The 72,089-nt window shown below is 46.2% G+C and overlaps 1 protein-coding gene across 1 annotated transcript; it reads right to left on the bottom strand.

The window, feature by feature from the left end:
- Positions 1-27,529: 27,529 nt before the first annotated feature.
- On the bottom strand, positions 27,530-43,826 carry ilrun (inflammation and lipid regulator with UBA-like and NBR1-like domains). Its single transcript, XM_056273190.1, has 5 exons — positions 43,578-43,826; positions 42,737-42,891; positions 42,396-42,593; positions 36,958-37,259; positions 27,530-29,295 (listed from the first exon to the last, which is right to left on the bottom strand). The coding sequence occupies exons 1-5, from the start codon at positions 43,733-43,735 to the stop codon at positions 29,260-29,262; spliced, it is 849 nt and encodes a 282-aa protein (XP_056129165.1). The 5' UTR covers positions 43,736-43,826; the 3' UTR covers positions 27,530-29,259.
- Positions 43,827-72,089: the final 28,263 nt, after the last annotated feature.

The raw sequence follows: 72,089 nt of genomic DNA, 5'->3' as shown, positions 1-72,089 counted from the left end.
AACCGCCGTCATTCACAAGGTGAGCTCTGGGCCAGTGTCATTCAAATCATGCACAGTCAACATTAATGATGTGTGCATCCCCCTGCTGTTGGACACCGGTGCAAGTGTGTCTCTCCTGAATGTTGATACCTACAGTCAATTTTTCGGTTCACTGCCACTGTCCGCACCCTCAGCTGTCCTCTGTGGGTATGGTGACTCCAAAATCGATCTGGTTGGCTCTCTCCAAGTGACTGTCCGCTATGGAACCAAGCTGGTGCCCAATGCAGTTTTTCATGTGGCACGCTGTGGGGTCAACCTGATGGGCCTGGACCTGTTCTCCGCTCTGGGGTTCTCCCTCTTAGACACAAGGGGGGCAGCAATCCTGACTGTCGCCACACCTTGGCAGCAGAAGTGGCCATCGCTGTTTATGGGGCTGGGCTGCCTCTCCGCCTTCACCCATCAACCTCTCCTCAACCCTGCTGTGAAATCTGTCATCCAACCACTGCGCCGCATCCCGTTGGCTCTCCGTGATGGGGTCTCCGCCGAGCTGCAACAACTGCTGGAAGCTGGCATCATTGAACCGGTGGACGCGTCACCTTGGGTCTCAAACCTCGTGGTGGCTAAGAAGAAGTCGGGGGGCCTGCGTGTCTGCGTCGATCTACGTGCAGTAAATAAGGCAGTGGTCCCTGATAAGTATCCACTGCCCACCTCAGAAGAACTCACTGCTCAGTTCTATGGCTCTGAGGTGTTCTCCAAGCTCGACCTCAGACAGGGGTACTTACAGGTGCCCCTCCACCCCAGCAGCCGAAACCTCACAGCCTTTGTGACACATGCAGGAGTGTTTCGCTACACCAGGATGCCTTTCGGTCTCAGCTCCGCCCCTAGCTGCTTCCAGAAAATCATGGTCTCTGTGCTGGCTGGCATACTGGGCATGGCCATTTATCTGGACGATATAGTGGTACACGGGCCCACCAGTGAAATCCACGACAAGCGCCTTAACATGGTCTTCGCAGCCCTGTCCAAGCACAAGCTAACTCTCAATGCTGAGAAATGTGTCCTCTCTGTGCCAGCCATCGACTTCGTGGGGTTCCGGCTGTCAGCGAGCGGTGTAACTCCACTACAATCCAACGTGGACGCCATTCAGGCCATCCCTGAGCCCAGCTCGGCCGCCCAGGTCGCCTCCTTCCTGGGTATGACAAGTTACTAACTGAGGTTTCTTCCCCAGTACTCTGCAACCACAGCCCCCCTGCGCCAGCTGCTGCGTAAAGACAAGCCATGGGTGTGGTCAAAGGCATGCAGTGACGCTGTGCGTGATCTCAAGACTCAACTGACTTCACCACCAGTGTTGGCTCACTTCGACATCTCCAGCTCCACCTTTGTGACCTGTGACGCATCAGCCACAGCGATAGGGGCCGTGCTGTCTCAAACCCAGAACGGTGTGGAGAAGCCCATTGCCTTCGCCCCCCGTGCCCTCAACCTGACTGAGCAGCGGTACTCCGTGGGTGAGCGTGAGGCGTTAGCCTGTATCTGGGCTTGTGAAAGGTGGCACCTCTACCTCTATGGCCGCTCCTTCACCCTCAGGACAGATCACCAGGCCCTGACAGCGCTGCTGTCCACATCTGGGACAGGCCACAAACCCCTGAGGCTGCACCGCTGGTCTGACCGCCTCCGCCAGTACAACTTCAGCCTGCAGTTCACCCCAGGCAGAGACAATGTTGTCGCCGACCTGCTCTCTCGCTCTGTCTCCACCCCAGCTCCACAGACGGACACTGACTGTGTGGAAAAGGACATTGTCCAAATGCTACACACACCCCTCCAGGCCACTGTCTCTCTGCAGGAGCTGAGGGCAGCCTCCGAACAGGACCCTGTCCTCTCCCAGCTCCGCACCTACATCCAGAACGGCTGGCCTCACAAGGTCCCAGAGGAGCTGGCTGCGTTCGCCCGAGTCAGACAGGAGCTCTCCTGCTGGAACGACACCTGCGTGGCACGTGGGTTTTGCACAGTGGTCCCAGCTGCTCTCCGTGCACGTGTTTTGAATACGGCGCATGAAGGCCACCTGGGCATTGTGAAACTGAAACAGCGCTGCCGAGACCTTGTGTGGTGGCCGGGGATAGACAGAGATATTGAGGCTCTGGTGAAGGACTGTTCTGCCTGCCTTGTGAGTGGCAAGACTGGCCACCAGGCTCCCCCACCCCTGCAACCTCTCGCCTGGCCCTCTCAGCCCTGGGAACACCTGCAGTTGGACGTTTGTGGTGAGATCCATGGAGTTCCCCACCACCAACGCTTCATGGTGGTCGCCTACGATCTACACTCAAAATGGCCTGAACTCACCACTTCCGGCACTGTGACCTCACAGATCATCATCGACTTCCTGGACTCTCTTTTCTCTCGCTGGGGCCTCCCAAAGGCCATCACCACTGACAACGGCCCTCAGCTGGTCTCTGCTGAGTTCACTGCTTATCTCGAAAGCAAGGGCATCCGTCATATACGCACTGCGTACTACCACCCCCAGGCCAATGGCGGCATTGAACGTTTTCACCAGTCACTGAAGAACGGCCTCAGAGCACACACGGCCCAAGGGTGCTCTTTCACGCAGGCCATCCGTCACACTCTGCTGCACTATCGGGCCACACAGCACTCGACCACAGGCGTCTCCCCAGCCTCTCTCATGCTAGGCCGGGAACTGTGCATGCCCCTTGACAGGCTCCGCCTCTCCACACCTCAGGCACCTCCCTCTGGGGTCAGAGCCTCAGTCACTCATCAGCAGACGCGGATGAAGCAACGGTTTGACCAGTCAAAACGAACCAGGGTGCCAGACATCAATGTGTCAGACTGGGTCAGGGTCCGCAGGCCCCACAGGGACAATAAAATGGCTTCATACTGGTCCTCTCCTCTCCAAGTCACCCGTCAGCTGGGCCCAGCCACTTACCTCCTCAGCGATGGCACTCGGTGGCACTCCAGTCGTCTACGGAAGGTGTCAGCTCCGCCACACACAGCTGGTGACACAACCATAGCCATTCCCTCAGCATGGCGAGACGCCCCGGGGCTTCATGCAGCTCCTACACGGGCCCCAGACATTTCTGGGCCTCAGCTTCCCCTGCCATCTCCCTCCCCACCTCGGCCTGCCCAGCCTCAGGCCGCCCCGCGACCTGTTCGCACACGTTTACGCCCTGGCCACCTAGAGGACTTTGTGTCAACCTTTCATGTTTGAAATCCTGCCGGGGGGGGGGGGGAATGTTATGTATGCACACATCGACAGTGCTGCATTTGATTTGGTGCTGTTCTGTTGTGCTGGGATCGATTGGTGATGCCTGCGGGCTCTGGGTTGTTGATCGGGTCTGCCTTTGATGCTGTGTCAGTCTGAATAAAGAATGCTATGGAGAGGTTGTGTCGAGCGACAGCGCTGTGTCCTGACGTGATTTCTAAATACAATACACTTGTCCCACCTCAGAGCCCTTTTCGAGAGACTCCGCCTGCACGGGTTGATAGTTAACCCGGCCAAATGCCAGTTTGGTCTGAGCACCATCGACTTCCTGGGCCACCGGGTCACCAAGGACGGGGCGGCCCCCCTTCCATCTAAGGTGGAGGCCGTCGCGGACTTTCCACGCCCACACACGGCCCAGTCCCTCCGGGAGTTCATTGGCATGGTGTCCTTCTACCACCGGTTTATCCCCCGGGCTGCCGATCTCCTCCGCCCCCTATATGAGGCTCTGAAGGGCACAGCCCCCAAACACGCTGTGGACTGGTCTGCAGAGAGGGACACGGCTTTTAAGGATGTGAAGGCCACCCTGGCTGACGCGGCGATGCTGGCACACCCTGTGTCTGGAGCGCCCATTGCCATCACGACGGATGCTTCGGACTACGCTGTCGGTGCGGTTTACGAGCAGTGGGCGAGCGGTGCGTGGCAGCCGCTTACCTTCTTCAGCCGGCAGTTGAACCTGAGAGAGCGTAAATACAGCACCTTTGATCGTGAGCTGCTTGGCCTTTTCCTCGCTGTTAGGCACTTTCGTTTCCTACTGGAGGGCCGTCAGTTCACGGCTTTCGTCGATCACAAACCGCTGGTGTTCGCGATGGCCAAGGTGGCAGAGCCGTGGTCAGCCCGCCAGCAGCGACAGTTGGCCTACATCTCAGAGTTTACCACCAACGTGAGGCATGTCGATGGGAAGTCCAACCCGGTCGCTGACTGTCTCTCCCGGGCCATCGCTGGTGCCGCCCATTTGGGACTCGACTACAGCCAGATGGCGGCTGACCAGGCCGCCGACCCAGGAGTGCAGGCATGCAGGACCGCCGACACAGGGCTGCAGTTGGAGGAGGCTTTCGACGACGCCGGCGCCACGCTCCTGTGCGACGTCTCTACGGGTCAGCCCCGACCAGTCGTTCCGACTGCTTGGAGGCGACGGGTCTTCGACGCAGTCCATGGGCTGTCTCACCTTGGCAGAAAGCCTTCACAGAGGTTGGTGGCGGCAAAAGGGTGTGAGGGACTGGGCTGACACCTGTGTGGAGTGCCAACGCTCCAAAGTGCTCCTGCACGTCAAAGCGCCCCTGATACCTTTCACGGTACCTGAGAGGAGGTTCGACCACGTGAATGTGGACCTGGTAGGCCCCCTACTCCCCTCCCGTGGTTTCACATACCTGCTCACCATGGTCGACAGGACCACGCGATGGCCAGAGGCCGTCCCGCTTTCGTCCACGACAGCGCCTGAGGTTGCCCGAGCGTTCATCGGAACCTGGGTCGCCCGCTTTGGCACCCCATCTGACCTCTCCTCGGACAGAGGGCCGCAATTCACGTCAGCGCTCTGGGAGGAGATCGCCGCGGGTTTAGGGGTGAGGCTCCATCGCACCATAGCATATCACCCTCAGGCGAATGGATTGGTCGAGAGGTTCCATCGCTCGATGAAGGCCGCATTGCGGGCTACTCTCAAGGACGACCGCTGGGTCGACAAACTGCCTTGGGTCATGCTTGGGCTCAGGACGGCTCCCAAGGAGGACCTCCAGTCCTCATCCGCCGAGCTGGTCTACGGACAGCCACTTCGGTTCCCGGGGATTTCCTTCCCACCGCCACAGCTCCCTGGTCCGCCAGATGCCAACGGACTGCGCTGCAGGAGGAAGCCAGGGCTTTTGCACCGGTCCCCACTTCTCAGCATGGCGGCTCTCAGTCCTATGTCCCCACGGAGCTGCGGTCGGCGGAGTATGTTTTCATCCGTCACGACGCGCACCGCGGTCCCCTGCAGCCACCCTACGACGGCCCATTTCAGGTACGGGACATTGGAGATAAGCACTTTGTGGTGGAGGTTGGCAGCAGGCTGGAGCGGGTTTCTGTGGACCGCCTCAAGCCTGCTCACCTGTACTTAGACCGCCCTGTTGGTCTTGCCCTGCCCCCACGGCGGGGGCGCCCCCCTCCTCTGCCCCCCTCCCCCGAAGAGCCGCCCCCTGCTTCCCCAGCCCCTCCCTTTCCCCGGTCCAGCTGTGAGGACTCTGCTGCTTTGCCTGCGGTTAACCAGCCCCCAGCTCCTGTTCAGCGGAGCCGTTCGGGCAGAGAGATCCGCCCCCCTCGCCACACTGACTTTTCGTATTAAGGCGAATTCTGGGGGGACGTGTGTAGTGGTTATGGGGCTACATAATTCCCCTTATTGAGCTAGTAGGAACATTGGTTTACAGCTGCTGTTTTCTCAGTTCGGGTTTGCAGTGACACACTTCCGCTGCGGGTTTTTTTTGTTGTTGTTGTAATGGTGGAAGGAATAAATGGTGCACGTTGTGTAGCCGAAAGAGAAAGTTGTCACGACTCCTGCTTGAGCTCCTCTACAGTGTCTCTGTTTCCTCCCAAGACTCTCCCTCCGCGACTTCCACGGCTCCCCGCGTCTTCCTCGTCCCCAGCGACCTTCACGTTTTTCCCCGGACCTCTCCTGCGATCTCCCCCCTTGTCCCTCTACCTGGACCCCTCCTTTCGGACTCGACTTCCCGGATCTCGGACCCGGAACTTCCTCGGACAACCCCTCTTGGATCACGGACTGGACTTTCTTGCCAGGTGCACGCACATTATTTCAACACCTCCTGGTCATTTACATACCGCACCACACATAGGCTAAGAACACTCACATAGTTATACACGCAAACCACGGGACACCACACATAGTTTATTCACACATCCCACTAACAGAACGTTTTTCGCACCATACATTCCCCTCCCACTATAAAACCACCTTTTTGGATTTTGAAGTCATGCTGTGTCTGTCTGCCTTCGGTTTCGCCACACGGGTCGGGTTCTGGTGCGCGAGGATAACAACAACTGTACAATGGCAAAAATAAAGTGGCTTTCTTTCTTTCTAAAAACGTTGCAATTTTGTTCCGGTTACCGCCAGGTGTCGTCGTGTGGCTGACCCTTGATTAAAAACAAAAAAAAAACCCACTCTGAATTGATTTCCTTTTTGAGTTATCAAGGAAAATTCTGTAACTCCAACCGCGCGAGAAAAAGCTCAACAGGAGGCTAGCCGCATCTTACTTTTCGACCAGTCACAATCCAACTTTTTCGAATTTCACTGTAGTGTCGTAAATTGTGTAGCCTGCTAAAGCTAGCTAAAAGGAACGCTAAGCAATGGAAGGGGATATACAGCAATACCTGCTTTTCAATAATTTTGGAAATTAAAATATGGACACCTGCTACAAATGAAATATAATTGAAGACCAACTCCTAAACTGAACATAATGCAGAGGATTTCAGGTCCAGGATCACACTGCTTCAGAGTGGAGCGTATTTGCGAGTAAAATTGATAGCAGGCTCAGGAGCGCTGCGCAAACTGTTTTGTTGGCCATGCGTTTTGTTTGACGAAGCAGCTTCGTCCTCAAGTAACCATTCTTGGGTTACAAACGAATTTGACGACATGAAGAATTTGTCATGAACGTAACACATGTGGGCAAGAAAGACTGACAAACCTGGCGACTGAGTCAACATTAATACAGGAGTTGAGAAAACGAAAGACACATCTGCATCAAAAAAGGACAGGAGGGTGGACTTTCACTCATTTTGGTCCCAAGTGGACCAAACTGTGTGTAACCCAGCCAGTGAGGATGTGCAAACCAGTGCATTCTTAGTGCCGGTCCCAAGACCGGATAAATGGGGGAGGTTGCGTCAGGAAGGGCATCCGGTGTAAAACCTTTGCCAAATCAAATATGCTGATCACAAATCAGATTTCCGAATCGGTCGAGGCCCGGGTTACCAACGACCGCCACCGGTACTGTTGGTCAGCGGGGTGCCGGTGGAAACTATGCTACTGTTGGGCGAAGGATAAGGAGAGGGGGAAGGCATGTCTAGACTCTAGAGGCAGCGGGAGAGGAGGAAGGGTAAGAGTGTGGAGGTGAGAGTCGGAAGTTCGAATGTTGACACTGACTGGTAAAGGGAGAGATCTGGCTGACATGATGAAGAGACGGAAGGTAGATATACTGTGTGTGCAAGAGACCTGGTGGAAGGGTAGTCAAGCCAGGAGCATCGGAGGTGGGCTCAAACTCTTTTACAATGGTGTGGATAAGAGGAGAAATGGGTCGGGATAATTCTGAAGGATGGGTATGTCAAGAATGGCACGACGTGATTTTGCCAAGTAGGATATGTTCCTGGATCAACATTCCACATTGTGTTCCCGGACCGACATTGCGATCAACATCATCAGTGTGCTGCTCCTGCTGAGCCCGCTTTTTTTTTTTCCTCTAGAATTCCTTCGTGCCGTGCCGTGCTGGAGGTAAGCTGTGCTTTTCCAAATCGAATTTAGTAAAATCCTCAGCAAAACTGAACAAACTAACTTTAACTTATTTAACCTTTATAGTCTAGTAAGCTACCTAGAGACGTAGCTATATAGGCCACTCCAGGGTTAGCGAGTTAGCAATAGATTGTGCACAAATCTATTGGTAACTCGATTCATGAGCACAATATATTGCTAAAATTGAGCACAGCAATAGATTGTGCTCATGAATGTTTTATTTTACTCAAAATGATCCTGTTGTAGTTAGAATTTTTAGGTTTGGTACACTGCAGACTGACAATAACACTTCTTTTTATCCACAGAAAACTGACTTTGAGAAAGTTGCTGAGACCTTTCTTGAGGAGTGTGCTGACTATCCAGAGGTATGCAATTACTTCAAGAACTACTGGGAACCAATCAGTCATACATGGGCTGATTTTGGACGATGCTATGACCATGGGGATTCAGACACTAACAACTTGCTGGAAAGGTAATTTCTTTATATAAAAAAGAATAATTCCAACCTACATAATGTACAATTACATATCATTATTATATGCTATGTATATGTCAGCTTAATCATCCCCTCTCGTTCCAGATCATGCAATGGTGCAGACACTTCTTCATTCACTGGCGTTCTAGTTTAGAAATTGAGCATACCATAGCCAAGACTTACATTTTAGTATAGCTTTTTATAGACTATGGAATTTGTAAAGATGCTTGTGTCGCATTCATGACTTTGTCATGAGTTGACAAAGTTAGGCTATACTTAATTCAAAGACAGCCTACATCACATAGGCAAGCTTTACTGCACAGTTAATGCAAACAGCATTTGTCCAGGGCTGATAACGTTGCAATAGATGTGGGTTTTTGGTTTTGATGATATATGAATAGAACGTTTATTTTATCTTATAACCAGTACGAGTACAGGTACTTTGGAATTCTTGGTCCTGCTTGTCCTTACAGTGGCTTATCAGTTCCTTTTTTCAGTTCCTAGATTCACAACTAAACAGTTTAAAGTTCAACAATCTGACAGTCAAGAGTGTGTTGGAGGTGAAGAGCATGTCGGACGGAGTGATTAGTATGAAGCTGGAAACTGAAGATGTGATGATAAATGTTACCAGTGCATATGCCCTGCAAGTTGAGTGTGATATGGAAGAGAAAGAAGAATTCTGGAGTGGGTTGGATGAAGTGGTAGAGACTGTACATAAGGAGGAGAGAGTGGTGATAGGAACAGACTTCAATAGACATGTTGGTGAAGCGAACACAGCTGATGAGGAGGTGATGGTTAGGTGTGGTGTCAAGGAGAGGAATATGGAAGAACAGATTGTGGTGGATTTTGTGAAAAGAATGGAAATGGCTGTGGGGAAATTTTCAAGAATATTTCAAGAAGAGTTAGGAATACAGGGTGATATACACTGCTCAAAAAAATAAAGGGAACACATAAGCAATGCAATGTAGCTCCAAGTCAATCACACTTTTGAGATATCAACCTGTCCAGTTAGGAAGCAACACTGATTTGTGACTCAATTTCACCTGTTGGTAAATTGTCTAATTTCCACCAGGTCGAAATTAGACAATTTGCAAGACAACCCCTATAAAAGGAATGGATTTGCAGGTGGTGGCCACAGACCATTTGCCTGTCCTCATCTTTTCTGGCCGATCTTTGGTTAATTTTTCATTTTGCTAGTGCCCTCACCACTAGAGGTGGCATGAGGCGGTATCTGCAACCTACAGAAGTTGCTCAGGTAGTGCAGCTCATCCAGGATGGCACATCAATGCGTGCTGTGGCAAGAAGATTTGATGTGTCTCCCAGCACAGTGTCCAGAGCATGGAGGAGGTACCAGGAGACAGGCCAGTACACCAGGAGACGTGGAGGGGGCCGCAGGAGGACAACAACCCCGCAGCAGGACCGCTATCTGGTCCTTTGTGCAAGGAGGAACAGGAGGAGCACTGCCGGAGCCCTACAAAACGACCTTCAACAGGCCACTAATGTGCAGGTTTCTGCTCAAACAGTGAGAAACAGAATGCATGAGGATGGTATGAGGGCCCGCTGTCCACAATTGGGGCCTGTGCTCACAGCCCAACACCGTGCAGCCCGATTGACCTTTGCCAGAGAACATCTTGGTTGGCAGGTTCGCCATTGGCGCCCTGTGCTCTTCACAGATGAGAGCAGGTTCACACTGAACACATGTGACAGACGTGAGAGAGTCTGGAGACACTGTGGAGAACGTTCTGCTGCCTGCAACATCCTCCAGCATGACCGGTTTGGCGGTGGGTCAGTGATGGTCTGGGGAGGCATATCCTTGGAGGGCCGCACAGACCTCTACGTGCTAGCCAGAGGTACCATGACTGCCATTAGGTACCGGGATGAGATCCTCAGACCCATTGTCAGACCATATGCTGGTGCAGTGGGCCCTGGGTTCCTGCTCATGCATGACAATGCTCGTCTTCATGTGGCCAGAGTGTGTCAGCAGTTCCTGTATGTCGAGGGCATTGATGCTATGGACTGGCCTGCACGTTCCCCAGACCTGAATCCAATCGAGCACCTCTGGGACATCCTGTCTCGTACCATCCGCCAACGCGATGTCGCACCACAGACTGTCCAGGAGTTGACCGATGCCCTGATCCAGGTCTGGGAGGAGATCCCTCAGGAGACCATCCGTCGTCTCATCAGGAGCATGCCCAGACGTTGTAGGGAGTGCATACAGGCACGTGGAGGCCACACACACTACTGAGCCTCATTTTGAATCGTCTTGAAGAATTTCCACAGAAGTTGGATCAGCCTATGTACTCATTTTCCACTTTGATTTTGAGTATGATTCTGAATCCAGACCTTAATGGGCTAATGATTTTGATTTCCATTGATCATTCTTAGGTTATTTTGCTCTAGACACATTCCTCTGTCTAATAAATAAAGATTTTCAGCTGAAATATTTCATTCATCGAGGTCTATATTGTGTTTTTAGGTGTTCCCTTTATTTTATTGAGCAGTGTATAAGAGCAGATGAAAGTGCACACAGGTGGACTCTATCTTATGCAGGAGGCGCGATCTGAAAAGGATGGAAAACTGCAAGGTGGTGACAGGGGAAAACGTAGCTAGACAGAATCGGCTGGTGGTCTGTAGGATGACTTTGGAAATCAAGAAGAGGAAGAGAGTGAAGGCAGAGCCAAGGCTCAAATGGTAGAAGTTGAAGAAGGAAGACTTGTGTGGAGTTGAGGGAGGAGTTAAGACAGCCACTAGGTGGTAGTGAACAGTTGCCGGATGGCTGGGCAAGCACTGCAGAAAAAGTGAGGGAGGCAGCTGGTAAGGTAGTTAGTGTGTCATCTGGACAGAGGAAGGAAGACAAGGAGACTTGGTGGTGGGATGAGGAAGTACAGCAAAGTATACAGAGGAAGAGGTTGGCAAAGAAGAAGTGGGATAATCAGAGAGATGCAGAAACTAGACAGGAGTACAAGGAAATGCGGCATTAAGTGAAGAGAGAGGTGGTGAAGGAAAAGGAAAAGGCATTTGGTGATTTGTATGAGAGGTTGGACTCTTAAGGAAGGAGAGAAGGACTTGTACAGATTGGCTAGACAGCGGGACTAAGCTGAGAAGGATGTGCAGCAGATTAGGGTGATCAAGGATAGAGATGGGGATGTGCTGACAAGCTAGGAGAGTGTGTTGAGAAGGTGGCATGAATACTTTGAGGGGCTGATGAATGAAGAAAATGAGAGAGAGAAGATTGGATGGTGTGGGGATAGTGATTCAGGAAGTGCAGTAGATTAACAAGGAGGAAGTGAGGGCGGCTATGAAAAGGATGAAGAGTGGAAAGGTGGTTGGTCCAGATGACATACCTGTGGAGACATAGAGGTGTTTAGGAGAAATGGCAGTGGAGTTTTTAAACTAGATTTTTTAACACAATCTTGGAAAGTGAGAGGATGCCTGAGGAGTGAAGAAGAAGCACACTGGTACCGATTTTCAAGAATAAGGGTGTTGTGCAGAGCTGTAGTAACTACAGAGATATAAAGTTGCTCAGCCAAAGCATGAAGATATAGGAAAGAGTAGTAGAAACTGGGTTAAAAGGAGAGGTGATGATTAGCGAGCAGCAGTATGGTTTTATGCCACGAAAGAGCACTACAAATGCGATATTTGCTTTAAAAATGTTGATTGAGAAGTATAGAGAACATCAGAAGGAGTTACATTGTGTCTGGATTTCGAGAAAGCATATGACAGGGTGCTGAGAGAGAAGGTGTGGTATTGTAAGAGGAAGTTGGGAGTGGCAGAGAAGTATGTAAGAGTGGTGCAGAATATGTATGAAGGCAGTGTGACAGTGGTGAGGTGTGCAGTAGGAATGACGGATGGATTCAGGATGGAGATGGGATTACATAAAGGATCAGCTCTGAGCGCTTTATTGTTTGCAATGGTGATGGACAGGTTGACCTACGAGATCAGGCATGAGTCTCCGTGGGCTGTTGTTCTGATGTTCGTGGATGACATTGTGATCTGTAGCAACAGTAGAGAGCAAGTTGAGGAGAGCCTGGAGAGGTGGAGGTGGCGAGAAGAGGAATGAAAGTCAGTAGGAGCAAGACAAAATACATATGTGTGAACGAGAGGGAGGACAGTGGAATGGTGAGGATGCAAGGAGGTGATGAAGGTGGATGAGTTTAAATACTTGGGGTCAACTGTTCAAAGTCAAGTCAAGTCAATTTTATTGAGGCACCTGACGCTTCCACCACAATGGGGCCCTAAGTCACTATCTACACTCTTCTCTTCTGTAGTTCCCTGGTGGTGGAACGAGTTACCAAACTCCATTAATCTGCTGAGCCCCTCTCGAAGAAGCTAAAGACCCAGCTCTTTCACAAACACCTACACACCTGATGGTATTAAAAAAAATTTTTTTTAAATGCTTCTGTGCAGCCTCTGCATTGTAATATTGTAACATCATAAAATAAAAGACAAACACGTTCTTTCTGAAAGAACAATAGATATACTGAAAAAGAATACATTTGACACCAGATTGTGGACATGAACCTGTTCTGATGGTGTATTTTCAAATGGTTCATGTCCACAGTATGTTGTCAAATGTATTATTTTCCAGTATATTGATTGTTCTTTCAGAGACGTGTTTGTCTTTTATTTTACAGTGTTACAGTTTCATTTAGCAGACACTTTTTTCCAAAGCGATGTACATTTGAGAGCTAATAAAATATAAGCAAGGATCTAATCAGGAGACAACAAAGCAAGTAAGTGCCAAAAAAAAACTAGGTTCAAGTCCAATAGGACATAGGTGTCAACAGGCAGTGCACAAAAGCAATGCATAGGGTGCATATTATTTTTATTATTATTATTATTAATACCATTAGGTGTGGAAATATTTGTGAAAGAGCTGGGTCTTTAGTTTCTTCTGAAAGATGGAGAGGGACTCAGCAGATCAAATAGAGTTTGGTAACTCGTTCCACCACTGGGGAACTACAGAAGAGAAGAGTCTAGCTAGTGATATGGGGCCACGTTGTGGCGGAAGTGCCAGGCTCCTTTCATTGGCAGAGCGTAGTGAGTGGGACCGAGTATAGACCTGAATGAGGGAGTTGAGGTAGGTGGGATCCGTTTTAGTTGCTGTTTTTAAGCAAGCATCAAGGTTTTGAATTTGATGCAGGCAGCAACTGGGAGCCAGTGGAGGGATGTAAACAGCAGAGTGACATGTGCTGTTTTGGATTGGTTGAGGACCAGACACGTCGCCGCATTCTGGACCATTTGCAGAGGTTTGAAAGTGCATGAAGGGAGACCTGCCAGTAAGGAGTTGCAGTAGTCAATGCATGATATTACAAGGGCCTATACCAGGAGTTGTGCTGCATGCTCAGACAGGTAGGTTCTAATTTTCCTGATGTTGTACGGGGCAAATTGGCATGACCGAGCAATCGAGGCCATGTGAACCTTAAAGGTTGGTCATCAATCATGAAACCCAAGTTTCGGGGAGACATTGTGGGCATTGGTTGGGTTGATCCAAGCTGGATATTGATCTGTTGTTGTATGGATGGACTGGTTGGGATGACAAGGAGCTCAGTCTTAGATAGGTTAAGCTGAAGGTGGCGTTCTTTCATCCATTCACCCATTCTTTCAGAGACGTGTTTGTCTTTTATTTTAGTGAAAAATCAAAGATCTACTACTGCTACTACTGCTCCTACTTTCAGCTGCTTTTGTTGTTAGGGGTCGCCACAGCGGATCATCCGTTTCCATCTGTTGTGCTCTGCATCTTCCTCTGTTACTCCAGCCACCTGCATGTCCTCCCTCACCACATCCATAAACCTCCTCTTTGGCCTTCCTCTTTTCCTCTTGCCTGTCAGCTCCATCTTCAGCATCCTTCTCCCAATATACCCAGTAGCTCTCCTCCACACATGTCCAAGCCATCTCAATCTTGCCTCTCTTGTTTTGTCTCCAAACCGTCCAACCTGAGCTGTCCCTCTAATATACTCGTTCCTAATCCTGTCCTTCTTCGTCATACCCAACAAAAATCTTAACATCTTCAACTCTGCCACCTTCAGCTCTGCCTGCTGTCTTTTTGTCAGTGCCACCATCTCCAAACCATATAACATAGTTGATCTCATTACCATCTTGTAAACCTTCCCTTTCACCCATCTGTTGCAAATCACTCCTGACACTCTTCTCTACCCATTCCACCCTGCCTGCACTCTCTTCTTCACCTCTCTTCTGCGCTTCCTGTTACTTTGAACAGTTGACCCCAAATGTTTAAACTCATCAACCTTCACCTCTACTCTTTGCATCCTCAAAATTCCACTGCCCTCCCTCTCATTCACACATATGTATTCCGTCTCGCTCCTACTGACTTCATTCCTCTTCTCTCCAGTGCATACCTCAACTTCTCCAGGCTCTCCTCAACCTGCATCTTTCTCTTGCGAAAAATCCAAGATGGTTCAGATAAATTTGTGTAGTAAAGATATGATGGGTCTCTTTTTTTGCCTGGTTGGTTATGTGCAGATTGGTTAGGTGCTAATCTTTTCAAACTGGTGTAGCCCTGGTTAAAATGCACTTAGATATTTGGCTAAAATTCATTTAGGATATTAATAGTTTTAAAAATGAAGTTCATAGTGTTTAAATATGTTAAAAATATATATGGAAGGATAAAATAGAGAAGTCATAATCTTTACCGTTAAAAGGTTAAGAGTTTATGCAAATGAGCATTGTTTGCTTAATATGTACAGGACCAAGCACCTGTAGTCAGTCTAACAGCCTAACTTAATTAGCCGCATTATGTCAATCTATGTTTTCCTTTGTTTTAGTTGGCATGTTCTGAAATGATAGCCAACCCAGATTCCATTCTCGGGTAGAGGGTGGGGTTGTAAACTGTTAGGTCCTTTGCGTTGGAAAACGGCAGAAAGCGAATGGTCACCATCAAGTGAACAGTCCAGATTGTTCGATAGCAAAATGTGTTCCTAACTTGGTGGTTGACGGACAGTTAGCCAAAGGGTTCGGATTTTTGTGATCTGCAAGAGGTAAATGTGAGATTGTGTATTGCTTTTCATACTGCGCTTTCTATCCTGCTCTCAGGGTCATGGGGATGCTGGAGCCTATTCCAGCAGTCACTGGGCGGCAGGCAGGACAGGCCGCCAGGCCATCACAGGGCCCACACACACATACACGCATACCTAGGGACAATGTAGTATGGCCGATTCACCTGACTTACATGTCTTTGGACTCTGGGAGGAAACCGGAACCTCCGGAGGAAACCCACACAGACACGGGGAGAACATGCAAACTCCACACAGAGGACGACCCGGGATGACCCACCAAGGTTGGACTACCCCGGGGCTCGAACCCAAGACCTTCTTGCTGTGAGGTGACCACGCTAACCACTGCGCCACCGTGCCGCCCAGCTTTGCACTTGGTTGCCAATTGTGAGTAGCCATTAGCATTAGCATAATAGCAGTTAGCTTAGCTTTGAAGAATTGGGTAAGACAAGCTATTGCTAGCTCGCCACGAAATAGTGTATGGACTTGTTGTTTAGCTGATTTGTTTGATTCAGGAGACAAATCATTTGTGATTGTAAGAGAGAACAGTTTCGTTGGACCACTTTGGAGAACTGTTTTCTGTTGAATAGTGAGAGAAAGTTAGGAAAATCTGGGAAGTAAAGAATTACCAAGAAATTTCTTCATGAATGTGTTCATAGAGGTGTGTAATAACATGTATTAAAATTTTGAAATTTAACTCCAGGGGGAAACCCTGAAAAAACCTGACCAAAGTTGGGGTATTGACACCAGTATTAAAAAAAATTAACTTCCGGTTTAGGAAAAAAGGCTACCAAAACATTTTTGTACATAATTTTCTGAACAAAAAAGTCTCTTGGGGTAAGTCTCTAACTCACTTGTGTGATTTTTTATGATTTTTAAAAGATTTTTTATTTTTTATTCTTTTTGTTTTTTTATCCTGTTCTTAAGGCCCTTTCCATCCACCCCCTCCCAGTGAGAGACCCTTGTTCTTTAATTCATCTATTCTTTTATTTTCATTTTTTGTTTTGAAAATATTGTAGTAAAATAGAGAGGAAGTGGGGGAGGGGGGGAGTCCGGGTGAGGGTGATTTTTTGAAAAAGATTTAGATAAATCATTTTTTATCATAACAAATCACAGCAATGCTGTAGAGACTTACTTTTGTTTTTTTTCATGATTCTGAGTTGATTGCTAGCATTTAATTTTCTCTAGATCTACTCCTTAGTGGAATAACTGCCATGCCAACTTTTGCATATATATTTTTTTGCATTTATTACAATAATTGCAATAGTCAGAGAAAATCCATGTCAAATGCTTCACAAGTCAATGTCTGAGTCTTCTTCAAGACCATCATGAATACCATTCTTGCATGTAATGCCTTTACAAACTCCACATGCTGAGATGCACTTGACACCATTCTTCTTGCAGCTGCATCGCCTGTTGCTGCAATCTCCATTACAATTACAGCTTGTGAACTGGAGGAGCTCCTCAGGAGCCATTGGGTCTAGTGTTGGAACTGGCTCATAACCATGAACACCGAATGTCCATCCATAGTCACTGGGGTCCAGAGACATGCTCTGTAGAAGAATCCAGTCCCGGGTCTGTAGGTAGGCACGGAGAGAATGCTGTGCAGCCGCACCCTCTGTTGGAGGTAAAGTCTCTGGTTTGATCAGCCCAGCTGCTGCCTTCCGTGAGAACATGGTGTACCGAATTTCACCCAGAGTAGTACCCGGTCCATTGGAAATATATTGGAAGATCGCAGTTCCAGCCTGAACCACTGCACCCTTGGTAGCATGAATGTCCATGAAGATGTCCATATGTTTATCAATGTCCCCTGCACAAAACCTGAAAAAGTGCATTTCAAGGTTTTTTAAAGATATTTCAATATACAAATATTTCACTAAAATACAATTACTTTTATTATTATAGGCCTACTATTATTACCTGTCAAACAGAGTTGTTTTCCCATGGCCAGAAATAGCAGAAACTGTATCACACCCAGTGAACGCATGACAAAAGAGCAGGTAGCGTCTCTTTCTTTCTGAGAGAGCTTCCCGGATCTTCCTGACATCATAAGAGCCCTTGGATGTGGTTAAGAAGAGTGGGTGGTTGGTGCTTGAGCTATGGTGCACCAACATTACCAGCACGTCTGCGTCTTCTGCTCGCAACTGTAAAGAAAGCATGTGAAAATATTTTAAGAAATCAAAACTCTTATTTTAAAGTAGTTAAGCAAATGAAAGTTAAATATCTACACAAACTACTGACCTCAACAGAGCCATCTTTAGCAGCAACCAATGCCTCTCTCACAATCGAAGTGTCAGCATCATTGTCAGTCTGCTCCACAGTGATGTTAAGTTTTCTGAACGTTGAGGAGAGGAGGTGAATGAGTTCACTCTTGTTATGGATGTTGTCCAAGAACTTTGCTCTTGGTGTCCAGTGCATCATATCTGGTTGAATCTGGAGATCACAGCATGATTTCTTGCTACATCGGATGTGGTCATGATCTTTTGGTGATCTGTTATAGCCATCAAAGACCACAATGATCCTTTGAGAGTTATAGCCAAGATGCTGCACGTACCTTAGGTAACTGTTGGCAATCTCCTGCCAAGTCTGGCCTTGTTCCCACTTCACCATGTAGAGAAGCCATCCTCCATCAACCACCAAAGTGGAACAGGGTTGGTTAGTGAGTTCAAGTGGATCAGTCAACTCCTTCAGGCTAGTTTTGGAAAACCCTGCCTTGTTTGCCTTGTTCATTTTGTGATCTTTGTTGCTGAAAAGGGACAATGGGATGGGAGTTAGCGCATACTCCAAGCTTGTCTCAACTGTCATATCCCGTTGAGCAAAAATTATCAGTCGGTTGAACTTGAGTGAGTCAAGATGAATCTTCTTCTCGTTGATCTTGGGAATCTTTCTGAGTGATGACAGGGCTTGTACATTTGACTTTACCTCCATGGTTGATGTTGCTGACTGTCCATCCAGCTTTATCTGCATCTCTCTACCTACTTCAGCTGCTCTCTCCGCATTGACTGAGTCATCCCCCGTGCTTGTGAATCCTGTAGAGAAAGATACAAGCATATTCTTGTCTCGATCGTGGTCGAATGGGTTGTTCTCTTCAAACCATTGAATGAAACGGGGTGTTTCCACTGACAGAGACAATGTTTAAATCTATATTGTCCCCAACGAACTGAGTGACTGCATTGTTTGCTTCTGCAACCTCCATGGAGACCGCCTGATTGTCACTTTCACTGGCGGTCGGAACCGTTTGATCCTCAAGTGCGGCATCAATCGCAGCCTCATCATTGATCTGGTCATCAATTTCTTCTACAATGGTATCAAGTGTGCCATCTCCATTCCTGTCATTGAGGAAGCAGTATTTGTAGTTTTGTGTCTCTGAGTAAGACTCAGTGTATCCTAGCCGGTGTAACTTGTCGATCATCCATTTTGACCCAAATCTATGATCAAGTTGTATGGCAAGCCCCATTTGGTATGGCAATACTCCTGATCGAGGCCGACGAGCCTTGATAAAGTTCTGCCCCCAAACAGCTACTCTTTCATCAGTCTTCACTATTGGTCTCAAGAACATCTGGAGGCTCTCAGGAACAAGTGCCAGCTGACTCTGGATATCAGCCATACTGTATGCAGTGGGTATGACTTTGGATCTAGATTAATCATGGCGATGTCATTGCATATGAACTTTAGTGCTGTCTTTATGATTTGTGTCTTCTCATCTCCTTGCTGAAGATTAGTATGATGCTCTTGCAGAATGTTGCTTGTGTTATCTTTGAGGCAGAGTACATCTGACCTTTTCGACTGTGATGTGAAGTACAGTATGTCATGATATTTCTCTTGAAGTTTCATCCTTAGCCATTTCTTTGAATAAGAGAGGCTCTTATCGGGTGACTGATCAAACTGCTGCATCTTTTCGTGGACTTGGTCAAGCGTCATCACCCCATGCTCGAGTTCTGTGTCTAGCCATTCGCATAATTCAATAAAAGCAACCTCTCGCTCATCATCTATTTTCTTTTGTCCTCTCTTCCTTGGTCCTTCATCTGCAGTCTTGGGGTAAAGCCTACCCTTTTCAAAAAGAAGTTTGCAGCGCAAATGATACAAGGTTTCTTCTGCTACTAAGTCATTGATCCCTTCCAGACGTCCAAGGACTTCTGTGCCAGACAACTTATGACAACTCTGAGCCAGCTAACAAGTATTGTTAAGCTAGTAATGACAACTTTTAGTGGAAGTTAACATTAACGTTAGCCGATCATATTACTTACTGTTAGCTAGCTAACAAGAACAAGCAAAGTTATACCTTTTATGTAACAAATGAGAATCATCAGTGTTGTGCAGAGAAACATTTCAGCTTGTTAGAAAAATTGTTGAGAATACGTACGTATCAGGTGTTGAAAGCAGTATATTCAGTCAGCCCGTGATCAATAGAGAAAAAGGATGTAAATGGCTTCAACATGTCAGGTGCCCTCTACGGCATGGGGGGGGGGGATCATGAGTGGGAAAGTGGATGTGAATATTTTTCTACCAGGGTCTTGGTGAAAAATAAATGCTTGCAATCAACTTAGAATCATGACAAATTCCTAGTTTGACCCCTCAAACGTAAGTTAAGTCCAATTTAAGCTTTTTTCAATTTTCGAAAATCTGTTATCGGTGCCCTGACTTCAAGCAATTTTTTTGGAGGTTACCCCCGGGAGTTGAATTTCAACATTTTAATACATGTTACTACACACCTTACGGAACACATTGGTGAAGAAATGTATTGGTAACACTTTACTTCCCAGATTGGTCAAATTCCTGCTAACTTTCCCTCACTAGAAGTGCCATTTGACTGTTACTGCTCTGTTTCTTCCTTCGCTGCTGTTTCTTCTGCACTATGCCGAGTGCCCATCACCCAGTTTTTCCTCATCTTTCCCCCCTCTAAATTTTCCCTGGATCTGTGAGTACTGAGCACATGCTTTTTTATTTTGCTTGTGTGTCCAAGTGAAGCGGCCACTACAGTTTCTAGGCCTCTACGCTCCCAAGCCACGACTCAGGCCTGCAACGGGGGTTTGGTTTACGGTTTACCATAGGTTACAGAGTGAGTGAGTGAGTGAGTGTGTGTGTGTGGGGGGGGGGGGAGGTATGATTGATGTTATTTGATATTATTTTGTGTTTATTCATATTTGGGATTTAGTCCAATTTGTCTTTATTCATGAATGTGAATTTGAGAAACTCTGTTTTATATAAATAAATAGCCTACCATAATTTGGCAATACATTTAAAGAAACCTTGTGTCATAGCTCATAGTATTGATATGTTTCATGTTTAATAACTGTGAAAAGGATAGATAAAAATTAGGACAAGACAAAACCAAAATCTAAGTGATATGGCTTTATTATATATTATAAATTCATTTGGAGGCACCGCCAGTTATTTTAGTTTAAAAGGGAGTACCATTAAAATAGTTTGAGCATGTGGGTCCGCGGTGGTGTAGCGGTCTAAGCATCGGCTTTGTGTCGATGCAGTTACCCACTGGGGACTGGGGTTCGCGCCCCGGTCTCGTCAGATCCGACTGGCCAGACTCGATGAAGCAGCAATCATTGGCAACGCTGTCTTCGGGAGGGGGCGTTCGTCACGTGAATGCGTCTCTGTGTGTGTCGGAAAAAACAGTGGTTCGGCCTGGAGTCGCCTTGTCACGAAAGTGGGGAGGCAGTCTCCTTCGAGACTGCTGGCCGGAGAGATGCAGTTGGCGAACGCATGCAGTACGAGGGTGGGTGTTTGAATTAAAATAGGGATCGATTGGCAACTAAATTGGGAGAAAAAAGGGAAAAATCAGAAATAAATTTAAAAAAAATGGTTTGAGCATACAGGTAATAGCGCCATTTATTTTGAAACCATACCCAGGCCCTGCCCATAGTACTACTACACATAGCAGATTTTTATATAGCTAGATGGGACGGATGTTACACTAGGCTGCCTACGCAAAGTATATGAAAGAAGTTTTCGCAGACGAACAGGTAAATTAGATGATAATCTAGTTTGAACAATTTGGCAGCTGATTTGGGATGACTTCCAAAAGGAACTTAAGACATTTTCCGCAAACTACAGTAACTTTACAAGACAGCTGTCCAGTGCACATGATGCTATGACGGTTTTCAGTGGAAGTGTTTATACGAGGTAGCCAATACAGATTATTGGAGCAATTAATATGACTAACATGTCATGCAATACACCACAAGGAAATGGGTGAGTCACCTGCCAAAAGAGTATGCAAATACCCCACCAATTAAAAACAGCAGAGGATATCAACATGTGAGCACCTGTAGTCGCTCTGAACTCACTGATTCTGAATTCTGTCCTCTTTCAGCTGTAGTCCATTGCTTTTAACTGGTGTTTTCATATATAATGAAGAAAGGGAACCATTTTTTTCCCATTCTCATCCATTACCCTTTATGAGGAGGTAGGGCCTAATATTGTTAACCATTCAATACTTTAAGGTGATACACTTAAAAAATTATGGGTATTTCATGGATCGGCTTTTTTTGTGTGCTGTGGAAAGAATCCTGAATCAAGATTTAAGAAGACTTTTAATTGTAGCCCAGGGGCCGGTTTCACAAATATATTTTATACTGGTCTGTAGTGTTACGCCAGTCTTAATTTTGTTCATAGATTAGTCTAATACAAGTTAGACCATTTCACAAAAATAAAGACGGACTAATTTTAAGCCAAAAATGGTAGACGCCTTACCCCAAGGCTAACTCAGGCCTAACACCCATGTTACCGTGGTAACAATCAGTGACACCTACTGACCAGTGGCACTCAACAACAAAAAAAGAGGGAAACATGGCTCACAATTCGGTGGTTTGCTAACATTGTTATGGAGAGAGCAATGAGAAGAAAGCGTGTTTAGAGACCGCAGTAACCCACTGTAATATACAGTGGTGAGGACATCGTCAGTTGTTTTTTTTTGCCGGTGTATATTTAGAATTTGAACATTCTTTGCGTCTTTTTATGTTTTTTGAATGTCCTTGATGCTTTTGTCAGCGGTGGGATTAACACTGTTCACTGCAGTTGCATTTTTTTCCACATCACTTTTTTTTTACACTTCCAAGTAAAATGGCCTTGTAACTTGAATTCTTCCAAAAGACAAACATCTTCAGTTTGAGCGGTTCGATGTGGTTACTCGGTCAGCCATTTTTTTTCCCTAATTTTGAAAAAATCTTAATTTACCCAGAATTCTTTGTCCTGTAATCCTGTTTAAAATGCTCAGTAACTAAACTGCTTTGTGCAACGGATGAATTTAGACGTATATCTTAAGTCTGACTTTTGTTTTATATAAAAGCCATAGTCAAAGTCTATCTTTGTGAAATCAGCCCCTGAAGTCTATTTTCCTAAAATAATTAAATTAACTCCCGCTTTCTTGCATTGACATGCAACTGAAATTGAATTGAATTGGAATTAAAATTGAATTTGAATTGCATTGACATGTAATCCTACATTAAACAAATTATGGAAGGGAAGGTTGTTTTTTTTCCTGAGGAACTTCTGAGTTGAGGATATGTTTAAAGAGGTTTTTTTTAGTGGTGTTTTTTAAACGAAGTGTTGCGAAGTTAAACTTGTATATTTTTTATATGTTTTCTCTAAAGCAGTACAGTGGCGAAGTGGTTAGCGTGGTCACCTCAAAAGAAGGTCCTGGGTTCGAGCCCTGGGGTTGTCCAACCTTGGGGGTCATCCCAGGTTGTCCTCTGTGTGGAGTTTGCATGTTCTCCCCATGTCTGCATGGGTTTCCTCCGGGTGCTCCGGTTTCCTCCCACAGTCCAAAAACATGTAGGTCAGGTGAATCAGCCATACTAAATTGTCCCTAGGTGTGAATGTGATGGCCCTGTGATAGTCTGGCGGCCTGTCCAGGGTGTCTCCCCGCCTGTCACCCAATGACTGCTGTGATAGGCGCCAGCATCCCCGCGACCCTGACAGCAGGATAAGCGGTTTGGATAATGGATAGATAATGGATGAATTAAATGAAAAAAAAATAGAATTAAACTTAATCATGGAAAAACTCCCGATGCTGGTACTCTCAATGCCAACTTACAAACTCCATTTAAGTTTTATATTTGAACAAGGCTCCGCGTTTTCGGTTTTTATTTTTCAAAGCCACCCAGCATGCCGAATTTCGCCACAAGAGGACACTGTTGCATAACCTCACACGAACAAGAACAACTTTTGGATCCGTGGAAACATAATATCCGGGTGGAAAATCTGTTTTTAATATGGGCATTTTTCTGTGAAAATCGGTAAAAACCGAAAAAACTGAAACTTCTTTATGAATTATGGCAGAGAATACAACACGGAAAAGAAAATATATTGTGAGACACTGTCAAAGGGCCACTGAATTAAAAGCCTGTTGTATGGCAGACAAAATATTACAGTAACTAGCAGCCTAATCGGTGATATAGAGGAGCAATTTGTGATCTTGTTTAAGAGGTTTCTTCGCAGATTATGGTCGCTCACTCATTCGCTCGTGGACGGAGGGATGTTTAGTTAGGCGCGCTCCACCTGCACGCGCAGTAAGACCATTTCAGAGTCTATCTCTCTCTGTTTCTCCCAAAACAGAAAGAAAAAAAGAGGGGAAAAAAGAACGATTGCGAGCATGGCTTGTTTCAGTGTTAATTTAATCATACAAATGTTTATTCATAGATACAAGAAAAAGGCTTTAATTTTACATGTTCTCTTAAGATAAATGTGCTATCTTAGGACTCTATGTAAACTTTCAGCTCATCCACACACCGTGTCACCCATCTCAAGTCTGTACAGTCACAAACTACAAAAACGAACCCAAGATTAAAATACTCTCCGCCCCGCCGCCCCTCCCCCGCGCGCACACATACACACGCACGCAAACACACATACACACGCACACACAGAGGATAAAAAGAAAAAAGGTGGACAGTCTCCATGATTTCAATAAAGCAAGGCATAACAGTGTATTGTTTGGGAGGAGGCTGATTTTTACCAGATACAGCAGCGCCGACAAGCAGGATGCTGGGTGAGATGTTCAAAGAGGTATTCTTAACAGGTTATTTCAGTAAACAGAGAAACGCAGCCAGATAACTCCGATATAATTGTGAACCGTTTTCCAGGTGGTGTTGTTAGGCAAGTATGGCAAAATACTCATAACACATCACTGCTCACTGTTTTAATTGTAACCTGGGAACTTGGGTAACTTTCTTCTCAATGTCCCATAAAAGAATTTACGACAATCCCACCATGCTCCATCAAATAAAATCCGTATTTTATTGTTAACCCGAAAAAATACACTATTTAAGACAAAAATGATTGGTGGAAATAATGAAGGTGGCAGAGTTCAGGCATGGCATCACTTCATAAAAGTAGATAAATCACATAATGTTATGTCATCCTCATACACATGCTGCCTTAATGTGTTGAGAAGTCTATGCTGAATCAAGGAAAATCTTCATTTTCATATGCATACATTGCAAAATGAGACTTAGGAGACGTACAATGGAGAACACTGCATGGACAAACTTGATTAAAATGACAATCAAAACAGCACTTTCAGCTCTGGTGAACGTTGGGTATTTGGAGTAAGTCACGACAGCAGCGCTCTCAAGCTATCGGGAAAATGCTGGTATCATTCAAAACACGCACAGCGAGTCCAACACGCCTCTACACCACTTTAGGAAAGAAAACTCATTACCATCAGAGATGGTATACAGTATTGTGCAAATATCAGTATCACAACATCAGTACTGATAATCCTAAAAAAAAAAGCATCAAATCTCACATTCAATCAGCCATTTCTGGAACAGACGTTACTGACTTATTACAAGCGTTTGATGAATATGACATCATTGCGTCAGGTTTAATTTTGTCATTTGAGTATTAGCACCACCTGCTGGCTCAATAAATAAAGGCAGTTTTAGTGTGTGAAAAGTGATTCAGCAAAAAAAAAAAAAGCAAGAATTTTGTTTCCCGGGTGACCAAATCATTGAAACAATACTGACATATTACATGTTGCCCGAAGCTCTCTCAACATCCATGTTTATTATGAGCGGACAAAACATCCAGACCCAAGTAGTATACACCGTTTCATAGGAGTTAAACCCAATGGAAAAATCGCACACAAACAAAAACACATACACATTAAGTACACTAAGACAGTGATTCAGAAACTGCAACCATTCACCAGGCAAAATAGATTTAGATGGCTTTTTTTTTACTCCCTCATACCTAGCTTGCTCAAGCTCACACGCATCAGTTTACTAAGCTCATCAGCATCTATTTAATGTTAAAATCTACTCCAAAAGAAAACACTGACAGCCTCTTACATCGTCAACAGAGCATTTCCCTTCCTTGACATCGCAGATTTGAGCTGAGTCATCAAAATTCAGGGTGCTGGATTTTATCTTTGGGAGAGACAGGGTTCCTACACATGTTCAACTATAATCTCTAATGCATGTCACTGATATCAGCATTCTGGCTGGTTTTAAATATTCTTATTAGTGTTCAAAAGGATGTTTAGTACTAGCAGATGGGAACTAAGATTGTCATTTAGGTCAGCAATGATGTACAGTTGAAGTCGGAAGTTTACATACACTTAGGTTGAAGTCCTACACTTCTTTTTTAACCTCTTCTCAGATTTCATGTTAACAAACTATAGTTTTTGGCAAGTCGGTTAGGATATCTACTTAGTGCATGACAAGTAATTTTTTCCAACAATTGTTTACAGACAGATTATTTCACTTATAATTCACTGTATCACAATTCCAGTGGGTCAGAAGTTTACATACACAAGTTTACTGTGCCTTTAAATGGCTTGGAAAACTCCAGAAACTGTTATGGCTTTGGAAGCTTTTGATAGGCTAACTGACATAATTTTAAAGAATGAATTGAATGAATGAAAGCCACTATTCTTACAGTGAATTGTTCTCTGCATTAAACCCATCCTATTGTATAGGAGCAGTGGGAAACTGCAGCCCCCGGGGACCAACTCCAGTTCTTCTTTCCGTTGCCTTGCTCAGGGGCACAGGCAGGAGTATTAATCCTAAAATGCATGTCTTTTTGATGGTGGAGGAAGGAAGGAAGGTGGAGGATGGTGGAGGAAGCCCACGCAGAACATGCAATCTCCACACAGAAAGGACCTGGGACGATCTGGGGTTTGAACCCAGGACCTTCTTGCTTTGAAGCAACAGTGCTAACCACTGGGCCACCATGCTGTCCCACTTGAGTCATACCTGTAGATGTATTTTAAGGCCTACCTTCAAACTCAGTGCCTCTTTGCTCGACATCATAGGAAAATCAAAAGAAATCAGCCAAGACCTCAGAAAAAAAAAAAAACTGTGGTCCTCGACAAGTCTGGTTCAACCTTGGGAGCAATTTCCAAATGCATGAAGGTACCACATTCATCTGTACAAACAGTACGCAAGTATAAACACCATGGAAACATGCAGCCATCATACCACTCTGGAAGGAGACGTGTTGTCTCCTAGAAATGAACGCAACTTGGGCACAAAGAGTGCAAATCAATCCCAGAACAGTAGCAAAGGACCTTGTGAAGATGCTGGAGGGAACCGGTGCAAAAGATCTATATCCACAGTAAAACGAGTCCTATATCGACATAATCTGAAAGGACACTCAGCAAAAGAAGAAGCCACTGCTCCGAAACCGCCACAAAAATACCAGACTAGTTTGTAACTGCACATGGGGACAAATATCTTACTTTTTGGAGAAATGTCCTCTGGTCTGATAAAACAAAAATTGAACTGTTTGGCCATAATGACCATTTTTATGTTTGGAGGAAAAAGGGGAAGGCTTGCAAGCCACAGAATACCATCCCGACCATGAAGCACAGGGGTGGCAGCACCATGTTGTGGGGGTGCTTTGCTGCAGGAGGGACTGGTACACTTCACAAAATAGATGGCATCATGAGGAAGGAATGTGGATATATTCAAGCAAAATCTCAAGACATCAGCTGTAAAGTTAAAGCTTGGTCACCTTTGTCCCCACTGCCATCCTATTGTTAAATAGTAGATAGTATGCATCTCCTTGGTCTTTTAGATTTTAGAATTTATATTTGAACCACTTTGGTTCTCCTTGCCCACTATGTCCTGCTGTCAATTCCACCTTGGTGTTTGTATGTTTTGTCTTTGTGTAAGAGTTTTTATACTGGTTGCAAATTAATTTCCCTGCAAGGGACAATAAAGGTACTTTGCCTTTTGACTTTGACAAATGGGTCTTCCAAATGGACAATGACCCCAAGTATGCTTCCAAAGTTGTTGCAAAATGGCTGAAGGGCAACAAAGTCAAGGTATTGCAGTGGTCATCACAAAGCCCTGATCTCAATGCAATAGATAATTTGTGGGCAAAAGTGAAAAAGTGTGTGCAAGCAAGGAGTCAATTACACCAGTTCTGTCAGGAGGAATGGGCCAAATTCCAGCAACGTATTGTGAGAAGCTTGTGGAAGGCTACCCAAAATGTTTGACCCAAGCTAAACAATTTAAATGCAATGCTACCAAATATTAAATGGGGAGAAAGCCACTTTATTTTATCATTGTACAGGTTAAAATGTGTTCTCTGCATTTAACCCATCCTATTGTATAGGAGCAGTGGGCAGCTGCAGCACCTGGGAACCAACTTCAGTTCTTCTTTAAATTGCCTTGGTCAGGGGCACAGACAGGAGTATTAACCCCAACATGCATGTCTTTTTGATGGTGGGGGGAAACTGAAGCACCCGGACGAAAACCCATGCAGACACGGGGAGAACATGCAAACTCCATACTGAAAGGACCTGGGACAGCCTGGGATTCAAACCCAGGACCTTCCTGCTGTGAGCTAACAGTGCTAACCAGTGGGCTACCGTGTCGCCTTTACATACTAAATGTATGTAAACTTCTGAATCACTTTGGCGACAGGCATGGGCGCAAGTTCATGAATACTGGGATGGCAGCCAGCGCTTTACCTATAGCCCCATCCACAGGGTTAGTGGTTGTGTCAAGAAGGGCATCTGACGTAAACATTTTCCAAATCATTATGCAGATTGACAAGACCATACCAGACTGATAGAGGCCCGGGTTAACCACAACCGCCATTGGTGCTGTGCCCACACAGGGTACCGATGGAAACTATAAAATCCGCTGTGGCAACCCCTGAGAAACAGGAAACAAGCTAAAAGAAGACGTAAGCGTCTACCCATTGGGAATGTGATGAAAGAAATAAAAGATGAAAAAAATAATTCTCTCAACTAATATTCTGACATTTCATATACTTAAAATAAAAGTAGTGATCCTAACTGACCTAAGATGGAAAGTTTACCAGGATTAAATGTCGAGAATTGTGAAAATCTGAGTTTACATGTATTTGGCTAAGGTGTATGTAAACTTCCAACTTCAACTTTAAATATAGTGATGCTTCGCATCAAAAACTGTCACAATTCAGGAAAATAAAGGTCGGAAATGGACATGTGTATACAGCTGTATTAAGCCTGAACTCTGTCCCCCCATCATTTTCCATGTCTTTGTCAAATCTGAAAACTTTTCCAGCGCTTGAATGAGTATCTATTGGCTTTTTTTAGTGCTCAAATTCCCTTTTCGTACTTTTCCAGACCTTACTGTGTAGGAACCCTGTAGACGGCTGTTGAAGCTCCAAAGTATTCAATTGTCCATGATCATGGGAACGACATATTGTATGCAAAATGTTTGGGGTCGTTTTCCCCTTTGATTAGGCGTGTTAAACAGCGGAAAAATAAAAAATAGCTTTGTGTTAAATTTCTCTCTCTCTCTTTTTTTTTTTTTTTGTGTGTGTGTTTTTTTTTTGTTTTTTTTGTTTTTAAGATTTAAATCATGCTTCAATGAAGCATTCACACATGCGGATCCAGGTATTAACGTTAGGGTGGGGCTGTTGCGTTGCAGTGCATGTAATCCATGTCCGCACTGTACTATGTGTTTCTGTGGACAGGGCCAGCGGCTGGGGTAAAGGGTTGTCCAGAGTCAGTATTTAAACAACTGTTTGTTCCCCACCCCTGCAGGGCCTGCTCAGCTCCTTATCCTCCACGGCTGTTTCGGTCGTTCTAGCTCTGTCCAAATGGATAGGGTCCATTAATACCCTAAAATAAAGGCAGGTGAGATTGAGAAGAAAAAAAAATGTTTTAGTAAACTTTTTTTGTTTTTGTATTAACACAAGATCAATCATACTGAACACATACAATGGCAAAAAAAAATCAAATAAAACATCTCCCCACATATTTCCCAATCGCTATAAAGTATACTTGATCAAGGGGATGCAACACAAGTTGTTTGGGCCAATACACACACACACACACACACACACACACACACAAATATATAGAAAAGAGAGTTTAGGCAAAAAATGTGCACCTGGATTAAAGAGGTGATGGCCTGCAAAAAAAAAAATGTTAAGGTACCAGTAAACCAGTAGCCACACACTTGTGGCTCCATTGCACCAGTTTGTTTAATTACAATAAAACTGGCGTTTTGAGATACCTACTATCTTTATCAGGGCCCAAATACATGACACCATTAAAAAAATAACTTATGGGAAAATAAAGTAATAGGATGGGTGTGAAGCCCTCCAGGGAGAAGTTGAATACTTTTGTGTTTGTATGCCAAACTAGACCTGCTCTAACCAGCAAGGAATGGCAACACATTATAGCACGGAACACATTCGAGAAATTGGCACTATGCTTTCACAAATTCAGCAATGTATTGGGAATTTGCTCTGTCATTGTCCCTTTGAATTACCGACATGTATAAAAAAGGGCTTGGCTCTGGTGACATAGTGAAGGGTGTTTCTGAACTGTCGGGTTTGCGAACCTGAATCTAAGCTTAAAGAGCCCATATTGTGCTATTTACCAGTTTAATATATTGATTTTTGTGGCCTAGTTTCAGACATTTCAATGTTTTTATGGTTAAAAAAAGGACACAGTTACAGCTGTACGGGCTGTGTGTGCAGCACCTCATGCTCATTCAGCCTGAAAAGGGCTGTTTTGGCTTCCGGTCTCTTCTGTCTCTCAAAGCCATTGCCCCCCCGGCATGCATGTGCATGCGCGCGCGCGCGCGCACACACACACACACACACACACACACACACACACACACACACACACACAAAACCAAGCCCACTCTTGTTGTGATTGGCCAATCGCTTTGAGCATGTGGGGGGAGACTAAGGCTAAGTTTTTTACAATTTTCTTCTGATAATTTTTGAGGCAAGAATTCATCTGTGTAGATTTCGAATATTGGCAGTTTCATGAAAATTGATGGCGAATCGAAAATTTGCTCCAACGTGGAGTTGAGAAGCTCCACAAACTGGTGACCAGCCGGCTATTCACGCTCACAGAGCCCACATTGAGCCGGCTGGAGCTCTCTCAAGAGACCGGTCTCAGACAAGAGGCTTTTATTTCCTTGTTGACGGATGGTTTGTTTAAATATCATAAAACAAATGTCCATTATAAAATATGTATATGCAAAAGCCTTTGCACGACACCGGCTTCCGCTCTACCAAGCTTTGTTTGAGGCTTTCTGCCTTTGGTCTACCTAGCATTGTTTGAGGTGGGCCAGACTAGCCAGTAGGCAGGGATTATGAAATTGTGTTACATAGTGACATAGATAAGTAAAGGAAGAAAAAACTGGATTACAAACGAGGCGTTTCAGGCAGTTCTGGAGTGGTGTTTTCTATCGGAGAGATTGACTCCTTATGGTGTGGACTTTGGGCTTTGTAACTTCAGACATTTTACATGCACCTCCCAGCTATACAGTGCATCCGGAAAGTATTCACACCCCTTCACTTTCCACACATTTTGTTATGTTACAGCCTTATTCCAAAATGGATTACATTCCTTTTTTTTCTCATCAATCTACACACAATACCCCATAATGACGAAGTGAAAAAGGTTTTGTAGAAATTTTTGCAAATTTATTAAAAATAAAAAACTGAAATATTGCATGTACATAAGTATTCACACCCTTTGCTATGACACTCAAAATTGAGCTCACGTTCATCCTGTTTCCACTGATCATCCTTGAGATGTTTCTACATCTTGATTGGAGTCACCCATAGTAAATTCAATGGATTGGACATGATTTGGAAAGGCACACACCTGTCTATATAAGGTCCCACTGTTGACAGTGCATGTCAGAGCAAAAACCAAGCCATGAAGTCGAAGGAATTGTCTGTGGACCTCCGAGACAGGATTGTATCAAGGCACAGATCTGGGGAAGGGTACAAAAAAATGTCAACAGCTTTGAAGGTACCGAAGAGCACAGTTGTCTCCATCATTCGTAAATGGAAGAAGTTTGGTTCCACCAGGACTCTTCCTAGAGCTGGCTGCCCAGCCAAACTGAGCAATCGGGGGAGAAGGGCCTTGGTCAGGGAGGTGACCAAGAACCCGATGGTCACTCTGACAGAGCTCCAGCGTTCCTCTGTGGAGATGGGAGAACCTTTCAGAAGGACAACCATCTTTGCAGCACTCCACCAATCAGGCCTTTATGGTAGAGTTGTCAGATGGAAGCCTCTGCTCAGTAAAAGGCACATGACAGCCCGCTTGGAGTTTGCCAAAAAGAACCAAAAGGACTCTCAGACCATGAGAAACAAGATTCTCTGGTCTGATGAAACCAAGATTGAACTCTTTGGCCTGAATGCCAAACGTCACGTCTGGAGGAAACCAGGCACCTCTCATCACCTTGCTAATACCATCCCTACAGTGAAGCATGGTGGTGGCAGCATCATGCTGTGGGGATGTTTTTCAGCGGCAGGAACTGGGAGACTAGTCAGGATCGAAGGAAAGATGAATGGAGCAAAGTACAGAGAGATCCTTGATCAAAACCTGTTCCAGAGTGCTCAGGACCTCAGAATGGGGCGAAGGTTTACCTATCAACACGACAACGACCCTAAGCACACAGCCAAGACAACGAAGGAGTGGCTTCAGGACAAGTCTGTGAATGTCCTTGAGTGGCCCAGCCAGAGCCCAGACTTGAACCCCATTGAACATCTCTGGAAAGACCTGAAAATAGCTGTGCAGCAACACTCCCCATCCCACCTTACAGAGCTCGAGAGGATCTGCAGAGAAGAATGGGATGGGAGAAATACCCCAAATATAGGTGTGCCAAGCTTGTAGCTTCATACCCAAGAAGACGTGAGGCTGTAATCGCTGCCAAGGGTGCCTCAACCAAGTACTGAGTAAAGGTTGTGAATACTTATGTACATGCACTATTTCAGTTTTTTATTTTTAATAAATTTGCAAAAATTTCTACAAAACCTTTTTCACTTTGTCATTATGGGGTATTGTGTGTAGATTGATGAGGAAAAAAAAGGAATTTGATCCATTTTGGAATAAGGCTGTAACATAACAAAATGTGGAGAAGGTGAAGGGGTGTGAATACTTTCCAGATGCACTGTATAACACACCAAAGGAAAAAGGAAACCCCAAAAAGCATGATATGGGCTCTTTAATAAAAACTCAACTATGACAGGTGTGCTCATGGGACCACACCTACAAGACTGATGAAATATAATACATGACTGCTTCTACTGACATGTAGATGCAGTGACTGGGAGTTTCAGTAAACTTGGTTTAAAAAGCTTTATTTTACAGTCCCTCCCAGCTTCTTTGAGTCCTTAGATTTTGTTAATTCTCTTCTGATGCTTTTTGCTCATTACTCAGAGTCAAGAGAGGAAGTTATATTTTTGCAGCACATTTCGACGAAACCCTTACTCCCTAATGGTTCACTGTAAAAGCACAAAGCAAATAACTGGTAAAACCAATCTTAAAAATTAAAACCAAGAAATAAAAAGACAAAAAAAACAAACAAACAAACAAAAAAAAACAATGCTTTGGTGCAATATGAAAACGGAAATACTTTATGCAAAACAAAACATTACTGACTGCAGTCTGAACCCTAGCCAGTGTCATGATAATAATACTAAGTTGGGCACTCTTTAACATTTACCTCTGCAGGAGAAATATTTGAAAATTAGATTTTTGGCATGTATTCAAGAATGTATTTTTAAACTGAAGTCAATATTTGAAAAAGGATTTCTCTATCAAAATGCTTCATTGGTTCTAGCAGTACGCAATGCAAGGTGGTACAATGTGTGAAACACAAGGGTAACCTCACCTTTGGACCTGATCAGCCAGAAAACCTTTGACTGCACTCAAAAAAATAAAAAAAGGAGTAATTTTGTTCAAACAGCTATCCTCACAGATGACTATAACGAAAGGCTGGTTGGAAAACTATCTGGAATAATAAACCGAATATATCACATAACCCGGAATATATCACATAAGATACGCTGCCAACATATGTCAGCCTCAAGCTCTATTGGGTTCCCCCCAAACCTAAAGTATAGGACTGGTGCGAGGCCAGAAAATGCTATCATTGCTTTCATATTTTCTTGATAAGCTTTCAATATACATACAGTGCATCTGGAAAGTATTCACACCCCTTCACTTTCCTCACATTTTGTTATGTTACAGCCTTATTCCAAAATTGATTAAATTCCTTTTTTTTTTTTCATCAATCTACACACAATACCCCATAATGACAAAATGAAAAAGGTTTTGTAGAAATTTTTGCAAATTTATTAAAGATAAAAAACTGAAATAGTGCATGTACATAAGTATTCACACCCTTTACTCAGTACTTGGTTGAGGCACCTTTGGCAGCGATTACAGCCTCAAGTCTTCTTGGGTATGAAGCTACTAGCTTGGCACACCTATATTTGGGGTATTTCTCCCATCCCATTCTTCTCTGCAGATACTCTCAAGCTCTGTAAGGTTAGACGGGGAGCGTCACTGCACAGCTATTTTCAGGTCTTTCCAGAGATGTTCAATGGGGTTCAAGTCTGGGCTCTGGCTGGGCCACTCAAGGACATTCACAGACTTGTCCCGAAGCCACTCCTTCGTTGTCTTGGCTGTGTGCTTAGGGTCGTTGTCGTGTTGAAAGGTAAACCTTTGCCCAAGTCTGAGGTCCTGAGTGATCTGGAGCAGGTTTTCATCAAGGATCTCTCTGTCCTTTGCTCCATTCATCTTTCCCTTGATCCTGACTAGTCTCCCAGTTCCTGCCGCTGAAAAACATCCCCACAGCATGATGCTGCCACCACCATGCTTCACTGTAGGGATGGTATTAGCAAGGTGATGAGAGGTGCCTGGTTTCCTCCAGACGTGACGTTTGGCATTCAGGCCAAAGAGTTCAATCTTGGTTTCATCAGACCAGAGAATCTTGTTTCTCATGGTCTGAGAGTCCTTTAGGTGCTTTCTGGCAAACTCCAAGCGGGCTGTCATGTGCCTTTTACTGAGCAGAGGCTTCCGTCTGGACACTCTACCATAAAGGCCTGATTGGTGGAGTGCTGCAGAGATGGTTGTCCTTCTGGAAGGTTCTCCCATCTCCACAGAGGAACGCTGGAGCTCTGTCAGAGTGACCATCGGGTTCTTGGTCACCTCCCTGACCAAGGCCCTTCTCCCCCAATTGCTCAGTTTGGCTGGGCGGCCAGCTCTAGGAAGAGTCCTGGTGGATCCAAACTTCTTCCATTTACGAATGATGGAGACCACTGTGCTCTTCGGGACCTTCAAAGCTGTAGACATTTTTTTGTACCGTTCCCCAGATCTGTGCCTCGATACAATCCTGTCTCGGAGGTCCACAGACAATTCCTTTGACTTCATGGCTTGGTTTCTGCTCTGACATGCACTGTCAACAGTGGGACCTTATATAGACAGGTGTGTGCCTTTCCAAATCATGTCCAATCCATTAAATTTACTACAGGTGGACTCCAATCAAGATGTAGAAACATCTCAAGGATGATCAGTGGAAACAGGATGAACGTGAGCTCAATTTTGAGTGTCATAGCAAAGGGTGTGAATACTTATGTACATGCAATATTTCAGTTTTTTATTTTTAATAAATTTGCAAAAATTTCTACAAAACCTTTTTCACTTTGTCATTATGGGGTATTGTGTGTAGATTGATGAGAAAAAAAAGGAATGTAATCCATTTTGGAATAAGGCTGTAACATAACAAAATGTGTGGAAAGTGAAGGGGTGTGAATACTTTCCGGATGCACTGTATATAAAGCAGCCATTATTAAAGTCCCCTATGATGAATTCCTTTTCACTATCCTGCTTCAGTACTCTTTCTCCATCATTTTTTGCTAAAATGTAATGGAGGGGAAAACTTACCCCTAAAGGAGGTTTCTAAAGCACGCAGACAAACTGTTCTGTGCAAATGACAACTGCTGAAAAGGAAACGAGATATGAACTTTCCATGCAGTCACTCTGAGAGGAGGCTGTGCAGCCCCTGCATACATTGCAAATATTACACTACTAGAATGGCCTCAACATCCTAAATCATTCTTAAATTTGGCCAGACAAAGACCCATAATGCACTTTTAAAACATAAAAAAATCAGGGGATTAATTTTGTTAATCTGGGAGCAGCCACAGGTTCTCACTATGTGGATCAATGGTGTTACATGGCTCCTTAAATGAACAAATACATATCAGCATTAAGGGGGAACTAGCAATAATAATCCATACAAATGTTAAAGGTATTGACAAGCTCTCACATGACTTAGACTGTAAACTTCCACAACAGTGGTCCCAAACATATTGGCAAGTAAATTCCAAAACTTTTCCATCGCTTCAAAACTAATTTCTATGACTGTATTTCTATCCTGTAATCAACCTTATGTGTATCACAATATGAATGGAATTTCCTGACAATGTCCTTAGCAGTGGCATGTCTCAACTCTGAGCCTTGGTAACTTCAACTTCATGTAACCATACACTTCTTTAGGTAGCCACAGGTTGTTAAAATTGTATGTTTCTTTAGCTCGACAGATAAAAACAAGGACTCATGTTGAGTATGTGGTATTTTGAAATGTTTGAGAACAGAAAAGGGGAATGGGAACCACATGATACACACATCTTATAGCAACCACTATATCATTTTAACCTGACAGCTAATATTTTTGCAAGCCCATTTCACTAATAAATTATATAACCTACTACATATCAACCTATAATGTTCCATGACCTTTCCAAAAATGTCAAATTTTTTTTGCATTTTCCATAACATTTCGAGGCCTGGCAAAAATATTTTCAAATTCTGTAACTTTTCTAGGTTCTTCATGACTGCAGGAACCCTGCCCTAAGTATAGTATCTATACCCCCAAACATATCCCTCAACATCATGCCCATGCCCACAACACAGTACCATGGAGTGACAACAGCCCTGCTCTACCTGGTGTCTTTTTTAAAACTATTTTTCACCAATTTGTATAGTCTTTACTGGTCTTATTTGGTGCATTACAAAAATCAATAACACAGATTTTTTTCTAACTGTCGAAAACCAACATTCCAAGTCTATGCCCACTTTTTCCAGCAATTGGCCAGGTGTGCTTAGGTGTGAAAATGGACAGGGCTTCAAGCGGGCGGCAAATTCTAACTATTCATTCTTCACACAATTATTTCCACCGCCACACTGACTGCTCACCGCCTAACATGACTAGTTTCGAAGAAGTTTTCCTGTTTATAATCCTACCCCTCTCTATGACGGAACGGACAGTTTCAAGCCCAACTTTTGACTTAACCCATTCGGAAATGGTATGAATGTCTTTGCTGCCCGATATGATCAGACAAGTTGTATGAACTAGTTTAAAGCATATAAAACACTTGAGTTTTTGTTTTCAAATTCCAGTCAAACTGATTCTGGATTGAGGGAGGAGCAAAAAAATGATAATTTGGGTATACATACCTGACCATAAGTCATGACTGTAAGATTTGTCTGAAGACCATTTGATGCCCTATTTACAGCATTATGTGACAGTCCATTTTGATCCTGGATGGGCTCCTGCATGCCCTCCCAGGCTCCACCGGGGTCTTTGAGACTGTTGTCGCTGCCCTCATGCTTGTTCTTCTGAGGCGAGGCGAAGGGGTTGAAGTCTCCCTGGACGTTGCGGTGGGGCTGTGTGTTGAACTCAGTCTCAAAGGAGGACAGCTGCTGAGTCACACCAAGAAGACCCCCTACTTCCACACTCAGGATCACCCAGATCACATCTGGGAAGGAAAACAATCAATAGTATGAATGATAAACAGGGTAGATGACTTCCACAACAAGGGAAGATGGCGTATGTCAACCATGCTATCAATCAATCAATCAAACAAATTTTATTTCTATACAACATATCAAACATCAAACTCCATCAGCTTGGCAAAGGAGCAAGATATAAAAAAAGGGGGGGCATTTACTTAAACACAGGACGGAAAAGTGTGTGCATATGTGTAGAGGGTGAACAAGAACTCTGGTGAGGGTAAGACTTTGAATCTGCTGTATGCAAACATTAAAGATGCCTACAGCGCCACTGCCCTGCCCCCTCCTGGCAGATCAGACCATAACTTAGTTCTGCTCACACCATCATACAAGCCAGTTGTTAAGCAGCAACTGGTGACAGTGTGGAAATGGTCTTACGAGGCCATGGAGACACTACGTAGTGCCCTCGAAGCACCCGACTGGAATGCCCTGTATGAACCGCATGGTGAGGACATTGACGGCATCCCCACAAAAGAAGTTCGCTGCTACCCAAACAACAAATCCTGGGTTACCAGCAACCTGAAGGCCCTACTTAATGAACAGAAGAGAGCCTTTAGAAAAGGGTGGCGCCCAAATGTGGACAAAAGGAACTAAAACAGAGACTAAAGGAGAGCAAGAACTCCTACAGAAGGAAAATGGAGGAAAACCTGCAGAGGAATAGGGCTAGGGATGTCTGGAGTGGGATGAGAGAGATCACCAGCTTCCAGAAGAGGGGCGGGGGTACTGCTGAGGGGAATTTAGGGCAGGAAAACGAGCTGAACCAGTTTTTCAGCAGGTTTGACTCATGCCCCCTCACCTCCAGCAGCCCCCACACTACTGCCCTCACTCAGCTCCCAGGTCTGTCTCTTTCTGACATTCATTCTTTCCCTGTTGACACCATCAGTGGAGGCCCTAGGTCTTGTTCACACACCCCTTCCCTCCCACTGACACCCACTGCAGACCCTTCCATGTCCCCCACTCCCCAAGCTAGACTTTACATCACAGCCAACCAGGTGAAGAAAGAGCTAGAGAGACTTCACCAGGGTAAGGCTGTTAGACTGGATGGGATTAGCCCCTGGGTGCTGAAGGTGTGTGCTGACCAACTATGTGGAGTACTCTGGCACCTTTTCAACATGAGTCTGCACCTAAATAGAGTTCCTGTGCTATGGAAAACATCATGCCTGGTGCCAGTTCCTAAGAAAGGGTGTCCCACAATTCTGAACAACTACAGGCCAATAGCACTAACCTCTCACATAATGAAGGTCATGGAGAAATTGGTTTTAGCATACCTCAGACCACTGGTGTGCTCATCATTAGACCCCCAGCAGTTTGCATATCAGCCACATGTGGGTGTGGATGATGCAATAATATACCTGCTGCAGACAGCCTACTTCTTCCTGGACAGACCCAACAGTATGTTGCGGATCATGTTCTTTGATTTTTCCAGTGCCTTCAATACTATCCAGCCTATGCTGTTGAAGGATAAACTGGAGGACATGCAGGTGGATGCCCTTATGGTCTCATGGATCGAGGACTACCTGAGGGTCAGACCACTGTTTGTTAGGCTACAGAGCTGTGTGTTTGTGTATCTGGTGAGTAACATCAGGGCCCCCCAGAGGACTGTGCTATCTCCCTTCCTGTTTACCAGCTATACGTTGGATTTCCTCTGAACAGTCATCTGCAAAAGTTCTCGGATGACACTGTCATCATGAGTTGTGTGGAGGGTGGCCTGGAGGAGGAGTACAAAGTGGACCACTTTGTGAAGTGGTGCGGGGAAAACCACCTGCAGTGGAACGTGGCCAAGACAAGGGGAACATGGTGGATTTCAGGAAGGAGACCCCGCCTTCTTCAGTCTACATCAGCGGGAATGACATGGGGATTGTCAAGTCCTACAAGTACCTGGGCATTCAACTAAAGGACAAGCTGGAATCATCCACCAACACAGAGGTCATTTACAAGAAAGGCATGAGCCAACTTTATTTGAGAAGGCTCGGGGCCTTCAATATATGTAATAAGATGCTTCACAAGTTCTATCAGTCTTTTGTCGCGAGCGCTATCTTCTCTTCTATCAGTCTTTTCATAAAATCTATTTCTGATTTTCCCTTTTTCTCCCAATTTAGCGGCCAATCTATTCTAATTCAAACACCCACCCTCGTACTGTATGTGTTCACCAACTGCATCTCTCCAGCCGGCAGTCTCGAAGGAGATGCCTCGCCACTTTCGTGACAAGGTAAATCCAGGCCAAATCACTGCTTTTTCCGACAAACCCATAGATGCATTCATGTGACGAACACAAGCCGACTCCGCCCCCCTCCCGAAGACAGCATTGCCAATTATTGCCGCTTCATCAAATCCGGCCATAGTCGGATCTGACGAGACCAGGGCGCGAATCCCGGTTCCCAGTGGGCAACTGCATCGACACAAAGCCGATGCTTAGACCGCTACGCCACTGCGGATCCATCTTCTATCAGTCTTTTGTTGCAAGCGCTATCTTCTCTTCTATGCTGTGTTGTGCTGGGGTGAAGGCATCAAAGCAAAGGATGCCAACAGACTGAATAAACTCATAAAGAAGACTGGGTCTATTATTGAATCCAAGCTGGCCACACTGGAGGAGGTGGTAGAGGACAGAATGCTGGCTAAACTACTGGTGATCCTGGGCAAGGCCTCCCATGCCCTACACAACATGTTAGCCAAGCTAAAGAGCACCTTTAGCAACAGACTCATTCAACCCTGGTGTCTTAAGGAGTAATACAGGCGGTCATTCCTGCCGGGTGCTATCAAATTTTACAATTCATCTGCCTTTGCCAGGCCTGCTGACATTGAACTGCTCGTGAACTAACTTGTTTTTATGAGAACACTAGAAACTTACATTTACATTTTTTTAATTATTAATTTGTCTTATCTGTTGTCATTTGTATTTCAATTTATCTGGCTGCTACGACTTTTTAATTTCCCAGGGATTTATAAAAGTCAACTATCTATCTATCTATCTATCTATCTATCTATCTATCTATCTATCTATCTATCTATCTATCTTATCCAACTATCTAAAGGCCAAGCTCTTATATGTATACATATATACATATAAGAGCTTGGCCTTTAGCTATATATGTATACATATATACATATAAGAGCTTGGCCTTTAGATAGTTGGATAAGATAGATAGATAGATAGTAGTATGTGGATGTGCTGATGGCCAGTATTTGGGCTGGAGAACGGACCTGGACCAGGGTTAGAGAGTTGGGATAAGGGTTGAGGTTGACCCTAGAGCAAAAGAATGATTACTGATAACAGCTAAAATATATCATAATTAAATAACTGCAATAATAATAAATAATAAACGTAAATAGCAACCAAACTGCCATTAAGTAAAAGCACAGCTGAAGAGGTGCATTTTAATACTCTTGTATCTGCCCTTAAATACTTGGTATGGCAGGAGATAAGAATTTTGCTTCATTTAGGGTTCAATGCACTTTTGTCAAATCAAATTTCCATTAAACATAAATGCCCCAACCAATATTGGACAGTTAACTGTCAACATTTGTAAGATTTATATAATCTTTAAACCTCAACCTTTTTGTTAAAAAAAAAGGTTTCACACTTAAGACTCATGTTAAGGTAAGTTGGGCTGCGTGATGCTATCATGTCAGTGTGGACCAAACTCTCTGAGGAATGTTTCCAGTACCTTGTTGAATCTATGCCACGAAGGATTAAGGCAGTTCTGAAGGCAAAAGGGGGTCCAACCCGGTACTAGCAAGGTGTACCTAATAAAGTGGCCAGTGAGTGTATATAGCACCTATATTATTGTAAATTATCTACCATTTTTTCCAACAGCTGAATTTGCAATAAGTCAGAAAAAATACAAGAGAAACCGTTGTGTCAACTACAACAAAGCATGTAGTTGAAATAATCACAATATATTTATCTCCGCCAGGCGATAGCCTGGAGTGAATTATGCGTTTAGTTGAATGTGTGTGTGGATCTGTCTGCAGCTAATCTCGCAAACTATCAGCCTAAAATTGTGCTCAGTTATGACTGTATGATGAAGAATCTCTCCTGGTTGCAGTGATTCAAAACCTTTGGAAAATATTTGTTCTCGCTATCACCATTCCCTCTCTCCATTCACTCTCTAGCTTGCTCAACTAATGGTGCTCTGTCGCTGCTCGATCTGAGTCAACCATGCACATGTGCAACTCAAATCTACAGCTGAGTCAGATTGGGCATCGACAGTTTCAAAAGCAAAACATTATGTAATTGAGTATGAGTCTTGAAAGTAAACGACAAATAGACTGTATTTAGCAAGCCAGCAAACAATTCTCTGCTGATCTCAACACAGGAGAACTGGAGGAACACCCAGCGGATGAACCAAAAATAATTTGTCAGTTGTATGGATTTTCAAAATATCTTTAAGGCCAGATGGTTTTATTACTTCTCTTCTCTGCACCCATGCTTTGCTTGACACAGCGAAAAGCCATTGTGGCACGGCACAAGCCATTGGAAATAATTGGTTTTAGAGCATAGTGGTGCTGTTGTTGCATTGTCTGCCTGCTGTGCTCTGGGCGCACACAGAAGTTTTCAGGACTCACGGTAGGATGGCCACATATTTACACATTCCTCTTCAACAAAAACCAACATCTCTACAATTCAGCTTTTTTTTATTATTACTTTTATTTTCTATGGAGATGCACTCCCCTACAATATAACCCCTATCATTCTAGAACGATTAATTCTTTCCAAATAGAGCTATTCCGAGTCATCTGGTGAAAATGCCTGCATTTTTTTCATATCACAATATATATTGCAGAAAAAAAATATCACAATGATTTTTTTCCCCCAACATTGTACAGCCCTAATCCACAGCACATGACTGAATAGCATTGGATTAGGTGACTTGCTCAAGGATATGTCAGCACAGGCATATTGAGAATTGAACCAGAGTCCATTGACTGGAGGGACCACGTCCTTTAACACTAGACTATCCTGCCTCCAATGCAGATATCACCTGGAGTCAAATCAAGCTGCAAAACATCAACCTGATTATCTTAATTTTTCCAGACATTGAATATTCGTTTTTGTATCCAATTCCTCAAGATGATCAGGGTGATCTTTCCTGTTTTCCTACCTCCGTAGAAGAGTCCAGTGGCTGTACACATCCTCCACTGGCCCTGGTACATGCCTGGAGCAGTGGGGCTACGCATCTGCACACTCACATCTGATATTTCCTGGGGGTCTAAAGACTTTACCATGACCATGTTCACGTGCCCAAACTGGTCTCCCCCGATGTATTTGAGACAAACACCGGGTGGCCATGATTCGGCACCTAAAAACATAAAGACACAGAAGCTAAGTTAACAGTGCTTAAACATTACAACGTGTTACTGAGAGACAACCGCTCACACATGCATACACACAATCTTTCAGAGATGTGCTGTAAATAAATGAGTGAACTGACATGTAATATACCTGTGTTTTGTATTCTCCAGGTCTTTGTGAACTGTGTATCTGGAGGGACAGACTCTCCTTCCCCGATCGTCACATCCTTCACGAAGGACATGGATGGCGTGTTGACATTGGGACTCTCAAAGTCATAATATGCGCCTATTGCAGCCTGCAGGTTCCTGTTCCAACATAAGAGGGATGGGGAGAAAGGCAAGTGTGGTACCGTGAGTCGACTGACACTTAAATATTTGGAAATCCTGTGCAAAACTCGTTGGCCACTCTAAAAGCGACCCAAGACACTACTATGCTGATATTGAAACGTGGTGGTGATAAAGGTCAACGGCTATCATTTGTCAAACAACCTTAACAAATGCATGATCTGGACACGCGCGCGCGCGCGCAAAAGTCGTGACGGAGAGTTGTCTCCCTCCACCACGCCGATCACGACTGATGACGTCATAGCGACTGGTGAGCGTTGCCTTGAGTTGTGGATACCTTCGACGAGCACAGGCTAACAAGCTTAACACCTGGATCACTCATGCTCGCCGTTATGTAACATGGCAGATAATCTCCAACCGGGGGGACTCAGTTTATTTCACCGGACGAGCCAAGTCTGCTGCCTGTCCACCGCTTTTAGCTCGCATAGCCAAGACACACTTAAGCTAGCACTTTCAGTTTTAACCAGCGCCACGTTGGTGTTAATCTGCCATTCTTCGTACATGCGTTTGATTTTGTCAAGAAAAAAAACACACACACACACAACGCCCCCAGCTCAGAACTAAACGCATCTATCATCCTAACTCAAAACGATAAGGGTTAACTTCACGTCGCCGGCCCAGGCAGGCCCGCATATCCCCGGACTCACCAGTTGGTCATGTCGAGGAAGAAGGCGCAGCCAGCTGGGTTGAGTTGAAACCCGAGGAGTCTCTGAAACTCTGAGATGAGGACGTCCTTGTCCGTGGTGCCCATGCAGCTGAATTTCTGCATGAGCTCCGCGTCTACGTCCATATCCATGCCCTCCATGGCCGGTGTCCCGTGGCAGAGGGGGGAGTCCTTTCTCAATTTAGTCCGAGGCCTCGTCCAGCCATAACAACCAACTCAACAACAACAACCCCTATACGCATGGCAGAATGGGGGGGCGGGGGAGGGGGGGTGCAACGTTTGACGTTACTACAATCCCGCACGTCCGTTTTCACGAATCACAATGTGAGCGCAAACGTCATCTGTTGCTATTTGAAGCCACCCGTTCATTGGCTTATCAATGAACCCAATTTAGCTTCAATCGAGGTTGTTGGAAATAGATTACAGCCAATGAAATTACACAAATAGTGCCTGGGGAAATATAAATTTCAAATCCGGTTTGTTATCGAGTCCTCTCGTAAAAAAAATTACTACTCGCAACTAATTGTTTTCTCGTCATGTCAGCCTACTCAAATACATGTCGAATCATCAGAACTTCCCAGGCAGACAAAGATACCCACTTCTTTTTTAGATTTATTGGCGGTTGGCAAACAACAATTTGGTACATTACCGCCACCAACTGGAATGGAGTGTGGATCAGAATGTCTAAAAAAACAAGCTCCTGTGCCCCATGCTACTGTCTTTAGAATAAATGTGCAGATCCTGAGAAAAAAAAACACAAACTCATATCGTCTCAATCAAACTAGTTATTCTAAGATACTGAAATAAAAATAGACATTATTCATTTCCTGAGTTCTTTTATAGAATGTCTAAGTTTGCATCTTCCTTTCTGGGGTTTCGAATCAGATTCCTTCTTTTTGCCTCATATCTCTGACAATTGCCTGCCGGCCTGTCCAGGGTGTCTCCTCGCCTGCCGCCCAATGACTGCTGGAATAGGCTCCAGCATCCCCGCGACCCTGAGAGCAGGATAAGCGGTTAAGACAATGGATGGATGGATCTCTGACAGTTAAGCATAACATGGTGCTATTGTTTCTTCTTGCCCACAGTTGTTGCATCTGCATGTATTATGTTTGCCTATTTTGAATAGTGTAGCATTTAGTTCAGTGAGTCCAAATCTAAGACTAGATATTATTGTCTCCTCTCTCCTGTTCCTACCTGCACTCCTCATTTCTCTCACTTTCCTTTGAACTCAATAAAAACTATCATCCTTTTTCCTCTCTTCCTCCCATTGCTTTTGCCACCTTTCCTTCAATCTCTGCTTAATAATGCTCTTGATTTCTGTCTTGCTGAATCTAACTGCTAAAATGTGTTTATTTGAAAATTTTAAGGGAAAAAATGGAAGAAATATTTTCTCAGTCAGATCAGAAGGTAATGTTTATTTGTGGGAACCTTAATATAGATTTTCTGAATCCCAGCAAGCACAAATTGACTGATGATTTTATTGAACTAATGTACAGCATGAGTGTCTATCCAACAATCACTAAACCCAGTAGAATAACTTCACACTGTGCTACTCTAAGAGACAACATATTCTCAAATAATATGGACAATAATATCGTGAGTGGGTTGCTGACAAATGACATAAGTGACCATCTACCAGTTTTTGTGATCTATGGATATGATTATATGAAGGCTAAAGGAGACAATATGATCAAACTTAGAAGAGTTAGAACAGAGGAAGCCTTAGATGCATTTAAATATGATTTATTAATGCAAGACTGGAGCATAGCACATAAGGAAAAGGACATTGACAGAGCCTATGACACATTTCTCAGTATATTTTTAACACTATATGACAAAAACTGCCCATAAAACAATACAACAGGAAGCAAAACTATGAGAACAAACCGTGGATTACAAAAGGACTGCAAAATGCCTGTAAAAAAAACACTCTTTATAGACAGTTCTTGAAATGTAAAACAGTGGAGGCAGAAAAAAAGATACAAAAGATATAGAAATAAGTTAAAAATATGCTGAGATTGGGCAAGAAGGAACATTATAACAAGAAATTAGATGATAACAAACATAACATCAAAGGGACATGGAAAGTATTACATAGCATTATTAAGAATGGATCAACAAGCACAAATTACCCTCAGTATTTCATGGACAATGATCAAACCATAAACAATATGAATGATGTTGTAACTGGGTTTAACAACTTCTTTGTAAATGTGGGACCAAAGCTAGCAGCAGAAATTGATGACTCACATCCTAATGATGTGGGGGCCATTGAGGACCACGGAGACAGAATTCAAAACTCAAACTTTCTGAAAGCTGTCGAAGGAAAGGAAATCATTGATACTGTTATCAAGAGTAAGAACCAACAACTGACTGGAATGGAATTGATATGGCTCTAATTAAGAAAGCTGTTGATGGTATTGTAAACACACTAACTTACATCTGCAACCTCTCTCTCAAAACGGGTACATTTCCATGCAAAATGAAAGTTGCCGAAGTCATCCCACTTTATAAAGAGGGTGGTAGACATCAGTTTAGCAATTACAGGCCTGTAGCATTACTTTCAGTTTTCTAAGATTTTGGAAAAACTCTAAGCTGAAAGGCTGGATAAATTTATTGAGAAACACAAACTGTTGTCAGACAGTCAGTATGGGTTCCAATCAAACAGATCAACATCTATGGCATTCATGGAGCTGATGGACGGTATAACTCGCTGTATTGACAACAAGAAGTATGCAGTGGATGTATTTATAGATTTGAAAAAAGCCTTTGGTGCAACTGACCATGAAATGCTACTTAAAAATATTGTAACGTGCATGGATAATTAGGCACGTTGGTCATTGATTAACGGGTCGGACCCTTTAGTCGACTGGTTAACGTTGTCGCTTGCGGTGCAAGAGATACGGGTTCGCGTCCCGGCTGTGGCGGTTCCCGGGCTGCCCCCTGAATTCACTACAATATGGTATCAGAGGGGTGGAGCTAAACTGGCTGAAAAATTAAGCTCATTTGCAGTCACGTGATTCTGATGACGCGCGAGGTTCAGATGGAGGGCAGGAAGTGAAAAGCAGAATTGACGAGATGGAGCTAGTTTAGCCCGAACTGTGCTAGTTTAGACGATATTATCAGAGAAAGGTATTAGCAGAAAGTCAGATATGTTGGAGATGATCCTTATGTTATGAAGAGTGGGTTTTTTTTGACGAAGTGGTCGCTGCACACACGCGTTATCCGACTCCGCTCCTCCCGAACGCAGACGACGGTTCGCAAGCCATTTTTTCCGGCGTTTTCGGTCAAAAATATGTGTATTTCCTTACAGTGGAGGTAGCCTGTGGAATGGTTTAGATCAGGAACTTAAGGAAAGCAAACGTTTAAATCATTTAAAAAAAGGTACCAAAAAATGTTTTAAAGAAGTGTAAGGATGAGGAGGAGGCCTTGCTTCTCTCATGACAATGATACCTTGGTGGACGCTACTATTGTTCTTCCTTGTTATTGTTTTTATTGTTGGGGGACCCCCTCCCCAGTATTTTATTGCTGTCGCCGTTCTTTTTCCTAATGGGACACCATTATTATTGCTTTTATTATTTGAGCTTCTTTTTCACTTGTTTTTGGTATTTTTATTGCTTTAATTCCTTTGCTTACACACACACCCATGCACACCCATGCACATGCACACACAAACACACACAAATTAATTTCATTTTTTCCACTATTTTTCTTATTTGTATACCATTTTTAATTTCCAGTGTTACTATTTTTATTGGGGTTTTTTTGTTGTCGACTCATTGACAAGGTATACCAGTAAGGCATATTCGGGTGTGTAGGGGAAAAAAAACAAGTTTATTAATGAGATTGTATGAATTGAGCATCAGAGAGGGGGCAGGATATTGTGAGTAGAAACTTCCTCCTGCTGCTTTTCGCTTTTCAAACATGTAACATTTGTTTGCTGTGTTTGAAATAATATTTGCTTTCTATGTTTGAAATAAAGACCTACCTACCGACCCATTTTTTGTTGCCTCTTTTGCAACCTTATCTGCCATTCTATTTCCTTTGACACCAATAGTTGCTGGAACCCATAGAAATGTTACTGTCAGACCCATCAGTTGAATTCTATATATTGTAACGTGCATGGATAAGTAGACACGTTGGCCACTGGCTGACCGGTCTGACCCTTTAGTCAAGGACCAATGTGTCTACGTTACAATATAGTTTGTTGCACTTCTATTAAAACATCCAGTCTGCTATCTGAACGACAATGCTGTTAACTGGCTAGTGATGAGCTTGAGTCTGAGCAAATGATTGCTATCAATGGTCTTGTTACCTCTATCCACTTCAATGCTAACAATATTGCAATCATTTCGCCAGTATAGATTGAAAATCCCTCTCTAATTCCTCACTTTTCCCTACTTTAATATGGAGCTGGAACAATAAATGCTACTCCTATTTTATCCACTACACTCTTTCATGCATCTGTGTTGATCTGGATATAACTGGTAACCAATATACAGTGCATCCGGAAAGTATTCACACCCCTTCACTTTCCCCACATTTTGTTTTGTTACAGCCTTATTCCAAAATGGATTAAATTCCTCTTTTTCTTATCAATCTACATACAATACCCCATAATGACAAAGCAAAAAAGGTTTTTAGAAATGTATTAAAAATAAAAAATTGAAATATTGCATGTACATAAGTATTCACACCCTTTACTCAGTACTTGGTTGAGGCACCCTTGGCAGCGATTACAGCCTCAAGTCTTCTTGGGTATGAAGCTATAAGCTTGGCACACCTATTTGGGGTATTTCTCCCATCCCATTCTTCTCTGCAGATACTCTCGAGCTCTGTAAGGTTAGATGGGGAGCGTCGCTGCACAGCTATTTTCAGGTCTTTCCAGAGATGTTCAATGGGGTTCAAGTCTGGGCTCTGGCTGGGCCACTCAAGGACATTCACAGACTTGTCCCGAAGCCACTCCTTCGTTGTCTTGGCTGTGTGCTTAGGGTCGTTGTCGTGTTGAAAGGTAAACCTTCGCCCAAGTCTGAGGTCCTGAGTGATCTGGAGCAGGTTTTCATCAAGGATCTCTCTGTCCTTTGCTCCATTCATCTTTCCCTTGATCCTGACTAGTCTCCCAGTTCCTGCCGCTGAAAAACATCCCCACAGCATGATGCTGCCACCACCATGCTTCACTGTAGGGATGGTATTAGCAAGGTGATGAGAGGTGCCTGGTTTCCTCCAGACGTGACGTTTGGCATTCAGGCCAAAGAGTTCAATCTTGGTTTCATCAGACCAGAGAATCTTGTTTCTCATGGTCTGAGAGTCCTTTAGGTGCTTTCTGGCAAACTCCAAGCGGGCTGTCATGTGCCTTTTACTGAGCAGAGGCTTCCGTCTGGACACTCTACCATAAAGGCCTGATTGGTGGAGTGCTGCAGAGATGGTTGTCCTTCTGGAAGGTTCTCCCATCTCCACAGAGGAACGCTGGAGCTCTGTCAGAGTGACCATCGGGTTCTTGGTCACCTCCCTGACCAAGGCCCTTCTCCCCCAATTGCTCAGTTTGGCTGGGCAGCCAGCTCTAGGAAGAGTCCTGGTGGATCCAAACTTCTTCCGTTCACGAATGATGGAGACCACTGTGCTCTTCGGGACCTTCAAAGCTGTAGACATTTTTTTGTACCCTTCCCCAGATCTGTGCCTCGATACAATCCTGTCTCGGAGGTCCACAGACAATTCCTTTGACTTCATGGATTGGTTTCTGCTCTGACATGCTGTCAACAGTGGGACCTTATATAGACAGGTGTGTACCTTTCCAAATCATGTCCGATCAATTGAATTTACTTTGGGTGGACTCCAATCAACATGTAGAAACATCTCAAGGATGATCAGTGGAAACAGAATGAACCTGAGCTAAATTTTGAGTGTCATAGCAAAGGGTGTGAATACTTATGTACATGCAATATTTCAGTTTTTCATTTATAATAAATTTGCAAAATTTCTACAAAACCTTTTTCACTTCATCATTATGGGGTATTGTGTGTAGATTGATGAGAAAAAAAAGGAATGTAATCCATTTTGGAATAAGGCTGTAACATAACAAAATGTGGGGAAAGTGAAGTGGTGTGGATAGTTTCCGGATGCACTGTATGCTTTTATGGTATCCATTCATCCATCCAATAACTGAACCACCTATCCTGCTCTCAGGGTCACGGGGATGCTGGAGCCTATCCCAGTAGTCATCGGGTGGCAGGTGGGGAGACACACTGGACAGGTGTAACGGGGGCAGTCCTATGTTGTTCTATGCTGGTCAGCCTGCTGCATGCCCGTCACTCTCATCAAAAGCTCTGCGTTGTGTTCTATTTTGGGTGGGGCCCCAGGTGTTGTGGGGGGCCCTCAGTCTCTCGTCATCATCATCATCATCATGATCAAGGAAGGAGGGGGGACACACAGGACTCTATTTGGCCCACCTTGCCATTTATTTTGGTTTCAAACCCTTCGACAAACGTCCAGTCCTCCAGCGGGAGCGGTGTTTCTTACGGACGTGGGGTTGAAGCTCAACCACTCCCCGGACTTCACTCGTGTGCGTTAGAAGGAGAAACTGTCCACGGGACTCCGATGTAAGAAAGGATAAACAAGTATTTTATCCCACAGCTTGCAGTATCTTCTTACAGGGATACTCAAGGTTACGTTCTCCTCAATCAGCAAACCTGTGCTACGGTAGGAACACGCGTGGCTCGGCTCGATCGCTGCTTGAGACTCCTCCCACAAAACAAAAATGGCCTCTCCCGCGTTCCCTCTTCCGTGTACCCACAAGACCTCTCTCTTAAAGCGACAGTACAAGTATATGACGGTCGTTGTAAAACATACATAAAAGTAAATAATGACATAAAATAAAATGTAGTAAACACAAATAACAGCACACAGACAGGATTTGGTGATATTTCATACTCAAACAAAATAAAATAAAAACATTAATTTTAACCTGGTTACATTCACCCCCCCTGAAATTCACCAACATCCTGACAGCAGGATAAAAAGAGAAAGAGGAAAGGAAAAGGCCATCACTGACTACTGGCACAAGTGAAAAGAAGGACCTAGTCCTCCAGTCAACTTAGGAGCTACCTCGGTTACGAGGTTCAGAAAATAATGAGGTTGATCAAGTCTCAGTATTCCCTTAGATCAATGTGACGCCTGATACGCCACACCATGCACTTGGCCCAAAACAACCCTGTCTGATAGACACCTAATAACTCACATTAAACTAGTTTGAATGACTCCAACCTCCATCAAAGTTCAAACCCTCACACTCCGTAGAAATGGCATCTGAGCCATAGATTCTATTAACCTGTTCACTGACCTCACCACCCTCCCTGTGCGTGTCCTAACCCGACCATCGCTCTCTACTTGTGTGCGTGAGACAGCGCGAGCTGCAACATCTGTATCGAGTGAGGGTGGTGCCCCTGTGTGCGAATCAGTGTGAGATATAACACCTACATCGAGTGAGTGTGATGCCTCTATGTGTGGTGCATGTGTGTTGTGTGGTGCGTGTGTGTTGGGTGGAGACTGAGCAGTGGCCCCCACAGGACTGACTATCAGACTAGACGGAATGAACTCTTCCGCTTCTGCCCACTCAGATCTAGGCGAGTCTCCAAGTGATGAGACTGCTAGCCCCACTGCATCCCCTGAGACCGTCAGGCCATCTGCACTGTCCTCCTCATCGGACTCTGCGCAGTCAAGCAATTGACTGGTTGTACTGGACTCCTCACCCTGATCTAACTCAGGAAGGGGCAAGAAGTTGACCTCCAACAAACGGTTCCTGTGCACCACCCTGGTGTGCCCCTCTGCATCCTGAATCTTGTAGACGTGGATATTGGGGTTGACACCGACAACCGTGTACACTCCGTTCTCCCTTTTGTCAGCCAACTTTCTCTTCCCTCGCTCACTCTGGTTCGCAACCAAAACACGATCCCCGACAGACAGGACAGTGCCCTTGGCGTGTCTGTTGTACTGTCGCGCCTGATGCTGCTGCTCAGCCATGGAGTGCTTCTGAGCGATCTCCATTGCACTCCTTAGACAGGAAAGCAGAGACTGAGCATAAGAGTCATAGTCAACAACGTGAGGGTCATGCAAAACCTGCCTGAACATAACATCCACCGGCAGTCTTGGGACATGCCCATACATCAGGAAGAAAGGCGCGTAACCCGTGGTCTCGTGAACAGTGGCATTGTACGCGAGCGTGAGAGAATGGATCTGCTGAGGCCACTCTTGCTTCTGCTGAAGCGGAAGGGAACGGAGCATATTCCCCATCGTGCGATTAAACCGCTCTGTCCCGCCATTACCCATAGGATGGTAGGCCGTCGTGTGGGACTTCGCTACACCCGCCAACCTGAGAAGCTCTGCAGTCAGGTTGCTCTCAAAGTTTGTGCCCTGGTCAGAATGTATTCTCTCCGGAAACCCGTAAACACAGAATACATGATCCCAGAGTTTCTTGGCAACCTGCTTCGCTGTCTGATTGGCGCAGGGGAACGCGTGAGCAAGCTTAGTGAAGTGGTCAGTAACCACTAGGACATCGACCGACCGCTGCTTACTGTCCTCAGCGGACCAGAAATCCATACACACAAGCTGCATCGGTGCGGAGGTTTTAATGCTCTCCAGGGGCGCGCAAGCAGCTGGCTCTGGGGTCTTCCCAAACACACATCTCCGACAGCATCTGACATATGCTCTGATATCCCTCTCCATGTCAGGCCAATAAAAATGCTGCCTTGCAAGAGAGAGAGTACAGTCCTGGCCCTGATGACCAGCGTGATCGTGGATGCCAGACAGTGCCTTGTCTTTCAGACTCAGAGGTAAAACATACTGAGACCTCCTCTGCTTAGACACTGGCTCCTTTGTCACCCTGTACAAGACACCATCATTGACTTCCAACTTCTCCCACTGTTTCAACAGCCTGAGGACCTTCTGGTCAGCACCATGCCTCTCACGTCTCGATGGCCGCTTCCGAACAGCGACAAAGGGCAACACCTTGGAGATGCAGGGGTCCTGCTCCTGACTCAACCTGAGCTCCTCGGTGGATAACATTGGCAGTGTATCCTGACCACTCGACAGATGCTGAACGTGCTGGACCAAACTGAGTGCTGTGAATACTGATGCATCAGGCCAGTCACATTTGGCTTGACAAAAAGCCCTGATCTCAGCTGCATCACAAGTAAACCCAGATCGCGCACTACTCACTGTTTGGGACTGGCAACTGAGTCTGAAAACATCCTGCACAGAGTCCCCCTCAACCCCGTCGGCTTCCTGAACAAGGGCCGGGTAGGGCTCCCTAAGTAGCCTCTGACTGACGGGCTTGGAAAAAGGGTCGCGACTCAACGCATCCGCCACCACGTTTTTCTTCCCTGGCAGGTGTTTGAGATCGAAGGTGTAAGACGCCAACTTAGACACCCAGCGGATCTCACACGCGTCAAGTTTCGGCTTCGTTAGGAGATAAGTCAGCGGATTATTATCTGTCCAAACAGTGAAGCTTTGACCCTTCAGCCAGTGGCTGAACTTTTCACAAACACTCCACTTCAGCGCCATGAACTCCAGTCTATGAGCTGGATACTTCCGCTGTGAGGCACTGAGGGACTTGCTCGCAAAACCAACAGGTCTGGCCTTGGACTCTCCTCGGGGCACTTGAGACAGCACCGCGCCGAGTCCGTCCAAAGACGCATCGACCGACAAAATGAAAGGCACCTCAAAGTCTGGATGGGCAAGCACCACACACTCCAGTAACATCGTCTTCAACAGATCAAATGCTTCCCCACATTCCGCCGTCCAGTCTGCGGAGGTAAGCTTACGGAAGCTGCCATGGGGCTTCTTATCCTTAGCTGACCTCCCCCTCCTCTTTTGTCCAGCTGTAAGGGTGAACAGGGGCTTAGCCACGGAGGAGCAGTTCGGGAGGAAATGCTGGTAGTAAAATACCATACCAAGGAAAGATTTGATCCTACGAACAGAAGGCGTGCACCCATCACCTTCCATGAGATCCTGCACTGTCATGTTGGAGATGACCTCTACTTTGGAGGGATCGACAGACACACCTCCGCCATCAACCACGTGGCCCAAAAACCGCACCCGCTTCTGCAGCAGATGACACTTTTTCGGAGCTAGTTTCAAGTTGTTCTCCCTCAACCTCTGAAACACAGTGCGGAGCCTCGACAGAGCCTCAACCTCTGACGGCGCGAAGACAAGAAGATCATCAAGATAGCACAAAAGCTTCGTGAAGTTCAGATCCCCAAAGATCCCAATCATCATTCTCATGAAGGCTGCAGGGCTATTACAAAGGCCCTGCGGCATGCGATTGTATTCATGCAACCCAAGGGGAGTCGTGAAAGCAGTGTACTTCTTGTCATCTTCATGCATTGGGATGTTGAAGAAGCCAGAGGTGAGGTCCATCGTACTAAAGAGGCAGTTACCACCCAGCGCGGCAAGACAGTCTGACTGGTGTGGCAAGGAATGAGCGTCTTTCAAGGTCCGAGCATTCAGCCATCTGAAATTAGTGCAGATCCGAAGCCCGCCATCCTTCTTCCACACCATAACCAGCGGTGAAGCGTATGCGCTCGAGGACTTCCGGATAATCCCTTTCTCCTCCATATCAGTGAGAACCTGTCTCAGCTTCTGATAGTGGGCTGGGGGAACCCTCCTGTAGGGCAAGCGAAAGGGCCGCTCATCCACCAGATGGATGCGATGTGTGTATCCTGTGACCTCGCCACAGTCCAGAGAGTCCCTGGAGAAGATGTCACGGTACTCGGTGGGCAGCTGAGCGAGCTGGGACTTGCGTGCCTCACTAACCTGACAAGAGCTGAGGTCAATGTCACTGAGTCCGAGCTCTGACAAACTCCTAGCCGGCTGGACAGGGGGACAGGCACTATCTGTGGCGTTGGACTCATGCCTCCCTGCAACTGATTGCAGTCCCTGGAAAACATTAAAGTCCTCAATCGCCAAGCATGGAAACACATCAGCCAACTTGCAGTTCCTTTTCAGCGTGATGGCTTTGTCAGATGGATTGACAACAGTCATGGGTACCCACCTATCACCCCAGAGCGGTGTGACAAGTCGACCTATGAGGACACCGCGTGGCATGGCCTTGGAGTCTGTCGGCTCCACAACAACAGTGCTTCCAGCTGACATAGGCACCTTAGCAGGAAGTCTGTCCCAGACTAAGTGCTCGTGCCTCGGTAAGAGTGTCATGGCCTGGGTGAGCTTAACAGTACCTATCTTCTCAGGAACTGCACCACCCCTCCAGCGCTCTACATTCGTGAACATGGACAAGAACTGTTCAACGTCAGGACTAGACGGATGTTCCTGTCTGGACGCGATGTCCCAGTACTCAGTACCACTCTTGAGTACATGGGCCACATGTTTAATGACGTTTGTGCTGACTATCAGATCATCATGCTGACCGGGCACGACCAGAGTGGGTATGACAAAGGAAATGCCATAAAGCTGCATGTTGAGGTCATAAAAACCATCAGGCCTAGTCTCCAGACCACCGCAGCCAATCAAGACAATGTTCTCTTCAGGCTGCTGCTTCTCAGGTAAAACACCCCCAGAGCGGAGCTTCTCTACTGCATTTTCACTGATACTGCATGACATAGAGCCAGTATCCAACATGCCATTAAGCTGCACACTCTGGTTGACAAGAACAGGAGCATAGAACAAGTCACTGAAAGCCTGAATCCTCTGTGTTGCCTGAATGACCATACGCGAACCCTGAGGTGCTTTGGCACACTTGTCTTCATACAAGTGAGCCAGGTCGGAGACATCAGTGAGGGATACATCTACTTTACCCACACCATCCCTCTCTAGGTGTGGGTTTAGTAGTTTAACGGACGAGACTGATGACCAGGGTGAGGACAGTCCCTCTTCCAATGACCAGGAGACAAACAGTTTATACATCGGTTCTCCCGGCTGCAGTGGGAAAATGTGGAGTGATCCGGAGACTTACAAACCCTGCACAACCGCTGCGGTGCGTCTGGCACCTGCCCTGCGGCGCTAGCTGGCGGTTGAGTCTGCGTCGGTGTCCGGACTGCAGCGCTAACTGGAACCTGAGTCTGCATTGTGACCAAACGGTCTAGCAAGCTCACCAAACTCCTCATATAGTCATCACCGCCAGTGACAGGTGCAGGAGACGGTGTAGGAGACCTTGCACAAAATGGTGTAGGAGATGACGCATGAGCCGGGACGGGAGATGGCACCACCGGCACGGTCGTGTTCAAGTCGGGAGCCATGTCGACTACAGGGACATGAACCTGTGAATGGAACCTACGCTCTACCGCGCCTGCTTCACGTTGTCCACCTGCAGCTACACGGGACTTCCTCTCCAGCATGTGCTCATCAAGCCTCACCTGGATCTCACTAGCAGACCATTTCCCTGCGGACTTGAACTTAAAAACATTGGCAAGAGACTGATCTGGACAGTGTTTGATAAACATCATGCTTACCTCGTGGCTTGGCTCTTCAATACTACGGCCCTGCCACTTCAAGCATTCGTCAGCCACCTCCACTGTCTTATTAAGCCTAATCCAATACTCCATAGCGTCCTCACCTGGCTTGGGCAGCGTACTGTAAAAGTCCGCCAGGGGCATGCTCGAGTATGTGAGGTCACTAAAGTGTTGCTTCAGTACACCAAAAATAATGTGGGGGTTCGCTATGTGGTCGACAGATGTGTTGCGCAGCTTTATCCTCACCAAGTCCCCTGCTTTCCCCATAAGCTTAGCTAGAATCTCATGTGACTGCTCACTAACTGGAATGGCTCGCTTCCTCAAATACAAAGTCATAAGGCTCTCCCACTCATGAACTGTAAACTTATCAGAGCTATCGCCCCTGAAAATAGGAGGCTCCCTAGCGTCTGTCTGCATTACTACTCTAACACTAGGCACTGTCTCCGAACGCTATTCAGCAGACCTAGCACTGTCTGTGTGTGTGTTTCTAAGCATTTGTGTTTCCTGCAGCTTAGCAGTGATTGACTCTCCTATCTTCTCTGCTAACTGAGTAATGAGCGTGGCTAACTCACCCACTGGCTGCTTGCTGTTACCTAGCGCAGCCCCTTCGCTGATACCTGGCCTGGCCCGTTCTACGTAGCGTGTGGAGGTGAACTGAGGAGTGCCAAATGTGGTCGGGTCTCTAGGTCCTGGTGCTCTGGTGTCTGGTTCCCCGCCCTCTAAGAGCTGCCCGAAACTCCTACCTACACCTAGCCGTAAACCCCCACCCACATCTAACTGGTACCCCCTCTCCATAGCATACTGGCGATCCGAAAGATCCTGATCAGCAATGTTACCCCCACCTACGTACGAACCACCCTCTGCCATGTTCCTACCTCTAACACTCAGATAAAATAAAAAATAAAATAAAAAAAGAGAAAAGCTCAATTAATTTAAATAATTGAATCTAGAAATCACTAAGAGATTGAAACAATCACACACAATCAACAAATTCACCAATAGATTAATCACATATGCACATATCTAGTAGTTTACATCAATAGATTATTCACATGAGTCCTTCAATCACATCAACATTAACTTTTTTTTCCTTTTTTTTTTTCGTGTGTTTTTCTTCCTTCAATATATACAAATGTCCTGTTCACAAGCCCAGTCCATGGTAACCACAGCTATGACTGTCCAGTGTCCACACAGCTCAACTCCAGTCCACTGTAACATGAGTGTACAGTCTATAGAAATACCTGAGGACGTCTGGGGCTTGATGACGACAGCAGCCTCCCGCGGCGAGCAACTGATGTCACTCTCAGGATCCAGGAGGGTCACGGCACCAATGTAACGGGGGCAGTCCTATGCTGTTCTATGCTGGTCAGCCTGCTGCACGCCCGTCACTCTCATCATTAGCTCTGCGTTGTGTTCTATTTTGGGTGGGGCCCCAGGTGTTGTGGGGGGCCCTCAGTCTCTCATCATCATCATCATCATCATCATGATCAAGGGAGGACGGGGGACACACAGGACTCTATTTGGCCCACCTTGCCATTTATTTTGGTTTCAAACCCTTCGACAAACGTCCAGTCCTCCAGCTGGAGCGGTGTTTCTTACGGACGTGAGGTTGAAGCTCAACCACTCCCCGGACTTCACTCGTGTGCGTTAGAAGGAGAAACCGTCCACGGGACTCCGATGTAAGAGAGGCTAAACAAGTATTTTATCCCACAGCTTGCAGTATCTTCTTACAGGGATACTCAAGGTTACGTTCTCCTCAATCAGCAAACCTGTGCTACGGTAGGAACACGCGTGGCTCGGCTCGATCGCTGCTTGAGACTCCTCCCACAAAACAAAAATGGCCTCTCCCGCGTTCCCTCTTCCGTGTACCCACAAGACCTCTCTCTTAAAGCGACAGTACAAGTATATGACGGTCGTTGTAAAACATACATAAAAGTAAATAATGACATAAAATAAAATGTAGTAAACACAAATAACAGCACACAGACAGGATTTGGTGATATTTCATACTCAAACAAAATAAAATAAAAACATTAATTTTAACCTGGTTACACAGGCCTCCAGGCCATCACACACACACAAACACACACACACACACACACACACACACACACACACACACACACACACACACACACACACACACACACACACACACACATTCATACCTAGGGACAATTTAGTACAGCCGATTCACCTGACCTACATGTCTTTGGACTGTGGGAGGAAACCCACGCAGACACGGGGAGAACATGCAAACTCCACACAGAGAACGACCCGGGACAACCCCCCAAGGCTGGATTACCCCGGAACTCGAATCCAGGACTGTTGTGGTTCAACACCATGCTCGACCCTCTGGCTCCACCGTGAGGTCACGAAGCACATCTCCATCATCTGTCTCTGAAACACCAGTCACGTCTGCGCGCGCTCTTAGAGCGTCGCGTAGACACAGTCTACAACAACGCACCTGTCTACAATCTACAACCACCATGAGGATGTGCAGATAGGGAGGGACGCTGGTTTGAACAGGGAGTCAAAGAGGCCATCGATGTGACGAGCGAAGGACCATCCCTGAACCGATGGATTAAGAGTACATCTGTCGCCATCTTACAATGCTGTGATTGCAAATTCCCAAATCCTCTGTGAATTGTACACATGGCCATTGTAACGCTAGTTAATGGTCACGCCTACATTTGCATATGATTGGTCGTTGGTTTTGGTCGTTATGCCACTGTATTGTTTATAAGGGTGGGGATACCTGAGGTCAGTTGAGACTGAAGAGGTCACTTAGATGAGTGATGAAACATTTCTCTCAATAAACGATGTGTCCAGATGAACCGATTCAACTTTCTTTGATGTCCATCCAAAGGTTTTGGTCTCCTGTGGTGTTCCCAACACAGAATATTAACCAGTGTGGGTTGGTTGGTTTTGAATGTGCCCATTCAAATGTGATTGGTGCTGAATGAGGTGGAGGTCAGCTATTGGTTGTTCCTGAAGAGTATATAAGGCAGAATCGCCACCAGGGCGTTCTCTTGGTACTCCGCTCTACTCGGGGTAGCTAGGTTGTTACAGCGTAAGAATAAATATACTACGTTACTGTCATAAGTCTGCCGTGTGCACTTTCCAGTTATCTACTTAAACAGTTGTAGAACAATATTAGTGTTTCATACACGACAGTTTGGCGACGAGGATGGGATGTTTAAGTTGGAAGTCACAGAGTTAGCGTGTCAAGCAGCTCCAGCGAGGCAGAAGTAAACGACGAACAACCAGTGAGACGTTCGGTGAGTGAAAGGACCGTCGAACAGAAGACGGCATTCGGTAAGCCAGAAGATTTCCACTTCGAGGAAAGTGAGGTGTTAGGGCTCGGTCTGTTGACCAACCTGGCAACCAGCAATGAGAGCGGGGGAGGGGCGCGTCTGAAACACCTGCAGCCTGCCTACTCGTTTACCACTCTAGTATAAGTTTGTTTGCTTTCCAGAACTCGTCGCGAGTTCGTCCTGAACAGTCCCGTGAGTAAATTCTTCGTCTCGAGTTTTGTGACATTTCTGTGTCTCCCGGTGGAGTACAGATTGTAGTATTCTCCGTGTTTTTGCTTGTTTGATTATTCCCTTGTGTCAGTTCTCCTTGAGAGCTTGTTCGGAGAGGAACTCTTTTTGTGTTTTCCCCATTGGATTTTCCCATCGTGATTTTCTAGTTGAGATCAAGTTTTGATATTCTAATTTCTCCCCTCTCACTGTGGATCTTATTACTCGGTTGGACTTCTACCTTAAAGGAGCAGTTTGTGTTTTTTCCCCTTTCGGACTTTAAAGGAGCAGTTTGTGTTTTTTCCCTTTCGGACTTTAAAGGAGCAGTTTACGTTTTTTCCCTTTCGGACTTTGAAGGAGCAGTTTACTTTTTTTCCTTTTCGGATTAAGGGGGCAGTTTACGTTTTCCCATTTTTAAGAAGCTATTCTCAAGTTCCGCCTGAAGCGCCTCCCCCTTCTGTCCAGGCCCGGCCGGCTCTCCTCTACGAGTCCTGCCAGGTTGGTGCTTTACTTTGTCTTGTGTTGTCGCTATTGGGTTCGTTCTACAAACCTTAACAGTACGAACTCGCCTTCACTATGAACCCAGACAACCCAGACGCCAATCCTGTCCAGGCTGCTCTCTATAAGCAGATTCAGCTTACAGCCTCCCACGGCCAGCAACTACAAGAGGCCGCTGTTGCCATGCAGGGCCTCCGGGCTCAGGTGCAACCCCTCCGGGCTTCGGTGGATTCTCTTTCGGCCCAGCAAGCGGCGCTCGCGAGCCAACAAGAGGAGGTTCTTAAGCAGTTGCAAACTCTCACAGCGGCTATCACCATCCAGCCAGCTGTCCCACCAGTTCCGGCCGCCCCTCCTCCAGCAGTGCCCGCAGCCGTTGCCTTAGACAATCCTACCGTTTATGTTTCGGATTTCCGGGAGCCCAGTATCTCCAATCCCAGGCCTTTTGATGGCAACTTTGAGACCTGTGCCACGTTCATCATGCAGTGTGAGCTTGTCTTCGCCCACCATTCCAGGGGGTTCACCACAGATGCTGCAAAAGTTGCTTACGTGACTAACCTGCTGACTGGCCGCGCTGCTCAGTGGGCCACTGCTTCCTGGTCCATGGGGGCCAGTTTCTGCTCTTCCTACGATGACTTTGTGGCTGAGCTTCGGAAGGTATTCCATCATCCAGTGTACGGTCAGGATCCGGGTGTCCGATTGAGCAGGATCCAGCAGGGCAGTGGCAGTGTCACTGACTACTCAGTCGAGTTCAGGCTGGCTGCGGCTGAGAGTGGCTGGAACGACCAGTCACTTCGGGTAACCTTCCGTAGGGGCCTCAGCGATGCCGTCAAGGATCAGCTAGCCACCCGGGAGGATCCTACCTCTCTCGACGACCTTATCAGCCTTGCCATCCGCATCGATGGACGTCTCCGCGAGAGAAGGCGCGAGCGAGGTCTACGGGGAACCGTTTCTACCTCTCAGCCATCCAGAGCTTCCGAAGGGGGCTCTTCTTCGTCGCACTCCACTTCCCCTGTGGCAAGCCTCTCCTCCTCCCAGACAGTGAAGGGAGGAGGAACCTATGCAGCTTGGGCGTACACGACTGACTCCCGCTGAACGTGAGGCCCGGTTCAAGGCAGGTCTCTGTCTTTACTGCGGTCTTAAGGGACACCGGATCAGCGAGTGTCCTACGCGGCCAAAAGATTAGGCTCACTGGGACCCCGGGAGATCCTAGTGAGCCGTCTTTCCTGTTCCCGCCATCCTGCTCCGGCTAACCATCTTGTGAGCGTTACCCTGGCTTGGGCAGACCAGCGGCTCACTGTAGGCGCACTCATCGATTCGGGAGCTGATGGGTGTTTCTTGGACTCTACGTTTGCTGCTCAAGCTAACATTCCATGTGAGGAATTGGAGAGGCCAATAGAGGCCTTTGCTCTGGATGAGCGCCGCCTGGCCAGTGTTACCCGACAGTCCTGTCCCGTGTCTCTCACTATTGCTGGAAACCATGTGGAGAGCCTTCAGTTCTTCGTCATCCAGTCTCCCTTAGTTCCTGTGATCTTGGGGCGTCCCTGGTTGGCTCAGCATGAGCCACACATTGCTTGGTCGTCTGGTAACATTTTGGAGTGGAGCTCCTCCTGTCACGCCCGGTGTCTTCAGGCCGCACCTGGTCCAGCAGTCCAGACTGTTCCGATTGCCCCTCCTCCCGATCTTTCCTCTGTTCCTCCCGAGTATCATGATCTCGGGGAGGTCTTCAGCAAGACGCGGGCTCAGTCTCTCCCTCCGCATCGGCCATATGATTGTGCTATCAACCTCCGTCCTGGGGCCTCTCTCCCTAGCAGTCGTCTTTACAGCCTTTCCATTCCCGAGAAGGCTGCTATGGACGATTACATTTCAGAATCGTTGGCGGCAGGGCTCATCCGACCCTCATCCTCCCAGGTGGCAGCTGGTTTCTTTTTCGTTAAGAAGAAGGATGGTGGTCTCCGACCCTGCATTGATTATCGCCAACTCAACGACATCACCATCAAGAATAAATACCCCCTGCCTCTGATGAGCTCCACCCTCGAACCCCTGACCCAGGCGACTGTCTTCACTAAGCTGGATCTCCGGAACGCCTACCATCTCGTTCGGATCCGGAAAGGGGACGAGTGGAAGACAGCCTTTAAGACTCCCCGTGGTCATTATGAGTACCTGGTAATGCCGTTCGGCCTCACCAACGCCCCGGCGGTGTTCCAGGCACTCATGAATGACATCCTTCGCGACATGCTCGACCAATTCGTTGTCCTCTACCTTGATGACATCCTCATCTTCTCCAGGTCCCTCGAGGAGCATGTCCAGCACGTGCGGCAGGTTCTCGAACGCCTCCTTCGTAACCGGCTGTTCGTCAAGGCTGAGAAATGCCTGTTCCATTCTGAGTCAGTGGACTACTTAGGTTTTATCGTGGAGGGAGGCAAGACTCGAGCGGATCCTCGCAAGATCAAAGCGGTGGTGGAATGGCCGGATCCTAAGTCACGTAAGGAACTGCAGAGCTTCCTCGGGTTCGCGAACTTTTACAGGAGGTTCGTCCGAAACTACAGCTCTGTAGCAGAACCCCTCACCCGTCTAACCTCCCCCTCTCAGCCGTTCGTCTGGTCCCCAGCTGCTCGCTCTGCATTTCTGTCGCTCAAGGAGAGGTTCACCAGTGCCCCCGTCCTACTCCATCCCGATCCCAAGAGGCAGTTCATAGTTGAGGTGGACGCTTCGGACACCGGATTGGGGGCTGTGCTCTCCCAACGATCAGAGGCCGACCAGAAGGTTCATCCTTGCGCGTTCTTCTCCCGCCGGTTCCTTCCCGCCGAGGAGAACTACGATGTTGGTAATCGGGAGCTTCTCGCTGTAGTGGCTGCACTTGAGGAATGGCGCCATTGGCTGGAGGGGGCAGAGCATCCATTTACCATCTGGACTGATCATAAGAACCTGACGTTCATCCGGGCAACCAAACGTCTCAATGGTCGGCAGGCACGGTGGGCCAGTTTCCTCAGTCGGTTCGACTTCACACTGACTTATCGTCCTGGCTCCCGCAACACCAAGGCAGATGCTCTGTCTCGTCAACACCTTAAGGAACCTGTAACGGTGGAGCCAAGTCCCGTCCTCCCTGAGACCAAGGTCGTTGGCGTGGTGACGTGGGGCCTTGAAACGGTGGTCAAGCGCGCCTTGCGCTCCAGTCCAGCCCCGAGCAATGTGCCGCCTCGCCGACTGTTTGTTCCGGACTCAGTGAGGTCTCGGGTCCTCAAATGGGGCCACACCAGTCAGCTCGCTTGCCACCCTGGAGTCCACCGCACTTTCACTTTCATAGCTCGACGGTTCTGGTGGCCCACTATGAGGAGGGACGTCAAGGAGTTCGTCATGGCCTGCACCATCTGTGCCCGCAGCAAGGCCTCTCACCAGGCACCGGCTGGTCTGCTGCAGCCCCTTCCTATTCCCAGTCGGCCCTGGTCCCATGTGGCGTTGGATTTTGTCTCTGGACTTCCTCCATCTCAAAGCAACACAGTGATCCTGACGGTGGTGGATCGCTTCAGCAAGGGTGTTCACCTGGTGGCTTTGCCTAAGCTTCCTTCTGCTTCAGAAACCGCTGACCTCCTGATGAGCCACATCTTCCGTTTGCATGGACTTCCCAAGGACATTGTGTCAGACAGAGGGCCCCAGTTTGTTTCCCGTGTGTGGCGTGCTTTCTGCAAGGGGTTGGGCGCCTCGGTCAGCCTTTCGTCGGGATATCATCCGCAGACTAACGGACAGACTGAGAGGATGAACCAGAGTGTGGAATCTGCTCTCCGTTGCGTCGCTGCCAAGAAGCCAACCTCCTGGAGTCAGTTTCTCCCCTGGGTCGAGTATGCGGTCAACTCCCTGGTCAGCTCCGCCACCGGCCTCTCGCCCTTTGAGGCATCCCTGGGTTACCAGCCGCCCGTCTTCTCTGCACAGGAGTCCGAAGTGGAGGTTCCCTCCGTGCAGACTCATCTGGACCGCTGTCGTCGTGTCTGGGAGATCACCAGGGCTGCGCTGCTCCGTGCTACGGAACGTGCCAGACGAGGAGCTAACCGTCGCCGATCCACAGCACCAGCTTACCAACCCGGACAGAGAGTCTGGCTGTCCACCAAGGATCTCCCCCTTCAGTCCTCTGCCAAGAAGCTGAATCCCCAGTTCGTTGGACCCTTCGAGATCCAGGAAGTACCCAGTCCTGCAGTTGTGCGTCTTAAGCTCCCGGCCTCCATGAAGATCCATCCGGTTTTTCATGTGTCCCGAGTAAAGCCTGTCTCCGAGAGCCCCCTTATGCCTCCGACCCCAGCTCCGCCTCCCCCTGAGATTGTGGATGGGCATCCACAGTGGAAGGTCCGTCGGCTGATGGACGTCCGACGCAGGGGACGGGGGTTCCAGTATTTGGTTGACTGGGAGGGCTATGGGGTGGAGGAACGAAGCTGGGTATCCCGCCAGCTCATCATGGACCCTGGTCTGCTCGCTGAGTTCTATCGCCGTCACCCTGACAAGCCTGGCAGGTCGCCTGGTGGCTCCCGTAGAGGGGGGGTACTGTTAGGGCTCGGTCTGTTGACCAACCTGGCAACCAGCAATGAGAGCGGGGGAAGGGCGCGTCTGAAACACCTGCAGCCTACCTACTCGTTAACCACTCTAGTATAAGTTTGTTTGCTTTCCAGAACTCGTCGCGAGTTCGTCCTGAACAGTCCCGTGAGTAAATTCTTCGTCTCGGGTTTTGTGACATTTCTGTGTCTCCCGGTGGAGTACAGATTGTAGTATTCTCCGTGTTTTTGCTTGTTTGATTATTCCCTTGTGTCAGTTCTCCTTGAGAGCTTGTTCGGAGAAGAACTCTCTTTGTGTTTTCCCCATTGGATTTTCCCATCGTGATTTTCTAGTTGAGATCAAGTTTTTGATATTCTAATTTCTCCTCTCTCACTGTGGATCTTATTACTCGGTTGGACTTCTACCTTAAAGGAGCAGTTTGTGTTTTTTTTCCCTTTCGGACTTTAAAGGAGCAGTTTGTGTTTTTTTCCCTTTCGGACTTTAAAGGAGCAGTTTGTGTTTTTTTCCCTTTCGGACTTTAAAGGAGCAGTTTACGTTTTTTCCCTTTCGGACTTTAAAGGAGCAGTTTACGTTTTTTCCCTTTCGGACTTTAAGGGAGCAGTTTACGTTTTTTCCTTTTCGGATTAAGGGGGCAGTTTACGTTTTCCCATTTTTAAGAAGCTATTCTCAAGTTCCGCCTGAAGCGCCTCCCCCTTCTGTCCAGGCCCGGCCGGCTCTCCTCTACGAGTCCTGCCAGGTTGGTGCTTTACTTTGTCTTGTGTTGTCGCTATTGGGTTCGTTCTACAAACCTTAACACACGTTCATGTATTACAGTCCTTCTTGTCAGCTCTTCTACTGTGTGGAGTCCCTCAGGGGTCTGTCCTTGGACCAATCCTCTTCTCTTCCTCTCAGTCATTTGTTTAGTCACTTTCAAGACATGTCATACAACTGTTTTGCCGAGGATACGCAGATCTATTTCTCTGTCAAACCCAATAAAACTGAATCAACTGTCCTCCCTCTATGATTGCTTAGCTGCCACCAAAGACTGGGTGTCCCTTAATTTCCTCCATCTGAACCCTAACAAAACTGAAGTTCTTTTAATTGGTCCTGAGAACTTTGCCACTGCAGTTGATCAGTTTATTGGTCCACTTCATTCAAACATCAAACCTACTGCTAAAAATCTTGGTGTCATCTTTGACCAGAATATGTCTTTCGATCAACCTGCTATGCTTGTCCAATCCTGTTTTCTTAAGCTATGAAATATTGCAAAAATCAGAACTATTTTGTCTTTTAAGTTTCTCGAAAAATTAATTCACATTTTGATTTTCTCCCATCTAGATTACTGTAACTCCCTCTACTCAAGCTACTTTAAATCGTCTACAGTTGGTTCAGAATGCAGCTTCTAGACTAACTAGAACTCACTGAATCTTTGGGCTCTTTTAAGCAGCTTCTAAAAAAACATCTTTTCAGACAAGCCTTTTTATAGATTTCCACCCCACCCATGCTTGTTTTGTTTCGTTTTTAGCTTGGTCTGTTACTCCCTATGCCATGTTTTTATGCTATTCATTCAATTTTTTTCATATATTTATTCGTATTTTGTGTATTGGGTGCAAATCACTTTGTAACTGTGTTTTCAAAAGTCCTATATAAATAAAATGTTGCTTGCTTGCTTCTCGGCACAAATGTAGCCGGGTGGTAAATCTGTTAAATATGTTAAATGATTTTCCACTTAAATTTAGTATAGTTTAACTGTTAATATATGTAATTGTTACACTGTCAAGCCATGTAAAATGTCATTTGATGTATTTAAATTGTGAAGCAGATTGTGAGTGTATCTTTATAGTTTTGGTTGTCATTGCATGTTTTGACCAGTAAGTGGCAGTGTTGCGGACTTTTATTGTAACTCTGTGCAAGTCATCCAAGTGCATCTTGGGTACTCTTTCTGCAAGTTATCCAAGTGCATCTTGGGTATTCTTTCTTTCTTTCTTGTGTGGAGCACCTGAAGATTGCGGTGTGACGGTGCTCTGACTCCGCAGTAAGTAAGGGTAAATATCTTGTGAAATATACCTGTAACATTATTCCAAACAATATTGTATGTCGGTAATTTGACAAGATGGTTTGATTTAGACGCTACTGGAGTTGATGTTCGGTGATTTTGGGCGCGAGCCGTCGACCGCTGTTCACCATTGCAGGCATGACAAGGTAATGTTGGCGTGCATAAAGCCACACCATGCCATTGTATTTGGGCAGTAAGGGAAATGTAAAGGTTTTATATGCATTTTAATTCTGTTTAAAGGTAACTGACAGAGTGAGAAGTTGCGCGATCTTCAGGAAGTTCCACATGTCTTTGTTAAACCCTGTTTAACATACATAGTCCACTGCCGTATTTTGCACCGTATGTTGTATGTTGTATTTATTTTCCTTTTAAAATCTTTTCTGTTAAACTTGCCACATCTGTGAACATTTATGAGCTGTTTGCTCGAAAGACACAGGAATTTATGCACTCAGTAAAACGATCTGCATTCGAAGGTTCAAACAATAAAATTAAAGCTACAAGAACCCCGGAAGTAATTGTGTCCTGTGTGGTATCTAATTCCACGGGCTACACAAAGAACTCATCAAACTTTCCAAGCACCCTATCAAAGTCATTTCTATGTCCCTCATCGGTAAATGCAAACGATCGGTAAATGTTCTCCGACTCACTTCCTATAGTGTACACCAGGCTGCTCACCCGCACGGCGCCATCTTCTATATCTAGTTTGGTGGCCGTTCTGATTCTGAATCTCACAAAACGCTGCTTCCAATCCGGCCAGTCACCTGGCTTATCGAAGGAAAAATTCGTCGGGGGATTGAATTTAGCCATGACACTTCTCGTTGTTTACTTCTGACAGCATGTACATAATTGCGATGGAGGCTTTATTTAGCTTTTGTCGGTTTTAATGAATCACAGTCAGGCAAACACACCTACACTCATGTACACTTCCTACGGAACTCCCCGAGGTCATCTAGCCCTGCGTTTTTTCTGTATTCCCGTAAATCACAAACTATATGCGCAAGCGCATTTGACTACCATATGACACACACTGGCCCTTTCTGGATAAGCTTGTCCACCCCTGACATACCCCAAGAAGATTATCAAAACACAATATAAAAAAATACAGTGGCATAACGACCGAAAACAACAATCGGTTTCATATGCAAATTATCCTGACCATTAACTAGAGCTACAATGGCCATGTGTACTATTCACAGAGGATTGGTCAATCGTGCGTGATCCTCTACGCGCTACGTCCCCCTGGCGAAGCTCCTCACTGTCGGGTGAAAAGAAGCGGCTGGCGATTCCACATGTATCGAAGGAGGCATGTGGTAGTCTTCAGCCCTCCCCGGCTCGGCAGAGGGTGTGGAGCAGCAACCGGGACGGCTCGGAAGAGCGGGGTAATTGGCAAAGTACAATTGGGGAGAAAAACGGGGGGGGGGGGCATCTATGTTAAGAGGGAAATAATAATAAGTAAATAATGATAAACGTTTTTTTCTCTCTCATTGACTACACGAACGCGTGTCTTTATTTATTTTTTTATACAAAACTAACAGCCCAAGCAACATGGCGCTGCCCCAAAATCTCGTCCTGGCTCTGCCTTCTCAACCTGGAAACCCTTTCTTAAAGGGCCCGTGTCTAGCAATTATGGTGAATTGTGTCCATATAGTCCGCTACATACGTCCCCCCAGAATACACCATAATTAAAAAAAAAAAATCAATGTGGAGGGGAGCGGATGGCCCTGCCACAATGGCTTCGCTGAACCGGTGTAGCCGGGGTGCCTATAGAAGGGGCCTTAAGGACCCTGCGGCGGCGTGGGGGTAGGGCGGGTGGTGGAGGAACCTAAGGGGCTTTGTTTGGGGGTGGGGGCAGGGTAGGAGGGTGCCCCCGGCGTGGGGGCTGGGCAAGTCCAACAGTTCGGTCCATGTCCAGGTGAGCTGGTTTGAGGCAATCTACTGAAATGGGCTCTGGCTTGTTGCCGACATCCAAGACAAAGCACTTCTTTCCGGTCTCCAGGATGTGGAATGGCCCATCATAAGGAGGCTGCAGAGGTCCACAGTGGGCGCTGTGGCGGACAAAAACATATTCTCCCGACTGCAAACTTGCGGGGATGTGAGAGTGTGGGAGGCTGTGTTGGCGAAGTGGGGACCGGGCAAAAACTCTGGCGTTATCTGGGAGCATGGTCCGTTGATGGGCTACAGACCAGGGAGCTGTGGTGTTGGGGACGAAGTCCCCTGGGACCCGCAGCGGCTGTCCGTAACCAGTTCAGCGGATGAGGACTGGAGGTCCTCCTTAGGGGCGGTCCTGAGGCCCAGCATGACCCACGGTAGTCTGTTGACCCAGCTGCTATGGTTGAGGCTGGCCTGAAGAGCGGCCTTCATAGATCGATGAAACTGCTCGCACAACCCATTGGCCTGCGGGTGGTACACGGTAGTGCAGTGGAGCTTCAGCCCAGTCTCTCACGTCTTTTTTGAGCCCATACCAGATGATCTTACCTGCCACTCGTCTTTGAGATGGATTTTTGCCAGGGTGAGAGAAGCCATGGATAGCATCGAAAACATGGTACCTCCAGCCAGTGGGAATGATGGGCTGGGGCCGACCCGTGAAGACGTTGCACAGGAGCGTGGTGCCAGCGTCATCAAAAGCCACGTCCTCTAACTGCAGCCCTGTGACAGTCGTCCTGAAAGCATGCACGTCCGGGTTGATGGCCTGGTCAGCTGCCATATGGGCATAGTCAACCCAAGTGGACAGCCCCCGCAATGGCCTGGGAGAGGCAGTCAGTGATGAGGTTGGTTTTGCCAGCAACATGCTGTACGTCCATGGTGAACTCCGAGATGTAGGACAGCTGTCGTTGCTGGCAGACGGACCATGGCTCGGCCACCTTAGCCATGGCAAACGTCAGTGGTTTGTGGTACACAAATGCAGTGAACTGGCGGGCCTCCAGCAGGGAACGGAAGTGTCGAATGGCGAGGTGGAGGGTGAGGAGCTCCCGATTGAAGGTGATATACTTACGTTCGCTGGGGCATAACTGTCAGCTGAAGAAAGCGAGTGGCTGCCAAGCGCCATTCACCCACTGCTCGTGCACTGCCCCGACTACGTAGTGTCCGAAGCATCTGTAGTAATGGCGATCGGAGCCTTGGGTGATGGGTGCGCCAGCATTGTTGCATCAGCCAGAGCAGCCTTAGTGTCCACAAATGCCTTGTCCCTCTCCGCAGACCAGCCCACAGTGTGCTTGGTGGCCTTGCCTTTCAGGGCCTCATACAGGGTTTGCATGAGTTGAGCAGCTTGGGGGATAAAACAGTGGTAAAAGTTCACCATGCCGAGGAACTCCTGTAGGGACTTGACTGTGAGTGGTCGCGGGAAGTTCACGATGGCGTCCACCTCTGACAGGAGGGGTACCGCCCCATCTTTGGTGACTTGATTTCCGAGGAAGTCAATGGTGGTCAGCCCGAACTGACACTTGGCTGGATTGACGATCAGCCCATGCGGGCTGAGCCACTCGAAAAGAGTCCGAAGGTGGGACAGTTGTTCTGCCTTGGAGGTGCTGGCGACGAGAATGTCGTCTAGATAGATGAAAATGAAAGGCAGGTCCTGTAGCACCGAATCCATGAGGCGCTGGAATGTTTGCGTGGCGTTCTTGCACCAGTACCCGGTTTTGGAGAGGTGGAAATAAGTGAACTCTGTAAAAGATCTGGGCTGCCAACTTTTAGTGCAATTAATGAATTCAGAGACTTTATTGTGAGCAATGGGGATGCTACACCTGACGAGCTCAGGCCTTTAATGAATTGCACCAAACTCATCCTATGTAGCACTGCGGAGTGCGAAAGGGGATTCAGCCAGATTAATCTAATTGTCACCCCAATCCGCATGAAGTTACCGATTGAACGGGTATCAGCCTTGATGTTCATCAAACTACATGGGCCACCTCGAAACCAGTGGGATACGACAGGCTATATGACAACTTGGCTGAGATACCATCGCTCGGCTGAAGACACGAGAACGAGACCTTCAACCGAATCTCTCAAGGATTCTCCTCCTGACCCAGTGTGGCAATTTCTTTGACGTTTTTGAGCAGGGCGTCCTGTGGTCGAAATAAAAACACCAATGGTGAGTAACACTGGTGACATTTTTTAGGCACAGCCTGCTGTGCTTGATGTGTTTTATGGATTACAATCACAACTTCAAACTTAATTAGGCCTATCCTGTGTAGCCCAATCGAAATGACTACACTCTAAAAAAATACTAGGTTGAAAATAACCCAAATTGGATTGTTTTTAACCCAGGTGCTGGTTAATTATTGGCAAGAACACACGTCAGGTTAAAACAACCCAGCTGCTGGGCAAAAACAAAAACAACCCAGCGGCTGGGTAGAAACAACCCAGTGGCTGGGTAAAAACAAAAACAACCCAGCGGCTGGGTAGAAACAACCTAGTGGCCACTCCTTCAAGGATCAGGATGTGCACATCCTTGACAGGGAGGAACGCTGGTTTGAACAGGGAGTCAAAGGCCATCTATGTGAGGAGGGAATGTCCGTGGGGGGGGGGGGTATCTGTCGTACATCAAGAGTACATCTGTTGCCATCTTACAATGCTATGTGAATAGTACACATTGCCATTGTAACTCTAGTTAATGGTCACAGTAATTTGCATATGAAACAGATCATTGCTTTTGGTTGATATGCCACTGTATTGTTTATAAGGGTGGCGATACCTACAGTGAGTTTAGACCGAAGAGGTCACTTAGGTCACTTGTGTGCACGTGCAGTCTGTCCTTCTTCCAGGTCTCCATGGTGATGATGGTTGCCACCTGGACACTGCTTGGCATCCCCCTCGTCACATTTTCTCTTTATATATCTTATAAATCCATATAATTTTGTTATCCTGTTTTAATGTTATATCCTTCTCTCACTAAGATGTGTGACTAATTTTTTTTTTTTTTTACATGGTGATGCTAGTCATGCCCATTTTAACGGGCACGGATCTGTTTTGCGGCTCCGCGCCAGTTGCTATGATACAGCCAGCCCGGATCTGGCCCAGTTTCATTTTGCTGTCTGGGTAAATTGTGTAAACACAACATCCATTGCACATTGTCCATCTTGGGAGAGAAATCCCTCCTCTGTGTCTCTCCCTGAGGTTTCTTCCTATTTTTTCTCCCTGTTAAAGGTTTTTTTTTTTAGGGAGTTGTTCCTTATCCGATGCGAGGGTCTAAGGCAGCGGTCGGGAACCTATGGCTCGCGAGCCATATATGGCTCTTCCGGTGACGGCATATGGCTTCCAGACAATTTTGAGTTGAAAATTATTTTTTTTTCAAAAAAATCAGTTTGGAACTGATTTTAAAATACTTGTGATATTTCTTAATAATACTGTGTCATTTTAAAGTAAACAGAAATTAGTTTTGAAGATAAATTTCACGGGTCACGGGTCACCCGTGGGTCGGGTCGGGAACCAATGGCTCGCGAGCA

The sequence above is a fragment of the Lampris incognitus genome, chromosome 2 (assembly GCF_029633865.1).
Source record: "Lampris incognitus isolate fLamInc1 chromosome 2, fLamInc1.hap2, whole genome shotgun sequence".
NCBI classification, from domain to species: Eukaryota; Metazoa; Chordata; class Actinopteri; order Lampriformes; family Lampridae; genus Lampris; species Lampris incognitus.
Note: the sequence above shows the minus strand (reverse complement) of the source record. Positions and strands in the feature narration are given on the sequence as shown.

Bases quoted from the DNA above. Each gene is read 5' to 3' on its own strand.
- ilrun (XM_056273190.1), bottom strand. From the start codon at position 43,735: ATGGAGGGCATGGATATGGACGTAGACGCGGAGCTCATGCAGAAATTC. The intron at 42,892-43,577 runs GTGAGTCCGGGG...ATGTTGGAACAG, and splicing joins TTCCTCGACATGACCAACTG to GAACCTGCAGGCTGCAATAG. The intron at 42,594-42,736 runs GTATATTACATG...TTATGTTTTTAG, and splicing joins CTGGAGAATACAAAACACAG to GTGCCGAATCATGGCCACCC.